A 72089-nucleotide genomic window follows, 5' to 3' on the forward strand; every position below is an offset into this window, starting at 1 on the left:
TTATTATTATTATTATTATTATTATTATTATTATTATTATAGTAAAGCTTAATTAATTTTAAGCTTGCCCTCATTTTCTTTTTTCTTTTTTTTTGGGGAGAGAGTCGGTACCCTCCATTAATATTAAAAATGACGGAAAAATTTTGCGCAAAAATTACACTTTCTCACACACTTACAATGCATGCATTATAAAGTAACAAACTAAGTAAATAAAATGTTCAATAAATAATAAAGTGCATATATACAAGTGTCTGGTACATGAGTCACATAAATACAATAGGCAAAGTCCTACAAAAGTCAAATATAAAACAAACACAGGTACAACTATGGCGCTGGAGGTCGCAAGTCGCGAGGGATGCCAAATGTATCGAAAAATGCCCTACTCCGCGGAGTATGTCCATCATCGTCCCCTGGACCACCAGACGGCACAAACTGCAGCTCAGGACCAGGCCACCTAACCTCACCCTGAAACCCGACGGAAAGAGGCTGGGGCTGCAAAGGCTGCAGCGACGACGAGCCAAACTCGTATGTCCCACCACCCATCCCACCTCGAACGGCCGGCCCAGTCGGAACGTCCTCAGGCGATGACGCCGAATCCTCTACAGCGGCGGCCTCAGAACGACCACCTCGGCCACTAGAAGTAGTCCGGCGACGCCTCGAGTCGGACCTAGTAGTCTCCCTCCTAGGCTCGGGCCTCGATCGAGTGCGTGGAGAAGGAATAGGCTGCCCCTGCAAAAGTAAATCAAAGTTAGCAAATGCAACGAAAATAAAGCCAAAAACAGTAAAAATAAAAATAATACCTCCTCAGCGTCGTTGCTACGACAGGTAGCACGGTTCCGCAACCTCACAAGCTGGCTGCGAAAAGCGTCAATGCACCTGGCCATAGCCGTCACCACCTCACGAGAGAACTGTCAAAATAACCAAAGTCAATGACAATTATAAAGCCAACATAAGGATAGTATAAAATAGCCAAACTACTTACTCGAGTCTGGTGACGAGGAATAGACCGCTCCACAAACTGCTCTCCCTCTGGAGCAGGCGGAATAAGCTCCTCGATCGGTCCATACGTACCCTGGTAGCGTATAGACATCCTCGGAGGGATGAACTCCCTAGGACCAGCCTGCTAAAAGTAAAAGTTAGAAAGATACTTGGGGGCTACCTAAGAAAGATAAACTGAACGAATAGAAGCATACCGCTGCCTCCTCTGAAGGGACAGGAGCCGGCGCTAGCAACGGTAGCAGGTCCTCCTCATAGCTCTGCTCAAGGAGAATGTAGGACCTCCAGGGAGTACCCCGTGAAGGCCCACCAGCACGATCCCGCTGCAAGGCATCGTGGAACATATGCCGAGGTGGAGGAGCGGGAACAACAAAGGAATCTGAGGAGTGCTGGATGGCCACCCTCTCCCCTAGGTAGACCACCGCGTCATACGTCCCCAGAAAGTAGCGACGCTCAGCTGTATACTGCGCCACCAGCGCAGAGATGGGGAAACCAGCCCAAGGTCGATATACTGGGCTAGGCTCCTGAAACATCACTAAGTAAGATACTAATGCTAAAGGTGATAAAAGAGAAAGTAAGAATTAAAGAAAAACCCACCGTGAGGATCATCTCTCGAAGGCGTAGCACCTCCGGCGGACCTCTGCGGCCTCCCCAACTAGCAGCAATGGGGAGCACGCGAGGAGAAGGCCTTGCAGGCGCAAGAGCGGGGAAGTACTCGTAGAACCAAATCTATACAAAAAGCGAAAATCAGTAAAAATTGTGTTCCTAAAATCTACAGTTAAAATCTGAATAAGGAAAAAGAGATATACCTCTACGACCCTCCAGAAACTGGAAAGGGCAACCTCCCCAGACAGGGCCTTGTGACGACAGGAGCGCCGTAAGCCCAGTAGAAAATCAGCATAGGCCATGCTGGCCCAGTCATATGTCCCGACCAACTGGAGATCGCGAACAGCAGACAGGTAGTATAGTAGTACTCTACTACCTCGATCAGGGAAAAACGTCCCTGATAGCAGAATCAGCACAAAGATGCGCACCCGCTGCTCTCGGGTAGTCGCATCATCCTCGAAAGCTGCAGCCAACGTACAGCGACGGATGCATCGGGAACTCAGCTGTCCCGACTGAGCCTCAGCCTGGGCCCGAATAACGATCGGCCCCAATAACTCCAAAACCTCTGGCGAGTAAACAGTAACGCAAGCATCGAAGGGTAGCGGAGTAGACTGAAACTCTAGCCCTGTAATGAGACTAAAGTCAGCTGGAGTGATTGTCATCTCACCCCAGGGAAAGTGAAAAGTGTTGGTGGTGTCCCAAAAGAACTCCACCAAAGCCCGAACGACGAGGTTACCCCCGTCGTATGAAAACATGGCCCGAGTAGCCTGCAGCAGGGGAGTCAACCCACATGACTCCCAAAGACGACGAAGCCCCTCATCGCGACTGATGAAGTTGTCGTACAGAGAGATGATGGTGGAATTACCCGAGCCATGGCTACGGGTCCTCCCACTCGCTAGACCTCGTCGGATCCTCTCCGACAGATGATGAACCGGCGCGTGAAATAGAGTGCGCTCGTCCCAATCAGGCATGACGCCCAGCCCGGAAGTAGAAGGTACGTCCTCACCCTCACTGGTGGGCTCGTCCTCTTGACGTGTGTCCCTCGACCGAGAACTGGAACCACGTCGTCTAGCCATGCTAAAGTATGTAAAAGTAATTAAACTTAAGTTTCTACAGTATCTAAAGTTCGCCTAAGCCGCATGATACTATGTTCAAAAAAAAAAACAGAGTACGTAGTACTAAAACAGAGCAAAAATCTCAAACAAGCATGGAAGTGTTCTTTGAGCAAATAAACAATTTCTTGCAAACATATGATGAATATTTATGACAAATTGTACAAGTAAAGCAGTCAAAATGCAAAGAACGACCCACATTGTTCTTCACGACCTTAAGAGGTCCAACAATGGTGAAATGCTCGTTTCTTCACCAAATTGAATCAAACAAGTCTCAAAATACTCCCAAAGTAATATACAAGCATAATTAAACAAATTCAAGGCATAAGATTCAACGAACAAAGCAAATTAAGCAAAATAAGTCTCGAATTTTCGGAAAAAACGCAAACAAGAACGTATAATTCATCAAAAACCGAGTAGAGTTTGAGCAAAACTTAAATAGATCCGGAAATTAGATGAGAAAAGCTTCAATTTGCAACAAGTTTGAGCGAATTTGGTTAAGAAATGAGCAAGAACGAATTTTTTGAAGTTTTTTGCGAAAAAACTGAAGCAGAGCAGCGAAATGAGGAAGAAGAAGAAGACGGGTTTAAAACCCCGATTCTGTCGCCAAACGACAGAATTGTCGCGAGGCGACAGACTCTGTCGCGCGGCGACAGAACCCAAACCTCGCGACAGACACTTCTGGTTAGCGCTGGAGCGGCGACAGAGTGCTGGGCTCTTCCTTATGGTTTTATGGGTCCATTTTAGTAATTTGGGTTCCTTGATACGCCAGTTAGCCCTTTAATTAATTGACATGATTTAGTCAGCTTGATCAAAATCCACTGAGTGATCGACTTGATGAAAGATCGTCTCACTTTAGCTTAAAGCGCCTAAGTATTGGCTCATAATAAGGCATCAAAATAATGGTTCAAGGCACCGAAATAATGGTTCAAGGCACCGAAATAACGGTTCAAGGCACCGAAATATTGGTTCAATAAATGCACCAAAGTAGTGGTACACAAAGGCAAAAGCACCAAAGTACCGGCACAAATATAAAAACAATGATAAATAATGATATTAAGGGTCAATAGGTAAAGTGATTCTTTGGCAATGTCTCAACATAAAGGGAAATTGTTTAGCGGCGAAGTACGGTCGTGACGAGGTAGTGTCACAAATGGTGGAGATGGCGAAGCAAGGCCACCTTCGGCGGTCCCTCAAGGTAAAGAAGAGATTGTCTATAGCGGCGACATACTGCTGTGGCGACGTATGGCCACACCCAGGAGATGACGACATACAGTTATTTTCGATGATGTTCCCGAAATACTGTGGAGGATTGTCACCAAGAATATTGAAGGCGACGACATATGGTTATCTTCAACGATGGCGTTCACGAGGCACTGTGGGGGTTGTCACAAACAACAAATACAGCAAAATGGTTACTTTTCAGAGACGTGTGCTCAACGGTGCAAGATACGCGTTTCTTAACTCTTTTATCTGTTTAACTAATGATTAGTTTGCAGGTATCGGCGTTATAAGAATGATTTGGAATTGCAGAACATTTTGAATCATTCTCCGTCCCTATCGATACTTTGACTCTCGTTTTTCGAAACCTAAGTTTCTTCAAACTCAGTCAAAGTGGGGGCTTCTGTAGACACCCATTTGTGTCTCCCCAAAACCAAACCCAGTGATGAATGCCTTGCGCGTTGTGTTATTATCGAATAAGGTGAAAGTGATTCGAAAGTCAAATGTTGCGGTTTAGTTTTAATTAATTTATTTTCTCTCTGTTTTTGAAAATGACTTTATTTATTTGAAAATGTCCATTTCAGTTTATTTTGGTCCATGATAAGGGTCCAATAATGGTGTAGATGGATGGGGCTCGAAGAGACCTTTCCAACGATATATTATAAGCCCGATTCCGATAAATATTGAGGAAGTTATGGCCAAAATACTAAACTGGGCCCGGTTATTTATTTTAATACGGCCCAATGATCTAGAGGAGGGCCCAATATTAATTATTATTCCTAAAATTATTAGGATTAATTATAGTTTTCTAGAAGTTTCTAGAAAGTTCCTTTTAATTCTAATATTGATAGGTTTAATAATTAATTATCTTTTAATGATTTTTATTTGGAATAAAATATTGTTTTGTTATCTTAAAAATACGTATTTTATCTTCTGTACGGATTCCGTAGATCAAGTTGATTAAAGATCGGATTCCGCGTGAAGAAAAACGCGCTAATACAGGCTATCGCCAAACGACAAGTCTGTTGCCACGCGATAGACTCTGTCGCCGCGCGACAGACCCTGTCGCCGCGCGACAGACCCTGTCGCCGCGCGACAGACCCTGTCGCCTCGCGACAGACATTGTCGCGTCGCGACAGAGTTAATTCCTAGCGACAGCGTGGAGTTTTATTCCTTATCAAATTCTGTGATTTTCCGGATTATTTTCATTATAAATAGCGTCCGAACTCCTGTTTTCAGAATCATCAATCATCATCAATTCTCATTCTTTTCTCTCTTTTCTCTCTTGAGCAATTTATGCTTTCTCTCTCTCTTTTTCTAAGCTAGTTTTTAAAAACAATATTCCGCATACATTAGACTTAGAGTCATCTAGCCAAGTTCGAAGTTGCCTTCGCCCTAGACGTGCAAGGTTCGATATTTCTGAGGGTTTGGTCCAAAACTAGTCTAAACTTTATTTAATTTGATTTTAATTTAATTATTTAATTGTTCTTTATTATTTTCATTGAAGTTTACTAACTTGTGTATTTTGTTATTAGAAAGAGGTACGAGGCTTCAAAGTAAGTAGATTAGCTTACTCCCTATTTTATTAACAATGTAGAAAGCATGTTTATGATTGTTTTATGATTCCTAGTATCATGTTAGGATGTGTTCAATTCTTAGTATCATGTTAAGATGTTATTTTATGCTTTCTAGTATCATGTTTAGGGTGCCTCTTATCTTTTCTAATATCATGTTATCATGTTAATACCATGTTAGGTTTAAAGCTTTGATCTTTATTGTTTAGTGACATGCTAGGATTTGTTATTAATCTTGTTAGTATCATGCCTAGGATCTTGCTATCATTATTAAGCTTTATTATGCCTTATCATGATATTATCATGATTATTATTATACATTGTTTATTCTTATGTTGCTTGATATTTTATCATTGTTATTGCTTGATCACGCCTTTTATGCAGGTTTAAAGGGAATTTGTACTTGAAATCACGCTTAATAAGATAATTATTAATTTGGTTTAGGCTAATGTGATTTTAACTCAAGTGATCGCCAATAATAGTTTTATTTGTGCATTAATTTCAACCAACATAGATAAACAGGGTAGGTTTAATATAATGTTTGTATGTTATTCGAAAAGCGCGCATGAATACGAGCAGAACAAAGTAGAGGCCTATTTTTATAGGGCGGGTCCTTTCTTTTGTAGATTGGATTCGTACCCTCATCCCCGGACCCTATTTGGTTCAAGACCTTATGGAGTAAATGATGGTCCTTTTGGATTGTCTTTTGGGTACAAGTTCCTTAAAACTTGTTGGCGACTCTTTTTGCTCTTTGTCTTTCCCTTTGGAACGCCACCGTACTTTAGTGTATGATCACAGTGGGGTTCAAGTTTGGGGTTATCATAATTCTTGAAATATTCCCTACACCGACCAATTGGAAAAGGTGGAATACACTTACCTACCTTGAGAGGAAAATCAATTCGCCGACGCCTTGGCAAGGCTAGCCTCAATGGTTAGAATACCTAAGGAAATTGAGCAAATGCCTTTAACCATAGAAAAAAGGCATAAACCAGCATACATCCAAGACATAGAGGATGACGAAGTAATTCAAGAAGAAGAACCAGAGGAGGAACCATGGTTCATAGATATATTGAATTATGTCACCAAAGGAGAATATCCTCCTCATGCTGACAAAAGAGCAAAAAGAGCATTAAGACTCTTAGCTTCCCAGTTTGTACTCATCGGAAATGAACTACACAAAAGGGTACCTAAGGGACGAGCTCTATTATGTGTAGGCAAAAAAGATGCTCAAAGGGCTATGAGAGTAATCCATGAGGGTATATGCGGAACACATGTTAACGGCAAAATGCTAGTCCAAAAGATAATGCGAGAAGGATATTACTGGACTACCATGAACAAGGATTGTCATCAATATGTAAAAACATGCCCAAAATGTCAAATTTACGCAAATTTGCAACATATCCCACCATCTCTTCTCTACACCTACACTTCACCATGGCCCTTCTTTACATGGGGAATAGACATAATTGGAAAGATTACACCTCCCGGAACAGGAGGTCATGAATACATCTTGGTTGCAATAGATTACTTCACAAAGTGGGTGGAAGCACAATCGTATGCTAAACTCACCGCCAAACATGTAGCACTCTTTATCGAAAGAAACATAATTTGTCGATACGGAGTCCCACATGAAATGATAAGTGACAATGGAACTCACTTTCAAGCAGAATGTGAAGAATTGCTGCAAAAGTATGGTATTCAACATCACCATTCTTCCCCGTATAGACCTCAAGCAAATGGAGCAGTTGAGGCCGCTAATAAGAATTTGAAAACAATCATTGAGAAAATGACAGAAAATTATAAAGATTGGCCTGATAAACTTCACTTCGCACTGTGGGGTTATCGCACGTCAATCCGAACATCAACAGGAAATACGCCATTCAATTTAGTATATGGGATGGATGCCGTACAACCTGTAGAGTTAGAAATACCTTCTTTACGCATTGCGTTAGAAAGTAAACTCGATGAAGTTGAGTGGGCTAGAGCACGATATGAAGAGCTAATCCTACTCGATGAAAAACGACTAGAAGCTCTACATTATACCCAATGTTATCAAACCCGCATGGCTAGACATTTCAACAAGAAGGTCAAGACTAGAAATATCAAGGTTGGGGACTTGGTATTAAAAGCATTAAGGAAAAATGTTTTAGATCCAAGAGGCAAATTCCGGCCCAATTGGTCTGGACCATATATTGTCAAAACAATCCTGTCAGGAGGCGCGGCTAAATTAACTGATATGGATGGCAATGAATTTTCAAACATGACAAACCTTGACCAACTTAAGAAATACTACCCATAAATACTTGAGTGAAACACTCAAGAGAGCTACGTTTGGCCTGATTCCTTAAATAAAGGATACGTAGGCAACCCGTACAGGGTGCGGCCACTTTAATTCTTTCAAATTCTGTATCCCCGAAGCAAAAAATAAATGTCCGCAAAATTTCAAGACTGGCGCCAGGAAACAGACTCTGTCGCCAGACGACAATTTTGTCGCCAGGCGACAGAGCCAAATCGTCAGCGACAGTGCATCAGATAGCAGCGCCAGTCTTCTGCAAGTGTCTAGACAAGTTTCACGTATTCTGGAAATTTTTTCGACTCTCGTACTCGAATTAATTCTCCGAAAGATAAATGTTGCAATTGTTTTCATTGCTCTAATTGAAAGTTAATTAAAATAAAAGCTGAAATTTTATTGATTAATAAAGAAAGCACATTATTGATAAAATAAAAGCTGAAAAATTAACTAAAACAAATTAACTTTGTCTAATAAATCAAAAGAAAAGCGATGCTCTAATCTTTTTTCTCCTTCTTCATTCTTTTCCAATTTGTGTCTTCATTCTCTTCTTCTTGATCCATAACCTTCGCTAGGAGACAACCGTTAGAAGATCTACACTCTATTTTAGTATGGATAGTTTCTCCTTCCGCCAAGCCACTGCTTCACTTTATTTGATAAGCAAGGTGGTTCCTTATGGGTAATCACCTCCCATAAGTGCCTACCACTCCAGTATCCATCAAAGCGCTCAATCTCTTGTGACACAGGAAATTCATAAGGACGGCGAAGATCTCCTATAGGGATGGTTTGTGCGAGACCATATTGTCTCATGACTCTACAAGGAAAGTAAAAGGTTAGTCTTGACAAGCTCGGGAGACGACAATATCCTTGGTTACTACAACCAATCATCGCCTCAATCTTCCACCAAGGAACAACCCAGTTTATGGTAAAGTCACCGGCAGCAAACACCTTGCTCCACTCACGGCGACCAATTTTCAAAAATCGCTTCTTTGGGCGGACTATGCAATTGGGAACATATGTATGAATATCATCGGGAGGATTAATAAGCTTCAGTCTCTCCATGAGCCATATCTGCAAAATATGTATTTGAATTAATATTACAGTGTAAAACTAATATGCTTTAGTTCTTGATAATTAATAATAACATTATTTTATACCTGTAATAAAATTGGAGAACCTCTAAAAGGTGCTCTTGAATTCTTTCTTAGTGCATCTAACCATAGCATAGTCTCTCCAACAATTAATGGCATTGGATTTCTCCCAGATTCAACTTGTTCTATGACAGATATAATTACTGATTGCCCTTCATCATCTTTACCACTCACTAAGAGCAATTGGTTAAACAAACAATAAAGGAAAGCCCTTCTTTTATAGACACGGAAATCGGGATTGGGATTATCATAAAAATAATGTGCAAATTCTGTCAAATTAACTATGTTACCATGCACTATGTGTTTTAAGGCCGTCCCCCTCAAATCAAAGAAGTGTTCGAAATCCTTATAGTAATATTCATTAATTCTAGGCATTACCGCAAGGTCTGTGGAATAATAACCTATGATGGCCCCAAATTCTTCCGGTAAAGGACATATTTCATCATGGAAAAATCTAAAACAATGAGTATCAACATTCCAATAGTCTATGGCAGAATAAATAAAATCAATATCAAGACTCATCCCCTTGACTCCAAACATACCCCCCATATGAGAAAGATCTAATGCTTTTTTATCTTTAGCAGTTAAGTGACGACACCATTCATCCATGTACCCACAAAAGGTTCTCTTAGCTAAAGGCATGATTACTAGTTAATTAACTATTTGATAAGCTGGTTGAATTATGCAGTAAACGGATGATTCGGGGGCTATTTATAACTTTTTTTGCACGACAGACTTCAATTCCTGTAGGAAACAGGAAAGCGCGTCTGTCGCCAGGCGACAAAATTGTCGCGTGGCGACAGACCCTGTCGCGTGGCGACAGGATGGTTTACGCGGCGCCAGTTCTTTCCTTAGTCGCGTCACCTATCGCGCGTAGGAAACCGTGTTTTTACGTATTTGATTTCGACTTTGACTTGACTTACTGTTCTATTCCCCTTCTCATACCCTCAATATTATGATTTTTATCATCTTTTATTATTATTATTAGTATTATTATTATTATTAGTATTATTATTATTATTATTATTATTATTATTATTATTATTATTATTATTATTATTATTATATTAAAGCTTAATTAATTTTAAGCTTGCCCTCATTTTCTTTTTTCTTTTTTTTGGGGGAGAGAGTCGGTACCCTCCATTAATATTAAAATGACGGAAAATTTTTGCGCAAAAAATACACTTTCTCACACACTTACAATGCATGCATTATAAAGTAACAAACTAAGTAAATAAAATGTTCAATAAATAATAAAGTGCATATATGCAAGTGTCTGGTACATGAGTCACATAAATACAAAAGTCAAACATAAAACAAACACAGGTACAACTATGGCGCTGGAGGTCGCAAGTCGCGAGGAATGCCAAATGTATCGAAAAATGCCCTACTCCGCGGAGTATGTCCATCATCGTCCCCTGGACCACCAGACGACGCAAACTGCAGCTCAGGACCAGGCCACCTAACCTCACCCTGAAACACGACGGAAAGAGGCTGGGGCTGCAAAGGCTGCTGCGACGACGAGCCAAACTCGTATGTCCCACCACCTATCCCACCTCGAACGGTCGGCCCGGTCGCAATGTCCTCAGGCGATGACGCCGAATCCTCTACAGCGGCGGCCTCAGAACGACCACCTCGGCCACTAGAAGTAGTCCGGCGACGCCTCGAGTCGGACCTAGTAGTCTCCCTCCTAGGCTCAGGCCTCGATCGAGTGCGTGGAGAAGGAATAGGCTGCCCCTGCAAAAGTAAATCAAAGTTAGCAAATGCAACGAAAATAAAGCCAAAAGCAGTAAAAGTAAAAGTAATACCTCCTCAGCATCGTTGCTACGACAGGTAGCACGGTTCCGCAACCTCACAAGCTGGCTGCGAAAAGCGTCAATGCACCTGGCCATAGTCGTCACCACCTCACGAGAGAACTGTCAAAATAACCAAAGTCAATAACAATTATAAAGCCAACATAAGGATGGTATAAAATAGCCAAACTACTTACTCGAGTCTGGTGACGAGGAATAGATCGCTCCACAAACTGCTCTCCCTCTGGAGCAGGCGGAATAAGCTCCTCGATCGGTCCATACGTACCCTGGTAGCGTATAGACATCCTCGGAGGGATGAACTCCCTAGGACCAGCCTGCTAAAAGTAAAAGTTAGAAAGATACTTGGGGGCTACCTAAGAAAGATAAACTGAACGAATAGAAGCATACCGCTGCCTCCTCTGAAGGGACAGGAGCCGGCGCTAGCAACGGTAGCAGGTCCTCCTCATAGCTCTGCTCAAGGAGAATGTAGGACCTCCAGGGAGTACCCCGTGAAGGCCCACCAGCACGATCCCGCTGCAAGGCATCATGGAACATATGCCGAGGGGGAGGAGCGGGAACGACGAAGGAATCTGAGGAGTGCTGGATGGCCACCCTCTCCCCTAGGTAGACCACCGCGTCATACGTCCCCAGAAAGTAGCGACGCTCAGCTGTATACTGCGCCGCCAGCGCAGAAATGGGGAAAGCAGCCCAAGGTCGATATACCGGGCTAGGCTCCTAAAACATCACTAAGTAAGATACTAATGCTAAAGGTGATAAAAGAGAAAGTAAGAATTAAAGAAAAACCCACCGTGAGGATCATCTCTCGAAGGCGTAGCACCTCCGGCGGACCTCTGCGGCCTCCCCAACTAGCAGCAATGGGGAGCACGCGAGGAGAAGGCCTTGCAGGCGCAAGAGAGGGGAAGTACTCGTAGAACCAAATCTATACAAAAAGCGAAAATCAGTAAAAATTGTGTTCCTAAAATCTAGAGTTAAAATCTGAATAAGGAAAAAGAGATATACCTCTACGACCCTCCAGAAACTGGAAAGGGCGATCTCCCCAGACAGGGCCTTGTGACGACAGGAGCGCCGTAAGCCCAGTAGAAAATCAGCATAGGCCATGCTGGCCCAGTCATTTGTCCCGACCAACTGGAGGTCGCGAACGGCAGACAGGTAGTATAGTAGTACTCTACTACCTCGATCAGGGGAAAACGTCCCTGATAGAAGAATCAGCACAAAGATGCGCACCCGCTGCTCTCGGGTAGTCGCATCATCCTCGAAAGCTGCAGCCAACGTACAGCGACGGATGCATCGGGAACTCAGCTGTCCCGACTGAGCCTCAGCCTGGGCCCGAATAACGATCGGCCCCAATAACTCCAAAACTTCTGGCGAGTAAACAGTAACGCCAGCATCGAAGGGTAGCGGAGTAGACTGAAACTCTAGCCCCGTAATGAGACTAAAGTCAGCTGGAGTAACTGTCATCTCACCCCAGGGAAAGTGAAAAGTGTTGGTGGTGTCCCAAAAGAACTCCACCAAAGCCCGAACGACGAGGTTACCCCCATCGTATGAAAACATGGCCCGAGTAGCCTGCAGCAGGGGAGTCAATCCACATGACTCCCAAAGACGACGAAGCCCCTCATCGCGGCAGATGAAGTTGTCGTACAGAGAGATGATGGTGGAATTACCCGAGCCATGGCTACGGGTCCTCCCACTCGCTAGACATCGTCGGATCCTCTCCGACAGATGATGAACCGGCGCGTGAAATAGAGTGCGCTCGTCCCAATCAGGCATGACGCCCAGCCCGGAAGTAGAAGGTACGTCCTCACCCTCACTGGTGGGCTCGTCCTCTCGACGTGTGTCCCTCAACCGAGAACTGGAACCACGTCGTCTAGCCATGCTAAAGTATGTAAAAGTAATTAAGCTTAAGTTTCTACAGTATCTAAAGTTCGCCTAAGACGCATGATACTATGTTAAAAAAAAAAACAGAGTACGTAGTACTAAAACAGAGCAAAAATGTCAAACAAGCATGGAAGTGTTCTTTGAGCAAATAAACAATTTCTTGCAAACATATGATGAATATTTGTGACAAATTGTACAAGTAAAGCAGTCAAAATGCAAAGAACGACCCACATTGTCCTTCACGACCTTAAGAGGTCCAACAATGGTGAATTGCTCGTTTCTTCACCAAATTGAGTCAAACAAGTCTCAAAATACTCCCAAAGTAATATACAAGCATAATTAAACGAATTCAAGGCATAAGATTCAACGAGCAAAGCAAATTAAGCAAAATAAGTTTCGAATTTTCGGAAAAAACGCAAACAAGAACGTGTAATTCATCAAAAACCGAGTAGAGTTTGAGCAAAACTTACATAGATCCGGAAATTAGATGAGAAAAGCTTCGATTTGCAACAAGTTTGAGCGAATTTGGTTAAGAAATGAGCAAGAACGAATTTTTTGAAGTTTTTGCGAAAAAACTGAAGCAGAGCAGCGAAATGAGGAAGAAGAAGAAGACGGGTTTAAAACCCCGATTCTGTCGCCAAATGACAGAATTGTCGCGAGGCGACAGACTCTGTCGCGCGGCGACAGAACCCAAACCTCGCGACAGACACTTCTGGTCAGCGCTGGAGCGGTGACAGAGTTCTGGGCTTTTCCTTATGGTTTTGTGGGTCCATTTTAGTAATTTGGGTTCCTTGGTACGCCAGTTAGCCCTTTAAGTAATTGACATGATTTAGTCAGCTCGATCAAAATGCACTGAGTGATCGACTTGATGAAAGATCGTCTCACTTTAGCTTAAAGCGCCTAAGTATTGGCTCATAATAAGGCACCGAAATAATGGTTCAAGGCACCGAAATAATGGTTCAAGGCACCGAAATATTGGTTCAATAAACGCACCAAAGTAATGGTTCACAAAGGCAAAAGCACCAAAGTACCGGCATAAATATATAAAAAACAATGATAAATAATGATATTAAGGGTCAATAGGTAAAGTGATTCTTTATGTCTCAACATAAAGGGAAATTGTTTGGCGGCGAAGTACGGTCGTGACGAGGTAGTGTCACAAATGGTGGAGATGGCGAAGCAAGGCCACCTTCGGCGGTCCCTCAAGGTAAAGAAGAGATTGTCTAATAGCGGCGACATACTGCTGTGGCGACGTATGGCCACACCCAGGAGATGACGACATACAGTTATTTTCGATGATGTTCCCGAAATACTGTGGAGGATTATCACCAAGAATATTGAAGACGACGACATATGGTTATTTTCAATAATGGCGTTCACGAGGCACAGTGGAGGTTGTCACAAGCAACATACAAATGCAACAACAAAATGGTTACTTTCAGAGACGTGTGCTCGACGGTGCAAGATACGCGTTTCTTAACTCTTTTATCTGTTTTAACTAATGATTAGTTTGCAGGTATCGGCGTTATAAGAATGATTTGGAATCGCAGAACGTTTTAAATCATTCTCCGTCCCTATCGATACTTTGACTTTCGTTTACGAAACATAAGTTTCTTCAAACTCAGTCAAAGTGGGGGCTTCCGTAGACACCCATTTGTGTCTCCCCAAAACCAAACCCGGTGATGAATATCTTTTACGTCGAACCATAATCGAATGAGGTAAAACTGTGAAAAGTCAAGTGTTGCGGTTAGTTTTTATTAAAATCCTTCTTTCTGTTTTCGAAAACCATTTCTATTTTATGAAAACGTCCAATTCAGTTTATTTTGGTCCATGATAAGGGTCCAATAATGGTGTAGTTGGATGGGGCTTGAAAAGACCTTTCCAACGATATATTATAAGCCCAATTCCGATGAATAATGAGGAAGTTATGGCCAAAATAGTAAACTGGGCCCAAACCGGATTTTACCTACGACCCAATGATCATGTGGAGGGTCCAAAGGTTTAATCCTATTCCTAAACTAATTAGGATTGATTAGAATCTTCTATAAGTTTCTAAAATATCTTAATTATCCTTTTTTGAAAAGATAAGATCATGGAATTTGATTTGAATATAAACTTTCCTTTTTTAAAACTTTCCTAATTCTATTCGGATTTAAAGATGTTCAAAGATAGTCAGATATTATTTTCGTGCCTCATATTTTTTATCCAAATTTTATATGGTTGGATAGATCTTGAAATTATCTTTCCAATGATATATTATAATAATAAATCCGAGCTATAACGAAAAAGATATGAAAGATATACGAAACTCTATCCAAAACTGACACCGTTCTACTATTTCGTCTATATCTTTTTATCTACAAAAGATTTTAATCTGATTCTAATTTCATTAGAAAGTAGACTTCAAGAGCTTTCCAACGACATATTATATGACTTATTTGGACTTCTGGATCAAAAGATATGATAAAAACAAAATTCGCAAAAACTGCTGTCTACGAGTTTTATTTCGATTTGAATTCGGATTTCTTTTCTTATTCTTCGACCTTCTCTTTTTTATTATAAATAGAGGTCATATCTCCCTTTTTTCAATCATCAATTCTCATCAATTCTCTCAATCAATTACTATCAATTTTCTTAATCAACCTTCATCATCAATCATCATCAATTCTCATTCTTTTCTTTCTTTTCTCTCTTGAGCAATTTATGCTTTCTCTCTCTCTTTTTCTAAGCTAGTTTTCACATACAATATTCCGCATACATTAGACTTAGAGTCATCTAGCCAAGTTCGAAGTTGCCTTCGCCCTAGACGTGCAAGGTTCGATATTTCTGAGGGTTTGGTCCAAAACTAGTCTAAACTTTATTTATTTTGATTTCAATTTAGTTCTTTAATTATTCTTTATTATTTTCATTGAAGTTTACTAACTTGTGTGTTTTTGTTATTAGAAAGAGGTACGAGGCTTCAAAGTAAGTAGATTAGCTTACTTCCTATTTCTTTCACAATGTAGATTGCATGTTTATTAATGTTTAATTCCTAGTATCATGTTAGGGTGCTTTTAATGCTTTCTAGTATCATGTTAGGATGTTATTTAATGCTTTCTAGTATCATGTTAGCATGTTAGTACCATGTTAGGTTTAAAGCTTTGATCTTTATTGTTTAGTGACATGCTAGGATTTGTTATTATTCTTGTTAGTATCGTGCCTAGGATCTTGCTATTATTATTAAGCTTTATTATGCCTTATCATGCTATTATCATCGTTATTGTTTATTTCTTTATTATTATGTTGCTTGATATATTTCTATCGTTATTGCTTGATCATGCCTTTTATGCAGGGTTAAAGGGAATTTGTACTTGAAATCACGCTTAATAAGATAATTATTAATTTGGTTTAGGCTAATGTGATTTTAACTCAAGTGATCGCCAATAATAGTTTATTTGTGCATTAATATTTCAACCAACATAGATAAACAGGGTAGGTTTAACATGATGTTTGTATGTTATTCGAAAAGCGCACATGAATACGAGCAGAACAAAGTAGAGGCCTATTTTTATAGGGCGGGTCCTTTCTTTTGTAGATTGGATTCGTACCCTCATCCCCGGACCCTGTTTGGTTCAAGACCTTATGGAGTAGTTGATGGTCCTTTTGGATTGTCTTTTGGGTTTACAAGTTCCTTAAAACTTGTTGGCGACTCTTTTTGCTCTTTGTCTTTCCCTTTGGAACGCCGCCGTACTTTAGTGTATGATCACAGTGGGGTTCAAGTTTGGGGTTATCATAATGCTTGAAATATTCCCTACACTACTGATGATGTTTCTTCTCCTATACCTCCTGTAAATCAGCCAGCAGATGAGAATGTTGAGGAGAATCATGAAGATGTTGGTGAGGTACAACCTGATGGTGATGTACCAGTTCATGATGAGGATGGTGTTCATGATGATGATGGTGTTGTTGATCTTGATGAGTCTTCATCAGATGAGGAAGAAGTTCATGAAGAAGAGGTTCATGAGCAGGGGGAGCAGCCTACCCCTCAAGTTGAGGATACACAGGTTCGAAGGTCAACTAGAGAGCGTAAACCTTCAACAAAGTATCCAAGCTCAAAGTTCATTCTACTCACTGAGGATGGAGAGCCAGAAAACTATCAAGAAGTGTTGTCTCTTGAAGAGAAAGATATGTGGCTCGATGCAATGAAGGAAGAAATGGAGTCCTTACAGAAGAATGAAACTTATGAGTTGGTGATGCCTCCCAAGGGCAAGAAAGTCTTGAAAAACAGGTGGGTTTTCAAGAACAAGAAAGATGGTGAGAAGATTGTGAAGCGCAAAGCCAGATTGGTGGTAAAGGGATGCAACCAGAAAAAGGGCATTGACTTTGATGAGATCTTCTCTCCTGTTGTCAAAATGACTTCTATCATAACTGTGCTGGGATTAGCTGCAAGTCTTGATCTTGAGTTGGAGCAGCTTGATGTTAAAACTGCTTTTCTACATGGTGACTTGCATGAAGAAATCTACATGGAGCAACCTGAAGGATTTGAAGAGAAAGGGAAAGAAAAGTTTGTTTGCAAACTGAAGAAGAGTCTTTATGGGCTTAAACAGGCACCAAGGCAATGGTACAAGAAATTTGATTCGTTTATGACAAGCAATGGTTATAAACGAACTTTGGCAGATCCTTGTGTGTACATTAGAAAGTTCCCTGGAGGTAACTTCATCATCCTTCTCTTATATGTGGATGATATGCTGATAGTTGGACAAGATGTAGGAACGATTCAAAGTTTGAAGAAAAACTTGTCCAAGTCATTTGACATGAAAGACTTGGGTCCTGCAAAGCAAATCTTAGGCATGGAGATTGCTCGTGACAGGAAGGCTGGAAAGCTGTGGCTTTCACAAGAAAAGTATATTGAACGGGTGCTTGAAAGGTTCAATATGAAGCATGCCAAGCCTGTTAGTACACCACTAGCAACACATTTCAAGCTAAGTAAGAGAGCTTGTCCTACAAAAGAGAAGGAGAAAGAAAGTATGTCATCCATTCCTTACTCTTCTGCTGTTGGTTCTTTGATGTATGCTATGGTGTGTACTAGGCCAAATATTGCACATTCTGTGGGTTTAGTGAGCAGATACTTATCTAATCCGGGTAAGGCTCACTGGGAAGCAGTGAAGTGGATCTTCAGATACTTGCGTGGTACCTCCAAACTTTGCTTGTGTTATGGAGGTAGTAAACCTATTCTCGAAGGCTATACAGATGCTGACATGGCAGGTGATCTTGATAACAGAAAATCTACCTCAGGTTATGTGTTTACATTTTCAGGGGGAGCCATTTCATGGCAATCCAAGCTACAAAAATGTGTAGCATTGTCAACAACTGAGGCAGAGTACATTGCAGCTGTGGAAGCAGGCAAAGAGATGATATGGCTTAAGAGGTTCCTTCGAGAGCTGGGTTTGAAGCAAGGAGAATACGTAGTACTTTGTGACAGTCAAAGTGCTATGGATTTGAGTAAAAATGCTATGTACCATGCTCGTACCAAGCATATTGATGTTAGATAACATTGGTTACGAGATGTGATTGAAGAGAAGCATTTGAAACTGAAGAAAGTCCACACTGACAAGAATGGTGCAGATATGTTAACAAAAGTGGTTCCCGGGAGCAAGCTTGATGTTTGTAGCAAGCTTGTGGGAATGAGCTTCAAGTGATGATTGAAGCGTGTTAGTCTTCCCCGTGTTGGGCTGGAGGGGGAGATTGTTAGGGGTCCAGCCCAAGTTATGGTAAAATGTTCATTATTTTGGTCTTCATAAATGGCCCAAATTTTATTACATTTTACTTGTTATTTTGAGTCCATCTTGGGGCTTATTTTTTGTGGCTTGTTTAGCAAGCTTGTCAAGGGGTAATTCTTGCTAAGAGTGGGCAGCAAGTGCAGTAAGAAGAGCAGAACAAAAACACACACAAAAGTGAGGGTTTTGAGTGAAGGTGGTCTTCGGATTTTCAGGGACAGCTTTCAGAGATTTGTCCGTCACCGGAAATTCCACCGTTGGATCGTCCCCAAATTTTGACAGCTTACTCCTGACATCAAGGGCTTCATTTTGGACGGTTGGATCGTCGTTTTGAGGTCTGGTTTGGTCAGAATCTGCTTCGGACAGAACTGCTGTTTCTTGGGTGAATTCTACTCTTTTGCTCTCTATTTTCGATCTCTTGTTGTTTGTTGTTATTGGTGGGTTGTTAAACCTTTTGTAGACTGATTTGGGTTTACTTTACCCTCAATTATCAATAAGAGAAGCTAGGGTGGACTCCTTAAACGGTCCCGTGGTTTTTATCCTTCACATCGAAGGGGTTTTCCACGTATAATCCGTGTGTGTTGATTATTGTTGTTTCTTCCGATTATTGTTGGTATTGTTGTTCATTTGCTACTGTCCTATTGCTGTCTTGGTGTTGCTATATTGGTTGTGTGATAATTTTGGTTTCATTAGATTGAATTTGGGTTGATTGTCTTGGTTGTGTGACATAGTGGGTGTCGTAGTGACCCCTTCCGATCCCTACATGAAGGTGGTTGATGCGAGTGTGAAGGTGGAACAAATGAACGGAAAGTTAACCTTTGTTATATTTGTCAACTACGACGTTACCATTCAACTCTCTTTAAACGGGGATGATATAACGGGAAGTTACTTGGTTTATTTGCATGGACCTCCGTGCCCCTCATTTAAGTGACTAAAAGACAATATTACCCCTAATATCAACAAATCATGTTGATATCAGTTATCAACTTGTATTTCCTCTCCCAGTACATGCCAGCTTTCGATCTAGTGAATAGGTCAAATTGTAGAAAGTGATTACTGATTAGTCCAGGCGGCAACGAGCCCAGCTTCAACATTTATTATGCAAAGCAAGTAGCCAATAGAACATATATCCAGCAGATAGTCCTTTCTACAACAACAAACTTACTAAACCTAGGACGACGACTACGCCCTTCAAAACGCTTCAGCCTCTCCTTGAATGTACTAGGGTATATCACTAGAGTCTACACTCTACACATATACCGCCTTTGGTGTCGGTGCAATCTATCTACACATGACAAACTTCACTTGGGTCATTGAGAGACACCGCTGTCATTCAGAAGTTGAGAGCTGGAATCGGACAGGCTTGACATACCACCCATTGATCTGCGCCTGAACTTGTTGTAGGGTTGGCCAAGTTACTTGAAGAAAACACTGCAGGTTCCTTTGTGAAACGGGAACTCTACCTTCCCATTGATCTCAAACCACCATATCTATATCTGTTGAAGATGAGCAGAGATCGAGAACCTGGTATCATACAGAAGGAAAACTCAAATCAATAAATAGTTGCTAGACAAAAAGTCTATTAAACAAATAATAAACCACAGTAATTATCTAATTATTTTTTAGTCAATGGAAAGGGAAAGACGGATAAATTAAAGCCTAAGATATTTCATCAACCTTTATACAGCAAGAGGACATTGAGAGTTGCATTCATGTGTTATGGTTGCAACATCTAGACAACCCAACGAGTACTACAAATAAATAATAATGAGCTCGAAATAATGAAAGATCATATTACATGGTTCCAAATATTTTCATAGGATGTTTTGTGATATTCATATTAGAATAGTAGTAGAAGTAGTGTTCTCCAAGGCTCAACTTTTCGGTGAAGCCCTTAGCTTATTGTAGCCGTTATTTTCAAGTATCAATCAAACGAATCCCAAGCTTTCCTCTATTTTTTATTTCACTGTTTCATTTAAGTTAACCAAATCATCTAGTCTATAGCAGGTTCCAAACATCTTCATCGGACAATGAGCAATCAAAGAGAATGAAAGATATATAATACACATATATGGTCCCAAATATTTTCATAAGGAAAACAATCAAAAACATATGCTGAGGAGTGAAGTCTATATAGCATGAAAAACATGCATGTACATCAAAGAATAAAACCAAAATGTCGAAAAGAATTCTGGAGCTCTAAACTCAGGCATCCAACATTTGAGCCCAAGGCAAAATTAATAGACTTGTACTAAATCCCCTTGGTGAAAATTTCCACCTTCATAAGACTAATAACATTCTCTTTTAAGGATTTCGCAAGACTCGGTTGTCAGGGAAAAAAAGCAAAGCCTAGACAGACATATTAACGATAGAAAACCACCTAAAAACATCAACATCATCCATAGAAAACCACCCACTCCATTGCTACACAAAAATATCAATGTCATATCAACGGCCGAACTATAGATGATACAAAAGGAGGAGAAACCTCAATGCTGCTCATAGCTCGATCAGTGTTCCGCATCATTCACGTATGAGCTCGAAAACTAGGGTCGTTCAATATATGAGCTAGCTCTGGATTCCAATCAATGATGTCACAAATCTGAGGACTCACAATATATATCAGCAAACAATCACCTTTTACTTTGCATAAATATCAGGAAAACATTACAATATAATCAGACATGGTATAGATATATAATTTCCTTAAACTAAAACCTTCTTTTAGCCATTTTAGATTTGATAATTGGTTTTGAACTAATCAAACATACATATATCTAGACATGCACATCTCCTATGATGGGTAGGTTCACAAGGCTAAAAAAGGTTGAGTTCTTCCCCTTTTTATTTTCCTGATAACCCAATCTTCCCACTCATCCCAACACCTTAGGGCTTGTTTGGCATCGTTTTTGGTTTTCAGAAAACAATAATAAATATCAAGACAAAAGCGCACAGCATGATGAAGCAAGGAGAAAACAAGCTAACTATACTACATAATAACCAAAAGTAATAAACGATTTACCATGAAACTAATTATTATATTTTAAAAAATAATAAATTAATATTCAAAACAATTCGACAAAGCCAAAGCCTTCATCCCAAGAGGATGGGGTAGACTATATGAACCAACAATTTATCTCCAACGGAGTATACTAATTTCGCATGAAGTAATGAAATTATGCGGAAATCACAGTAGCTTAGCATTTAGATAAGTTACCGCACATTACAATGTTAGAGAAGTGCACACGCTGGAAAAGGAGGAACTTTTTGATTTTGCAGCACTTCAATCACAAAGAAAATTAGGCATTGATTACTGACATATTGCCAGTGGAGCTGCAACACATATAAAATAAATTAGGGCACAAAACAAAGTTAACAACAAATCCTGACTTAAATCATCAAGAAATATAAGTAGGGAAACACAGAAGAGAACTAGCCTTAAGGAAGCATGCATGTTAGCGATCCATGTATATATACACTGGATGATGGAAGTTTAGAAACGAGACGAGCCGCACTATAGAGAGGAGAGTAAAGCTGATGTACAGAGAAGGATGAGGTATCTCAGTGATAGAGCCTATTTGCCAGATCAAAGACTCGTATTTCACCATGCTATACTAACAGTGGCTAATCCTCATTCTCAAACATTTCTACCCAGTGTAATTTAATCAAAAAGATCTTGAAGCATGCTTTGCTTTTGCAGTTTCCTTGAGAATGGCACCAACAAATCCTGCCTGTTCAAGACAATCAGCACGGTGCAATGCATCTAAAAGAACAACACAAGTTTTGGAATGAATGTCAAATCCTTTCTGCCGGGCCTCTTCAAAAAGCATGTAGGCATCTAAAGCCCTATTTGCAATGCTTAGCCCTTCTATTGTAGCATTATAACAGGCTGAATCAAGTCTACCTCCCTTTTCTTTAAACTTCTTGAAAAGTGCATAAGCTTCTGTTACATTGCCAGCCTTTGCAAGTCCACAAATCATGATAGTGTAGGTCACTGCATTGGGCTCTAGTCCTAGTTTCTTCATATCTTGAAGAAATACAAAGGCCTTGTTGAATTTGCGAACACGACAAAGACCATCAATGAGAATGCTATAAGTGAAAGCATTTGGAGTGCATTTCAAATCTTTCATTGACTGAAAGCAGACAAGGGCTTCATTGATCTCCTCTGCCTTGGTCAGCGCATTAAGCAGAGAATTCCATGTGTACACATTAGGAGTCAGGCCATTTTGCATCATTTCTTCCATAATCAGATATGCTTCATCAATTCTACCAACTTTCCCAAAGCCATCAATAAGGCTACTATAAACAGTCACATTCAGAATGATTCCAATTGATTTGGCTTCCTCAAAGAGCATATATGCTTCATCAAGCCTGTCAATCTTTGCAAGCCCATCAATTACAGCACCATAAGTGACTACAGTGGGCACAGCACCTTTTGCTCTCATTTCCTCCAGTAATTGGTAGGCCTTGTTGACCTTACCTGACTTGCAAAATCCATCAATAATAATGTTATATGCACGAGTATCCAATACATAGCCTTTTTCCTTCATCAAGTAATATATTTGATAGGTTTCACGTGCAAATCCTGCCTTGACAAGACCATTTATCAATATTGAATAGCTCTGGACATCTGGAGCAAAACCTCTAGTCTTAATTTCCTCAAACAGTGCTCTGCCTTTATCAACGTCACCAGCTTTAAAAACACAATCCATGTAAGTATTAAGCAGTCTCAGGTCAGGAGAACAGGCATTACGAAGCATTTCCTTGTAAACCTTGTGACCATCTGCTGGCCTGCCAACATTGAAGAAATTCTGTATAAGGGATGTAAATACAACAGCATTAGGAACATGGCCAGAATCCAACATCTTTTCGTACAATCTGTATGCATCATCCACTCTACCATTCCGACCTAAACCATCAATTAAGGTACAAAATGTTACAGCATCTGGGGTGCAGAATTTATGGTCTAGCCCTTCAAATATGGAACAAGCTTCATCAAGTTTACGGGCTTTACACAAACGATTGATCATAATGTTTATAGTCATAACATGAGGAAATAATCCAGCTTCCCTCATGGCATCTTGCAATTTAAGAGCAGCATCAACATTCCCTACAGTGCACAGCATGTCTATAACAATATTATAAGTTAGAAGGTTGGGTGCTGCATCTTTCTTCATGTCATCAAATAATTTTAAAGCCTCTTCTACTTTCCCTTTCCTACCGAGGCAAGTAAGAATGCAGTTGTAAGCAATCACATTCGGAATTGACCCTTTTTCCTTTTGCCTCTCCAGTAGCATATAGGCTTTTTCAAACATCCCAACTGAGCCGTAACCCATTATCATGGTGCTATATGCATATGCGCATGGTACTTCACGTCCATCTTCCATCTGATTAAAAAGCTCTTCTGCTTCATCAAGCCTATTAGCTTTGCATAAAACCCCGATCATGCTAGTATATGTCACATCATCAGGCATAAAACCATGTGCTTTCATTTCGTGAAAGAATTTCCAGGCCATATCCACCTTGCCAAGCTTCCCAAAACAGTCAATGCATACATTATAAAGAACAATGTCTGCCACAAAAGCATTGTTTCTCATCTCATCTAGCAGAGAGAGAACAACATCAATATTCCCTTCCCGGGCAAAAGCGCGAATGACAGTGGTGAACAGATGTACATTTACCTCATAACCTAGCTCTTGCATCTGTTGAAAGAGAGTAAGCAGAAGGTCAGGCTTGTTAACCACAGAAAGAGAGCCTATAAGAGTTGTATAAGCTGAAAACGCAGGTCGGAACTTGAATTTCCTCATAATTTGTATAAAATTGAAAGCCTGATCCAACATATGCGACTTTACACAGCATAAAACAAACTCAACACATGTGCTATTTGATGGCCCAAAACCAGCATGACTCATCTCCTCTAATATCTCTTCAAGATTATGGAACTGTCTACTTCTAGCCATGATCATGAGGAGATTATTATATGCCTCAGGGCAATGCACTTGGCTAGTGCTCCTCTCAGTCCATCGAAAATATTTTATGGCTGTATTAGCATCCTTCATCTTCTTTAAGATTGCAATGATTAGTTCTTGCTGAGGCTTTTCACTGACCCCACGTAAAGCTGTCTCTACGCCAGGGCCCCAAGGTCCACTCTCTAAGATCTTGCACACATCTTCAACACTTTGGTTTGATAGCTGGACATATCTAGAGCTTCCGATGCTATCCCGGCCAGGAGATTTAAGATCCCTGAGCTCCTGCTCCGGATGTTTACCATGCAAGGATGTAAATCTACTATGAATGACGAAGGATAGACCACGCCTATAATCCAAATGATGGATAATTCCTGTGTAGAAAGCAGCATATTAACAGTTGTAGGATAGAATCCTAGTAAAAAAAACAGGAGACAAATTAAAATTCTAAATATATCTCTTCAATTAATATACTTCCTCTGCTCAACTTTAGCAGCAACATTAGGATTTTAACACTATGTATACTATCCCCTATATGATTTAAGTAGAAGAAAAAATAGTCTTGTTGAATTCGTCTCAATGTGTACTTTATTAAAAATCTAAACTTGATATTTTTTACTAGAATGTAACCAAAGATGTTAATAATTTAAATTGTGCATTAGCAATAGCAAGCATGAACAGATAATGTTGCAAGTAATACGGAGCAGAGGAAACATTTATTTTGCGTCTAGAAAAGGGAGGGTCGTACTACACAATTAAGAAATCGATTACAAGTAGCCTTACAAGTCCAAGCAGCAAAAAATGTATGCAACTTTATATAACACTACATAACTTCCGAAAAGATAGAATGAAGGCACAACATAAATCCAGAACATATAAGATCAATTGTGTGATTGAACAAAAAAATAAATGAATTCTCAAGATTTTACCTGAAATACGGCATAGCATGGTTCCTCTTACAAATATCTGCTGCCACATATATTCCAACCTAAACCAATTTCATAGTTCTGCTACACTTTAGCAACCAAATTTGGCTCAATTATCAAATTAAATCCATAACATGAGTAATTATAACCTATAGTTTAATAATCCAGTAGAAAAGAACCTTAATTTGACTCTACTGAAAATAAAATTTACAATAAACCCTAGATTGATAAATGACACTCGATTATGAAATAATAAACATTTTACCTCAAAAGCTGCTTCAATGGAAGAAGGAAATCTGAGAAGAAGCTTCAATGGAGAAGTGGGAGTACGCTTCAATGGAGGGGAGAGAGGGAGGGAGGGAGAAGGAAAAACGTGAAAGGATTTGACAACAATGGTGGAAACTGGAAAGAAATTAAGAGAGTGTGAGTGTACAAGTAATTATGCCCTAAAGATCCCAGGTTCGATTCCTGTGCTAATAGTTTTGCAAAATTAATTCAAATACAAAGTTATACACTCGGTCAAACTGACTCAAAATACATGACACTCAACCCGAAACCACATTATAATTGTTGTTGGTCTTCGTTAGCAAGATCGTTATAATTGATATATTGCTAGCTATGTTTAGACTTTTTCCAAAAATTTAACGTGTAATCTTTAGCTTGAGATATACCATATCAATTCTTTTCCTTTTTCTAAGCTTTCGACAGCAGTAAAGGGCTAACAATCGGATTTTAAATAAACACCAAAAGAATTCAAGGAAACACCGTATTAGTATTTTAATTTTAAATTACGTGCATCTTTTATACACCAAAGTATTATGCTACGTATGATCCAAGGGATTGAGTCTTGATATATAAAGTGGGATTATAAATGAATTAGGCCCTGTTTGATTCACCTTAATTTTGCTGAACTGAAATTATTTTTATTGAACTGAACTTATTTTTACTGAACTGAACTTAATTTTACTGAACTGAAATTATTTTTGCTGAACTGAAATTATTTTTACTGATTTTCTATTATAATTCTTCTTTAAGAAAACTGAATTTTACTGAACTGAACTTATTTTCACTGAACTGAAATTATTTTTACTGAACTGAAATTAATTTTACCGAACTGAAATTATTTTTACTTAATATTATTTTTTTAAGGTGAATCAAACAGGGCCTTAAACTAATCTATTTATCTATCTATACTTAGTATTTAAAAAAGCAAACCAAAAAAGACATGTGTCATCATTCTATTACATTTTCCTATCTTATTCTTCAACTTAACGTGCCACATGTCGTTTTACATTTTTTATTTTTAATTATACAATTTTTCTTAACTCTTTCATTAAACACTTCATCTTCATCTCCCCTCTTTAATTCAACCTTTTTATTTTCTCTCTTTGATTTTAGTCCCTTCATCTTCTTTCTATTAAGTGTCATTTCAAATTAAAGTCCCAAAATTTTTATTTCTTTAATTACGTTTTCATTTACATATTACACTCATAATTATTTATTGGTATTTCCTCTCTCATCTCTCAATCCAATTTTCTATGAACAAGCCGTGCATTGCACGAGCCAGAAGGCTAGTTAATTCATTAATAACAGAATAGTAGAATCTTATAAAGTTATAATGGAGTGCATGAAATCAAATTCGGCACTTTGTGGTTTGTTATAGCATTAAGCCATTAAGTATAGTTATTAAGGCATTACCCTTCGATGATTGCTTAGCTTGTGATAACATAATTAGAATCTCTTTTGTTCCTAAATAATCCTTCATTTAAACTAGGATACTTCTGTTTTTGAATAATGTTTATAAATTTAAAATTCTGATACCACTTTTTGATATTACTGTCAAAATAAATTCTTAAATTAATTTTAAAATTATCATGCTTCTTCATATACTCTATTGTATAAACATTTTTTTATACAAGTATTTCTTTAATTAATCTAATTTAATCTTTTAAGCTTCCTAAATTTTGGTGGAGGATTTTCTAGTCATTATGTTTGGCATCATTTTTGGTTTTTAATTTTCTGTTTTTTTGAAAACCAAAAACCAAAAACAGGAAACAAGAAAAAGGTGTTTTCACTTTTCTGTTGTCAGTTTTCAAAATTATCATGATTTTAATAAGTCTAATTATTTTTTTTATTCATTATGTGACATATATAATACACTTTTAAAAAACAAAAAACCAAAAAACAGAAAACCACAGCGATGCCAAACGAACCCTTAGAAATCGTATGTCGGACTATATTATTCAAGGTATATCTTTGATCTTATACAATTTTTAGGGAGTTTTGGATTTTTGCCAAACATTTTGGTATAAAATTTCCTTCAATTTGGTAATTGAGAAGATTTATCCTATTACAACATTGTACAATTCAACTCGACCAAGTTGAACATGATAGTGTGACCTAAAAATAAGCCAAGATTGACCGGTAAGTGTCGTGCTCATAAAATGGCTAGAGAAAAGGTTGGGCCTAATAGCTAGTTAGCTTATAATATGGTAAATTAGATGAAGTCCATGCGATGCACGATTTATTTGAATTTTTAAAAATATTTTTTTTATTTATGTGCTAAAATTTGTTATATATTTAGATAAAATTCCTAACATTAAAAGATAATATTTTTATATTTAATTCGTTTAAACATAAAAATCTCATTTGCCAATTTTGCTTACGTGTCATTTGAATTATTGAATTCTAAAAGAAAATAAGGAAAATTTGAATTTTGGTACCTCAAAAATGGGGGTAATTGAATTTTAGTACCCATCTAAAATTTTATTTTAAATTGGTACCTCAAAAATGACTAAACTATAGATATCAGTACCTCCGTTAGCATTCTGTCAACTTTGCCGTTAGTGGGTCCCATTATCTAATTATTTAATAATTTAATTTATTACAAAAAAAAGAAAGAACATTTATTAAAAAAAAAAAACTTAAAAAATAATAATAATAAAAAAAAATCAGCCTACTGCCACCCTTCCCCTGTGCCGGCTTCCGGCTATTGGTGGCCGAATTCTCCGGGCACCGGCGCCGGCCACCTCATCCTTTTCCCTCCCTGTTTTCCCCTTCCCTGAAACCCTAGTGCAACCACCTAAACCAGCCCAGCGAGAAGCCGACAGCAGCAAATCAACCCACCATCACCGCATAACTCCTCTACCCTACCCAAAACCGTCGCCGAACTGCCGAAACCCCAACCCACACCCATACCAAAACCCACAAACCATCGTACTCCTCTCACCCTTACCCTGAAACCAAATCGGGGCTGAGGAATTGAAGATCAACGGCTTCAATTGGAAGTGCGAAAGTAGGTGGTTTTTTCGAAGGAATTGGTGCTGGCTGGTGCGTGGCAACGGAGCAGGGGTTGCGGTGCTTTGCTAGTTGCGGGATGTTGGTGGTGAAGGCAGTGGGCTGCCGAAATTTACTGTTGCGGGACTGGAGTAGGGAGGTTATTTTGGGGTTTTAGGGTATTGATGTGGTGGTTTTCAGATCAGGTGGGTGGGGGTGACGTCGTCGCGGGGAGGCAGGGCTGGTAGGGGTTGAGGGGAGGTTGCTGGGCGCGGGGTTGGTCTACCGCCGGTGGAAGCTAAGGTGGGTCGCTGGTGGTATTAGGGGTTTTTTTTCTGATTTTTTTTTTATTATTATTTTTTAAGTTTTTTTTTATTAATTGTTTTTTCTTTTTTTTTTAATAAATTAAATTATTAAATAATTAGATAATGGGCCCCACTAACGAAAAACTTAACGGAACTGGACGGAGGTACTGATATCTATAGTTTAGTCATTTTTGAGGTACCAATTTAAAATAAAATTTTAGATGGGTACTAAAATTCAATTACCCCCATTTTTGAGGTACCAAAATTCAAATTTTCCATAAAATAATAATATCTTATTTGATTGGCTACAACTAAAATATTTAATCAGTAAAATTAATTTCCCGGTTGAATATATTAGTTTTAATCACTACATATCTTCGGATAGATTTTTAAAGCTAAGGATAATATTTCAAAATTTGAGATTATTTTGAGCGAATGAGGCAAAGTTTGGATTCTTCTTGCCAATTAATATAAAAATAATTGAAGTTACTATTTATTAAAAAAATTCATGTTTTTATTTTTTTATTTTTTCGGCACCTACTTAAAATTCACATTTTAAAGTATTTGGGGCGTTTAAATTTCTCAATACTTTTAAATCTAAGATACTCCTCCGTCCCATTATTACATGCCTGTATTCCTTTTTGGGGTGACCAAAATTAAGTGTCTGTTTTTATTTATAGGTTGTACTTTTTACAATATTATTCTCTTTTTGATGATTTGTCACCGTTTTTTTATTATTTTTTTTTTGTGTACTTTAACATCAATTCCCAATACTTTCTTCCTGATTCCCAACTACTTTTTCTTTCTCTCTATCTATCTCTAACCTCATATGCGTATTTATACTCCCAATTATCACTCCCTCCGTCCCAAAAAGAACGACCCATTTGAGTTGATTACGCAGGTATTAAGGAAGTTAAGTAAATAGAAGTAAAAGTATATTGGAAAGATAAATCTACATGGGGTTTATAAAAAAATAGAGAGAGGAAGTAATAAAATAACATGAAAAATCAAGTTTTTATATGGGGAAGCTAATTTTGCACGAATATTGTAGCAAATTGGTGGGTGTTTTAATGTAAATGGGTCATTCTTTTTGGGACAAAGTTTTGACCAAATGAGTCGTTTTTTGTTGGACGGAGGGAGTAGTTTTTAGGAATCATTTACTTTCTTAAATCCCGTTCAAAATGAGAAATAGGTATGTAATAATGGGACGGAGAGAGTATTTTTTTTTTTGAATCCCAACTACTTTTTTTTTATTTGTGTTTTTCCCAAAGACATATTATGAATTCTAACTAGTCAAAATAAGTTAGAATTGAGTCTACATAGTTTTTATTGATTCAAATAAAGTCAAGATATAGTCATACCATTTCTAAAATATTGTTTCAAATTTCCAATCAAAATCTTTTCGAGTTTCAAATTCTCAATGAAAAATAAACAAAGTCTAAAACAATGAATGAATTTTATTTTTAGGAATGAGGGTGTTTTTTATTATTATTTTTTTTTTTTTTTGAATTTTTTGAATGGGAGGAAGTTAATATTTTTAGGATATCCGGTTTGGCCACGGTCAACCGTTTTCACTGGGCGGTTTGACCATGGTCAAACCGGATATCTTGAGCGGTTTGAGCACTGGAATTTAAATTATTATTTTTTTTTAATTTAAATTTATACTAATAATATATTTGTTTATTAATTGTTTAGATTAATTTTAATATTTGTTTAGTAAAAAAAAAATATTTATTTGAAGTTCACGTTTTATGTATAATTTAAAAAAATATTAATTATATATATTTGTTTAATTTAAGTTCACGTTTTATGTATAAGAAATTAAATAATATGTTCGTATATGTTTAGCTTTATTAATTATATGTTTAGGAAAAAAATGATATTGTATATGTTTGTTTTTTTATATGTATAGCTTTATTAAATTTATGTTTAGAAATAAAATAATGTATTTGTGTATTTGAATTTTAAAATAATTAGGTGTATGTTTAGATAATCAACTAGTATAGTTTTATATTTTACGTTGAGTTTAATTAATATATTTGGTAAATTTTAGTTTATATATTAATAGCATTATATTTAGGAAATTAGATAAAAAAAAGTAATTGCATTTATATTTCTATATATATTAAATTTATTGAATCGTATACCAATTACATTTATTAATTAAATGACAGCCACGAAACATGAGGAGGTTAAACATCGAGTTCACACATGTCGAAGGATCAGGTCCTCGACATACACGATCTCGAGGTGTTGATGCTTCTGTTAGGAGGGAGAGGGCAGCTTCTCGAGCGGCGGATGATGACATGTACGATTATGATCCTGATCATGACTACATGGAGGATGCCTCGACTTCCGCAGGAGGCGAGCACGAGGAGGCGCCATCAGGGGTTTTCGTCATGCAAGGTAGAGGAGGGAGGTTTGTGGCTTCTAGTAGTGCGAGTACGAGCACTGGCCGTACTCGTAGGTCTCGTGCTGCTCGAGACGCGGATACTACTTGGCTTGTTCAGGAGGCGATGCCGGGGGGTCCAGTTGATGGGAGTCTTATTCCCAGCTACGCGGCTCATATTGCGTCACGTATTTGGGTCGGACAGGATCGTGAGCCGTTGAGGTGCCACAGTAGGATTCAGTGGTGCAAGTCGCTGCAGGAGTGGGAGACAGAGTTGAGTGCTGATTTACGTGAGCGCGTTAGTGTCACTGGACTACGACACTTGCCGTCTATCATGCATTCCCACATTGATTGGCCTCTGATCTCTGCGTTCGTTGAACGGTGGCAGCCGGATACGAACACTTTTCACCTCCCTTTTGGTGAGATGACCATCATGCTACACGACGTCGCTTACATTCTTGGGATCCCCGTTGACGGGGACTTGGTGGACATGGTCAGCGACAGTGCGTCTCTTCAGGCTGATTTTCAGGAGTTGCTGGGGTTGAGTAGGGATGAGCTGTTGGTGAAACCAAGAGCAGTTTGGGAAAACGGTGCTGTTGCGGTGACTACCATTTATGAGCGGTGCAAGTTGTTGGATCGGGTTCCCGACGTTCAGTTCATGGCTTTCTTTGTTACACTCTTCGGTAGCACCTTATTCGTTGACAAGAGTGGTAACCGCCTTCTTCCCTCCTGCATTTTGGAGTTGAAGAAGTCTACTGACGATCTTGACCGTTACTCTTGGGGGTCAGCTGCACTTGCTTTCCTTTATCGTCAGTTGGGTATCGCCTCCCGTGTTGAGTGTAAGGCCATTGGTGGTTGTCTCACGCTTCTCCAGGCATGGATATATGAGTACTTCCCATCCTTTCGGCCATGTCAGGGAGCTTTGGTGGTACAGCCTGGTGAGGCTCGTGCCTCGATGTGGGATACTAGAGCACAGTCCAGGGATGAGCACCGACTCGCATCATTTCGGGCCCGACTTGATCAGATGACTGATGCTGAGGTATGGTTATTGTTTTATTAAATGTGTAATATTGTTTAACGTGTTGTCATGTAACGTAACATTCTTATTGTTATTGCATATGCAGGTTAACTGGCGGCCCTACTCTCTCACCCCTGCGCAGGACGTCCCGAGGACCACTTACATGGGCTGTATACAGTGTCGGGACATCGTCGAGCCGTATAACCCAGACAGGGTCTTACGGCAACTTGGTCACGTGCAGGGGATACCGCTCCCTGGTTTTGTCCCTGACGAGGCGTATAGACCTGCTAATGTCCGGTCGTACAGCGTCACTTTTCGGGGTCAGGTCTTATGGAAGAAGTTCGGTCCTGGGAGCTGCTGTCTCGGCTTGCATGTCCATCCACCTCTACTAGATGAGATTCCCACATGCTCACCTGACTATTTGCCATGGTTTTTTACGTACTCCCATCCTCGGCTTATCTGCGATACTGCGGAACTAGCCCCTCCGGCAGTTCCAGAGAGGACGAACACTGATTACGTAAGTATTTTATGAAGTGCATCATTGTATTATTTTATTATTGTACAAAATATTATACGTTATGATTATTTGCTTTGTATTTTGCAGTGGATGGGTCGTTCCATGCATGTGATTCGGCGATTCATTGCAGACACGGGCGGTGAGGTCACCCCAACAGTGGTTGAGGCCCAGGAGCTTATTGCGGCGTGGGATGCAATGATGAGAATGTAATAGAATTTAATGTAATTTTTAATTATAACTAAAATTGTAATTAAAAACTAATTAAAACTGGAATTTAAATTGCGTTTTTAATTACAAGTAGAATTTCTATTAATATTATGCCATGTTGCTATCCTACTTGCATATCGTTGGTCCCAATCTTGGACGCTAAATTCACGAACGTCATACCAAAATCCGGCTATTGGGGGAACAGGGAAATTAGGAGACATTTGCAACCGCACGTAGTGATAGTTCCCCACCGTTAGTAGTGCAAGCTCCCTACTCGGGCCCGTGGAAGTGGACGGGGCACTCCACGGTAACACAGTGATGCATGGATACACACCTACACCATCAATGCCTGTACCGAATAGCATAATGACAGCGTTGAACAGATTTGCGATCGGGAACAAGTCTTGAAACACTGCCATCCAATGGTCGCCTGTGCACCTACCACCAGTCCACGTGATACGACGAACCTCATTTTCCAATTGATCACCGTAAATGTGAGAGTAGACGTTAGGATGCCTGGTTATCTCATTCGCAATCACAGTCCTGGCCAATATCCATTCCTCCTGGTTACCCCAAAAGAATTCTGCAACACAACGAAATCCGCAGTTGCCATCACCGATAGGGTCTACCCATCCTTCCAAATACGGCAACATGACATTTGGAAACCAATCGACGTACAAAAACTCGTCGATGTTCATCTGATTACCTGTAAATACATCATCAACGCATTAATTACAATTCGCCATTCATTACGTAATGTACAAAAATATTAATAATAATAACAATTTATACCAGGTGGCGTCCTCATGTTTACAGATTCATTTGATATTCCACGACCGGAGCTGGATGTAGAACGACCCCTGCTTCGCCCACGACTTCGCCCACGACCACGACCACGACTACGACTGCTCGGAATGTGCTCGAACCCACTTGCATCCCGTCTAGTAGACGAAGACCACTGCTGGCCTTGTGGTCGACCCCTGGTTGTCTCGTTTATCTCAGGTTCTTCGTAATCTCCTTCTTCAGGGTGAAGCTCCGCAAACAACACTCGGTTCACACTCCGCACAAAACCGGGGTCGCGTTGTAGAACCTCATCAACTAGGGATCTAAATTGTGCAGTGTCCTGTTCCGACTCATCAGCAAAAGTATGAATGCCTACACCATCCCCAATGACGAGAGTCTTCCAAAAAGGATGGACCTGATCCAAATATAAACCCGTGCCACCCTGAATCGAGGTATATATGGTACAAGCACATGGTAGGCCGTGTGTCATCAACAACGCACAACCACATCGCTCGTACACATCATCAGATAACTCTCTCATCCTGGTCACCTCATGCTTCAGAATTTTGAGACCGTGGAAGGACATATGGCCACTGAGATTGTGCAACGGCATGCCCCTATACTCCACTCCAATTCGTCGTCTGGAGTCCTCCAAATGATGACGAATTCCAATAAGCAGACCCTCTGTGGCGTGGTGCACACGACTGAATATTGAATCCAACGACCCTCTGGAACTACCGAGCCATTGTTTAAGCACAGAATGTTGGCTCTCCACCCTACACGTGTTAACGTTGCCAAAGTGCAACACCTGATTCGTCCATGCCAGGATAAACTTCTCCTTGTGTACAAGCCAAGTTTTTTCCACATAATCCACAACGGTACGCCATGATCTTCCCCAAGTATCCCTCATTTGACGCAACTCAAATTCATACTCAGCCTCAGTTGTTGCATTCATGAGTTTTGACCACCTCCCATTTCTAAATTTCTCAGCTAACACCATATCTTTCTTACACAAATGATATACCTTGGCCAACACATCTTTGTTGATATGCCATCTACATAACAAGTGAGCTGTGTCTGGGAATACCTCTTTCACCGCCTTCAACAGTCCCAACTCTCGATCAGTTAGAATCGCAGTAGGAGTCACTTCAAAACCCATATACAGCTTCAATTTCTCCAACACCCACTTGTAACTCTCATAAGACTCTGTCTTCATTAAAGCATACCCGATCAAAAAGTTTTGGTTTGTCGGTGTGACCCCAACAATCTCGAAGAACGCCATGTTGTACCTGTTTGTCTTGTATGTGGAATCCATCCCTATGACATGTGGATAAGTCCGCAACATATTCGCCATCTCTGGATGTGCCATAAAGGCATGGGTGACAACACGTGTGTCGGGGTCAGCAGCTACCCAACTAACGTACTTGTGCTCGTTGGCCAAGTGAAGAAACTGGTTTACGACATCTCTCCCTTCACTATCATCAACCCTTAAACGACTTCTGAAATTATAGATGTGCCTCATGTTAGGGTTCTCATTGGGATACGCATCTTTCACAGCTGCCATTATGTTACTAGGTTTTGCACATGCTGAACTCATTTGTCGAACCAATTGCTTCGCAGCCGGACTTAAACCACTCACTTGTCTATGACCCTCTCGATAAACCATCATAGGGTGGTTGTGCATGCCATGCAAACCAGATACAGGAATTATTTGCCACCCAAGATCATCTACCACACATGTGATCTTGATCCGAAAAGGACATTTGATACCCTTTCTTTTTGTGTTTTTTCGTACAACATTCTCCATATCCCTGTCTTCGGCTGTATTTCTATGGGCACGATCGCACTTCAGATACTTGACCGGCCGACCATCTCGTTGTGTCTTATATGAAGACTTTGTAAGGAAAAAGCCGCAACCAATAGAGATGTTTTGAGCCCATTCAAAGGCCTCTTCAAAAGTTGGGAACATCGTTGACGTTATAAAGACTGCACTGTAGTCAACTCCATCACCCCCATAATCCGGCAATGACGCCTAAACAAAGAAATAACATGAAATTTAGCATAATAACCATGATAATAATGGAAATAAAAAACATAATAATCACAACAATGATCACAACTTAATTCTACTTATCATAAAAATAACAATAATAGTAGTAGAAATAATAACAATAATAATAGAAATAATAATAATAAAAATATTAGAAATAATAATAATAATAGTAATAATAATAATAGTAATAATAATAATAATAGAAATAATAATAACAGAAATAATAATAATAATAATAATAATAATAATAATAGTAATTAAAGCAAAGAGTTTTTTAAAAAAAAAAATACAAAACCGCCCTAGAAAACCGGTTTGACCATGGTTAAAACGCCCAGGAAAAGCGGTTTGACCATGGTCAAAACGCCCAGAAAAAGCGGTTTGACCATGGTCAAAACGCCCAGAAAAAGCGGTTTGACCACGGTAAACCGGTTGTCCTAGGCGGTTTGACCATGGTCAAATCGCTTTTCCTGGGCGTTTTGACCATGGTCAAACCGGTTTTTTCGGGCGGTTTTGTACATTGTCGGCGAGAAAAATTAAAAATTTACCTCACCAAGTGGGTCCGGCGGGGTGGACACCCTGCTTTCCGCCTCCGACATGTAACCGGGTGGCGATAGTGGTGGTGCTGGTGGTGGTGGCGGTGGTGGTGGTGGTGGTGGTGGTGGTGATAGTGGTGGTAGTGGTGTTGGGTGTTGGTGGTGCTGGCGGTGGTGTTGATGTTGGTAACCGTGGCGGTGTTCGGTGGTGGTAGAGTTTACTTTAGCTCGGTTTTGAGAGTTAGAGTTATGAAAGGGATGGAAGATAACAAATAGAGTTGAAGAGGGTAAGAAATAGAGTCAAGGTTAATATCGTAATTATTTTGTAATTTTGCGGGCGTTTTGAGTAATTTGTGGGCGTTAAATAACAACCCCCTTGTTAAAATAGTCAAATGATAATAAATGATAAATAGAATAAAATCCAGCCAAAATTAATCTTTACAAAGTTTGGTTCAGAAAATATATCTGTTCATTTAATTATTTATAATTACTAAAATTCTCCCGCAAACCCAAAAACCAATAACGAACACCCCTTTTCCTATTAGCCCTCAACCTCCTCCTTCTCCTTCTTCTCATTCCTCTGTTCTTCTCACTATTTCGAATTTAAACCCAGAAAATCCAAAACACCCAGAAAATCATGAATTAAACCCACAAAAATTCCTTATTTCCTTAATTCTTTAATTCACCCAGAAAAATTCTCCAAAAAAAACAAACAATGGTAAGAAAATCAAGGAAGAACATCTTCCTAATCATCCTCGCCATTATCACATTCTTCGCCATTCTCTCTCATCACATCTATCGTTTCGCCAATCAATCTCTTTCTCTCTCCTCCTCCTGCATCTTCCGCCGCCAATCCCTCGATTTTCTCTCTCCACCACCACCACCACCTCCGCCGCCGTCGAAACCTCTCCTTCCATTACAACCACCGCCATTACCACCCTCGAAACTTCCATCATCAACCGAAGCAATTCTAATCCCAGATTGGGAAGTCCTCGTAATTGTACCACCAGAAACCCCATTAATTCCGCCATTAGAGAACAATTACCTCTGCATTTACCCAGATAAATCCTCAACTCCGGCGAAATTCGCCGGAAAACTCCCTTTCAACGGCGGTTTATCCTTCAAGTGCAATTTCCCGGCGAGTAATCGGCGTCGTTTACCGTTTTTTCAACCGGCGTTGGTCCGTACAGAGGAGAGAGAAAATCTTGGTGATGTTCTTCCTCCGCCGAAACTCCTGTTACGGTGGAACTTCATCGTATACGATTCCTTCACCACCAAAAACGACGTCGTTTTGCTCGTTAAAGGGGTCAATAACCGTCAAGGAAGTAGTAGACCTCCGTCAAATTTCCGTTGTGTTTTTGGACATGATTCTTTAACGCCCGTTAAAACTAACGTTACTTCTTCTTGTCAAGAGGTTTTCCGCTGCATTCGTCCGGGAATTACGGGGAGCCGTCCGATTAGTGTAACGATTGAAATTGTGGAGGATGATCGGACGGCTGTGATTATCCCATCGTTGGCTAAGTATGTACCGGATAATCAGCGCACGATAATGCAGTTTGAGAGGAAGTCGCTAATATGCGCTTGTACTATGGTTAATAATGTGGCCAAGTTTTTGAGAGAGTGGGTTATGTTTCATGCTAAAATTGGGGTTGAGAAGTTTATTCTCTATGATAATGATAGTGAGGATGATTTGGGAGCTCAAGTTGAGGGTCTTAGGAATGAAGGGTTTGATGTGAGGACGGTTTATTGGGTTTGGCCTAAGGCGCAAGAGGCCGGGTTTTCTCATTGCGCGCTTTACTCCGCTCGGATATGTGATTGGGCCGCGTTTGTGGATATTGATGAGTTTCTTCTCTCTCCTTCGTGGCTCGAGTCACCACGTCCGACGGCGGATATGCTGAGGGAGTTGTTGCCGGCGAGGCCGGAGGTGGAGCGAGTCGGGCAAGTGTCGATTCGGTGTAATGAGTTTGGGCCGTCGAATCAAACGGCTCACCCAATTGATGGGGTGACTCAAGGGTATACTTGTCGTAGTCGAGTGGATCAAAGGCATAAGTCTATTGTTTACCTTCCGGCATTGGATCATTCCCTCTTGAATGTGATCCACCACTTTCAAGTCAAAGATGGGTATAAGTCTATTCAAATTGGAACGAATCGGGCTATTGTTAACCACTACAAGTACCAAGCTTGGCCCGAATTTCAAGCCAAGTTTCGAAGACGGGTGTCAGCCTATGTTATTGATTGGCGAGTGACTATAAACCCTAGTTCAAATGATAGGGCACCCGGTTTAGGATTTGAGCCTATTGAGCCCCCCGGGTGGGCCCAAAAGTTTTGTGAAGTAATAGATGACCGGATGAAAGTGCTGACTAGGAGGTGGTTTAGGAATAGTGAGTCCACTATGGCTTGGCAAAGTTCATAGTGCGTGTTAGACTATATATTCTTTTTGGTCACATACAAGTCTAGAAATTTTTGCAATACATACATGGATGTGCAAAAGAGATACTTCTATCAAATCTCACAATCTAGGAGTATATAGTATTAGTTGATGAATATTTGCATGTCCCAAAATATACAACAAGAAAACGTCATAATTAGCTGTATATATTAGTCTCTTTAAGACTGATCTCATAGCTAGATTAAAGGGAGAGAATAGGAGTAGGGATTTAATTCACTTTTTTGCTTAATTGTTTTGTAAAGAGTTGATTCTTCAACAAGGCTAATTAAGATGCAAGCTTTGTCATAGTTTCCTGTTTTTGTCATTGTTCAATTGGTTTTTGATAATTTAATCCATCATTTCAACATTATTAATCATTTAAATTGTTAGAAATGTTGAAAACAATAATGAACGTGATGTATTGCGTTGTAGTTAAACTTGGTTTAGTTACTTTTTTGGTTTTTGAGGTAGAAAATAAAGTTTATTTCATTTATAAAATAATTACTTTAGTTCTAAGCTTCATTTAAGCTTTTGGCCTTTTTAAAGGTGTTTGAGATTAATTACGAATCACCCTTCTAATTACGAGATAAATTTATAGTTTTTTAATTTTATTTTTATGTGTGTGCGCTCTTTTTCTTTGGGTGATACACAAGCCAATAAAAGTAAATGTCACATATCCGTTTAATAACGCATAATTCTTTTTGGCAAAGAGGTTTCTGGTGTTTTTTCATGTGGTAAAAATAGGTTTGTAATTGGCTTTTTAACAAGCTTTTTGCTCCTTTTTAGTCAAAAATCTGAAAAGGTGGGGTCTATATCATTTTACATAGCCAATTTTTTCATGTACTTCGTAATTTATAAAAAATCAATATGACAATAGAGTTAAAACAAGCATTCTGCTAAATAATTTACATAGCCAAAAGTCTGATTTTCAATTTTTGCAACATTTGTTTTTGATTTATATTTTGACTATTCATATTCTAATTTGATTACTAATATACTCCGTATTTAATTATACATCAAAGAAAATTATAACACATAATATTGTACAAATATATATTGAGATAGACCAAATCAACTATCAATTCGTAATAAAATGATAAAAGGTCCAAATGTGCAAGAACATAGAAGCATACTTATTATTAACAACTATTTTGAATGTTGCATAAGTATCAAATAAGTTAAGTGAATTAGCCAATAATCAAAGACTAACAACAGTAATAATCAATTATGCTTTCGGAGTTATTATGGCCGTCATGGTATTTCTCCTTTCACTAAGGATATACTTCATAATTCATATAATACATGATTAGTTGATGATAACCTCACAAATTAACATTGTTATAAAATTGGAGCTTTGAATTGTATGGTGTGAAAGTTCTTCCTTTATTTTCTATTTTGCCATCTTGTTTTTATGAGTGAATAATTTTGAGAGGCAAAAAAGGTCGTGCCGAAGTTCAAGATATTGGTATTATTGCATGTGCATGAGTTATACAAACGTACCATACACAAAATAATTAGATAAAGTACAAATATTTAGTGGAATACGAACTTTATTATTGGTAAAGTAATAATAAACTAGACTAGGGACTTAGGTAGTTTGGTGGGTATCAGATGATCAGTTTGTTAACTGCTTCTTCTGTATTAAATTGGCTGTTAAATAACTAATTGTATCATAAAAAGCTCTATTATTATTTCCTCACTTTATACAAAGTACAAGTATAAATTAATGGACATCCTAACATTATTGGTTATGAATTAATGATGTATGTGTGTTATACTGTAATGTAGTAGTTTTTTTTTTTTTTTTTTTTTTTTTTTTTATTGACTTTGACAGGAAAAGTTCTAGTAGTTTATTATTCTCTCTATTGTATAATTATTATAATATAAGGTGTTTTGTGTATTAATAGATTACTAAGTAGGAATGTAGGATGTACACCTATATGGAGAGTATATTGCATGTAAAGGGCTTACTTCATAATCAGTTCATCACTACATTTTTTGGCAATACATGATTATTTTCTTCTATTTGCCTTTTGGGATAATGATTAAAGGCTATGTTAGTTGTTGTTTTGGCATTAGGGAAAAAATGGAATAAACAAATTTATTGAGAATTTTCTAAATTTAATTAATTCTAGCTTTATTTTGATTGATTAATTGATGCGATGCTTAATAAAAAAAAAAAAAAAAAATTAATGATATGTATGCAAAAGAAGTTATATTAATACAACTCTGTATACATATATTATAATGACTCCATGAATTGAATATTACTATAATTATAATGCAAATCGTTCTTTCTAAATTATCAAGTCTCTTAAATAGTGTAAATTTTCTCATACTTAGAAGAGCATCGAGTTTAGTGCTTCTAATGAACTATACTATCACATGCATCATTTATCCCCACATCTTCTAATTTACATCGCGTATCGCCACACATATTCAAGTGACATAAAATGCACGGGGTGGCATGAAGAACATGGTGCAGTGCTCTATGACTTGACGCACGGCCTGAACCACTGTATTGCGTTGTTAAAAAAAAAACAAAGGCTTTTTTGGGGGGAGGAACATAACCAGGCTAGTAGAACCACTGTAAACCACTAAAAAAATCCACACGATATATAGTGACTTAGGGATAATGTCAATGGCACTAGAATGTGCAATCAATTGAGCAGAAGACATATCTATGCGGCGTAAATTAAGGCAACATAGTTAGGTGATACTTACCTTTACCCTATATCCATCTGCTGCTATTAGTGCTGTAAATCTCATTATATGATTGCATCCGTCTTTATCACAACTGATTTGGTCATTATATCCTAACACATTAACATTTGACAGTTTTGGATGCATAAACTTGAAAAAAATCCTTATTCGAAACAAATTCCGCAATAAAAAATAGACAAGTTTAAGAGCAAAGCTAAAGATACTGGGAAAAGATGCCATATGGCGTTATTAATGATATTTTTCTTTCCGGAAAAAAAAATAATAATAATACGGAGTAATTAAAATTAGCATACAGGCAAAGTATTAGACTAATGGTTTTGATTAATATAGTTAAACTACTTAAATAAACAAGAAGAAAAGTGTTTTCAGAATAAGTTCAAGTGATAACACCGCGAATTTGTCACCAAGAAAAATTATAATTACGACTTTATTAGCAAGCTCCTTGAATCTGCTACTGTAAAGTCAAAATACCTGTATTAACCTTTAACACAATTACTTGGTACAAAATACAATGAATGTAACTCTCTCTCTCTTTCTATTTCTTTCTACATTTCTTCCTCAAAGAGTCCTTGGGAAAGTTTGCGTTCTTTCCAGAAAAAAAAAAGGAAACAAAATATAAATATGCGAAAGGAGAAGAGCTTCCTAAATCACCAGAACCGTATAGTTTTCCTCAATTAAACCCAATAGTTGGTGAACCAATCTGTACAGCGTTTCACCCGTTTCTACTACCACTGTGACTGTACCAGCCAAGAGAGAATTGCCATATTTATACCTACAACTAAAGAAAACCCTAACATTGATATTTCAAAGCTGCAGGACTAAGTCTAGTTGCGGTGGAGAACCAATGGGCAAATTTGTACTTTTCGAACCAGATGCCTGGAATCCCTTATTGAGCTCTGCTGGATATGGGCGATCCCAACTTTCTTGTATGGATAGATTCTGCCAATATGGCATCCCATGGGTGACCATATCATTTTCGGAGTTTATCACGCCATTGAAGCTTCTTGAGGGATCAAATGAGCTTGAATCCAAAGCATGAGGATTAAAGAATGATGATGATGTCTGCCTACCCAGTGCTTCCTGAAAATGAGAGCCTGGAGCAAAACTGCCACTGAAACCATTCATGCGTGGTTGAACAGAACCTTGATGTTGAATCTGCAACGAAGGGCCAGGTCCCACCACCCCATTACCACCTTTCAGTGAAGACCATTCAACATTGGAACTTAATTCTCGAGAATCCATTGGTTTTTCAGGGCAAGATGTAGTGGGTTTACCAGCAAAATTAGAATTTCTGAAGCCTGATGTTGACAGATGGTGTGATTCACTATTGAAGGAATCTTGTGGCTGTAATGAGTTCTCTGGCAAACAAGGGAGTTGCGCTGATGACACCTTGGTTTCGCCAACCCATCCGGGACCAAACTCTACACCTGGTGGCAGAACACTTCTGATCTTTTTCGAGGCAACCTTCCAAACTTCAGGCCCAAGTTTCGCAGCAAATTGAGCTAGGCTTCTTGCATAGCTATTAGGATCTGAGGCAAGACCTACCTGCTTGAGTTTTCACAGGGAAGCATATTAGCCAAAAAGGTACTTAAACAGGGAAAGTCAATATAACAAGAAACAGTGTCTAAGATGATCTAAAATATACATACTGGAATTAATTGCCTCTCAAGGCCTCCAAAAGTAGCCATTTGTTGATCCTGGCCAGAATCAGGCTCAACAGAAAAGTAGTAAGAGTCACGCCTACTTTCATCGGAACCAAATGACTTTTTTCCATACCTGGCTGACATTGATTTAGAAGAAGATCCTGAAGGCCAGTTGACAAAAGAATCAGACATCAATAATCTTTGAGATGATGAGCAAAGAAGGTATGAAAGAAGCTGTTTAACATAATAAACAAGAGAGAATAAATAACGAGTATGAAGCAGCAAAAACACACTTCATTGGATTACCTGAAAAATCAAAACAATTTTCAAGATAGCGAGGGAACCGGTATAAACTAGGTCCTTTCCTCAAATTGTAAGAGCCTGATCTTCCCACGTCCTCCTCCTGAGAAGCAGGAGTGGCTACTCGAGAAGCAGGTGTGGCACCTCGAGAAGCAGGTGTGGCACCACGAGAAGCAGGTGTGACATCTCGAGAAGCAGGAGTGGCATCTGATGATGACTCACGAACATTGCGATCTGGGGGTGAGCTCTGAAGGAGCTTTTTCAAATTTCTACTACCTGGTGGTCTACCTCTCCTGGGTTTGGCAGGTAGCTCAATAACACCACCATCTTGTTTCAATGTTTCAAATTCCTTCTTTGCAAGTTCTTGGATAGCTCGGGCCTGAGACAAACACCAGCTTTAAAGTAATGAACAAGATGACCCAAAGAAACTCGGAATGATGAGAGCTCTTACCTGTCGATGAAATACCGTTGAAGGTGAATTGTACTTCATTGCATTCGAACATATTAAATTTATGTCATCCTGTACAGAAATTCAAGAGCTTAGTAACCACTAACCAGTGGCAGGTAATGAACCCTTGAATACAAATCAGTGCAGCCACGATCAATAGAAAAACAGCAATATTTTCTTAATTAACTATATCAGACTCTATTATAAATCAGGCAAACACAGCCTATATCATGCCAAATCATGAGCATCAAACTCAGCAAGGCATAAGGAACAGAGATTTATTCATCTAGAAGCTAATATGATAAAACATCATGCCTCTGGTTGTGCATATGTAGTACAGATTACAGAAAAAAGGATCCCTGCTCACCCTGCCCCCACTGATATTTAACTTGAAAGAAGATAGAGCAAATTAAAGTACACGATACAGATGCCCTACCCTGTACAGCAACTACATATCAGGAGTCAGAAGGCAGGGTGCAGATTTAGCAGAAAGAGATGCAATTAGAATAACAGTGAAGGATTAGCAAGGGTCCAAAGTAGATTGGGCCTAGATGTGGGCTTCTTCTTCTTCTATCCATAAACAGATATGAAAAGGTTGTCATACATTATAATGAACTTAAGGCAAACATCTCAGAGCAACACTAAACACCAACTAAATGCAGTATACTCTTCTCATGAACAACAAATGCAATAACAGATGTTTACTTTAATGCTTCCTGCTTCAATAAGGAGTTGAATAGTATACCAATTTAAACCTCTAAATACAGTAACAGTAAAGCATTTTCAATTCCTTATCAGGAGACAGATAAATAATTCAAAAGGTCCAACCCCGACAAAATAATATGTTGATTACCAAAAGAACCATTTAAGGCGAAGTTATTAGCCATCAGTCACACAGATAAGAAGAATTCTTGTAGTATAAAGTTTCAAAAGAACCTTAAAACCATTCAACTAACCTCAAGCTGCTGCAAAATCACATATAAGCCACCTAAGAGTTTCTTCCTCACTGTTTCAAAATCCATGGGATTCTCAATAATCTCATGGTAGTCTGGAAGCTGAAATCAAAACAACATTTTCACAATCAAAACAACCACGACATAACAACAACTAGTCAAATACCACCAACATAAGAATAACCAAGTCCTGATTAATATATACCTCCTCTGGATCAACCGGCTCTGCAAACACGCCTCGAGTATCCTTCCTACAAAGAGCAGCAATCACATAACATCTCATTGTCAATTACAATCATCCAATAAGAAGAAAACCTAATAAATGTATAAAAAGTACAGTAATCCATGCATAAATAAATGAAAGGAAATATAAAATAAAATTTTTTTAAAAAAAACCCACTTTTGTAGTTTATCAAGAATGAGCAGCAGCAACTTTTTATCAGGCAAAGGTGTACTTGTTGAAGTAGCTGTAGCTGTAGCAGTAGCAGAAGTTGAAGGTGTGGGGCCATTCTCCAAAGCACCACCTACCATCCTCCTTGTCCCTGTCCTCTCACACAAGATTCAATTTACCCATTTTAGTATTCTCAATTATATTTTCACTAAATTCTTTCAACTTTTTTTTTTAAATTATAAATTAAAAAAAAAAAATTAAAGATTTTGAAAACCCCAAAAAAACCAAAAAGAAGAATGAAGAAGATTGAATAACCATTATCGTTGTCAGTCGCTTTCGAACGCTTTACGTCCTGCAAAGATTCATTCACTCAATTATTTATTCAATTATTTATATATTCAAATTTATATTTTCTACAACATCAAATTCAACAGTAAAATCAAAAACAATCTTAAATTAAACTGATTTCGAGTACGGAATATTCAATTCTTCGAAATCTATAACACGACAAAATCCATACATTCCGAATAATTCGTTAAACGAAAAAAAAAAATAATTGCAGTAATAATAAAGTAAGAGAAAAAATAATGCTTTAAATGGAATGAAGGCGAACAAAATTCAATATTATCCGACAATTGCAGATAATATGGTGGGGCGACAAGAATAGAAAATTTAACAACAACAACAACAACACCAACATCAACACTCAGTCAAAGAAGAAAAAAAGGGGAAAAGGCCCTCTTCTAGAATGTTCGAAAAAAGCGCGAAATCCGAGGAAATTATCTGGGGAAAGAAACAAAATTCGATTCCAGAAACGATATAAGTAGAAGTAGAACAAGTAGTAGGTGATTAATTAATTGATTGATTGATTAATTAATTAAATAAATTAGTTGATTGATTAATTAATTAATTACCAAAACGAATTGGGTATTTAAGAAATTGCAAAATTCACCTGAGAAGCAACGGCATTGATGAATTTGTTGGAGGAAGAATTTGGGAATTGAACGACGAGTTTAACCTTTTTCTCAGCCCTTTCATCATCATCATCATCAACAACATCATCATCATCATTCTCATTATCATCATCATCATCATCATTTTGAACTAAATTATCGGAATCAATTGAATGATCGTCGGAATCAGAACCGTCGATAAAACGGGCGGGTAAATTAGGGATCCGACGAGCAGATCGAGAACGACGATTAGGGTTTGATTGAGGAAAATGAAATTGGGAATTAGGGTTTTGTTGTTGTTGTTGTTGAAGAAGAAGAGCACGATTTTGAAGATCTGCTAATGAAGGGCGACCCTTTTTCTTCTTGAGAGGTGCGCCGGTGTTGAGTGTTGCGACGGCGGTTGTGGCGGCGGCGGTTCGTCGCACCATTGTTGGTTGTGATTGTGTGGACGGGTGGATGGAATTGGGTTGGGATGCTTTTACCCAACAAGTCTTTCTCTTTTCTTTTTCTTTTTTTGTTTTCTCTCTTTTTTTCTCTCTCCTCTCTCTTCTTTCTCTAATTGTTTTACTAATTTTATTTTTTATTTTTTTGTGAAAAATTATTTAAAAAAAAAAAAAATTAAGTTTTCATTTTATTGGCATGTGTAGTGTAAGTGTAACTTTTTAACTTCCTTGCTCAAGCCTTGTATTGGGAAGTGAAGTGGTCTCTCCGTTTTATGTCTCATCTTGTGTCTCAGCTTTATTAAAATAAGGAATGAAAAACGTGACATTGGTTGTTCAATTCGTATATTAGGAAGTGAAATGATACCTTCATTTTATATCATCTTGTGTCTCGACTTTATTGAAAACGTGACATTGTAATATTTGGGTAGCTTTTGAATTGTTATGACCTGGTCTAAAGTAAGTAGTGAAATGGTATCTTCGTTTTTATATGTGTCTCACATTGTTTCTTGGATTTATTATATTATTATAGAGTCTTGAGAATTAAAATTGTAACATTGTACGTATTTCAATAGTTGAATTGTTGTCATATGATTTAGGAAAAGTAACGATGTGGGTAGTATTTGCAATAACTAACTAAACTCTTTTTGTGTTATAGGTGAATCCAAATGTTATCTATTGTTTCCATTTTATAGAGAATTAGAGTGTTGGATTGTGAAATAATCTTGTATCTGATTAATTAAATAGTTGAATCCATATAGATAATATTTGTTTTCTTAAGATATTACTCAATAATTAGACATCATAAGTAAAATGTTGTATAAACCTTACATAATAAATAATAATAATCTTAGGGATTAAAGGAGTTAGAATAATATTTAGATTGAAACCTTATCCGCTACATTTAATACTTGGACTTTTTTAATCATGTTCAAACTAGAATTTGAATTTTATTTGGGAGATAGAGGATGCATAAAGAGAAAAAGAGTCGTATATACGGGAATATAAATATATAGTCAAGTTCTCAAGCCAATAATTAACATGTCTTTTTTTTACAGCAAATATTAACACTTGTTTTCTTAAGGTTTCCTAGTTCATTCTAATTGTTTTATGAGAAGATTTTGCGTGAGACCGTTTCACGTGAGTCCGGATTATAATGCACATACTCATCCCCCACCCATTTCATCGTCGTCTTTGCCGATCTCCGCCGTCTTGGCCACCACCACCACCTTTGCCGTTATCCTTTCATGCCCTTTTTCGTCATCGACAAAACTAACCCAGCAACTCGAATTCAACCCGAACAACCCATCAATGAAAGACCCGAATTCCTACCTCTAAGGTTCAATTCTTTGAGGGAAGGAACCAAGGATATTCAGAGTGTTGTTGCATTGCTTCTCTTTGGTGCTGCTTGTGGTGCTCTTACTGCTAGAACCATGTACTTGATTTGGTCCTTGTTCAATCACTGACATGGATCTTACCTGATGCATGGGTAATCAGACATTTCTTTGTTTCGTGGGTAATCAAATATTCTCAGTGATTAGTGATTAGTATAAAATATTAAGTATTTTTTAGTATTTTCTAATCAGAAATAAGATTTGTTAGTCAGGAATGAGTTAATTTTCTTTAGGAATTAGATATTGTTAGTCAGAAATAAAATCATTCTAGTCCGGAATAAGTTAGTTTTCATCATGAATAAGTTAATTTTTTGTTATATGATCGGACTCATATGAGTCTGTTCTACCTAATACTTTTATTTAATTTATTGTGTTTTAGGAGCATTAAACTTATATTTTACTTATTTTGATTCATTTTTCTGCCCTATATTAACCACAAGAAGGCATGGAAGAAGAAATCAGCACTATGCTCCTCAAGGTCACTTACAATCCACTCTATCCGTCTAAGAACAACAAGAAAACACGTCTTTTTTTTACTCTCTTTACCATTCAATATAAAAATCTATCGTGAAAACCATTTTGATGATTGTGTATTATGCTGTCACAGATTAATTACAGATTTAGAATACGCTACTTGTAATTATTAATGATTTCGCATTGGAGGATCCAGGATTCCGAATCTAGGGTAGCGCAGTAGCGTAGAGTTGTTTAAGAATATTTAGAACTAAATACAAATCGAACTTTAGTTTAGGGATTCAATTCATATTATATAATTTCCCCAAGAACGATTAACAAAATAACAAACTGAATGATTTTTTTGATGCAATGCAATGTGTCAGCACATTGTTGTGCTCCTTATTAATTGACAATTTGATTTTGGAAATTCAATTCGTTAAACAAACAATTGTTGCAAGGCATGCATCTCATACATTTGACAGAGAACTAAGGGCCTGTTTACACTTTCTTAATTTCAGTTTAGTTTAGCTCCAATCAGTTCAATTCAGCTCCAATTAGTTCAGTTCAGTTCAGCTCCTAATTTCTCTCTCTTATAAAATATTTATTTCAGCTCGGTTCAGTTCAGTTCAGCTCCAATCAGTTCAGTTCAGTTCAGTTTAGCTCACTTAGGGCCTGTTCATATTTACTTAATTTCAGTTCAGTTCAGTTCAGTTCAGCTCCAATCAGTTCAGTTCAGTTCAGTTCCAATCACTTCAGTTCAGTTCAGTTCAGTTCAGCTCTTAATTTCCCTCTCACATAAAATATTCATTTCAGCTCAATTCAGTTCAGTTCAGTTCCAATCAGTTCAGTTCAGTTCAGCTCCAATCAGTTCAGTTCAGCTCAGTTCAGTAAATATGAACAGGCCCTTATAAATGTGAACAGGCCCTAATTCAAAAAACAATACAATAAAAAAACTACATAATAGTATGAACCATGAAATATCAAATTATTTCATTTTATTTTAATTAATACTAGTATTTTGTACTCCATACTCCATAGATAATTTGTAAATTTGAAATAAATAAATAAATAAACATTATTTAAGAGTAATGGAGAAAGTTAAATTACTTGTAATCATATTAATGTTTTTCTTTGGAACAAAGAACAAGGATAGGTGGGTAAAAATACTTACACCAACCTCATGATATAATTTATCCTCTATCGTAACGTCGGTAAAATTCAAACAATAAAAAATCACGTTAATCCAATCACAAGATAGAGAGAGAATAGAGTACAAGACCGGCATCAACAATAACATACTATACAATATCTTAATATCATATCTCATTTTATGTCTCATTTCGTGTCTTGGCTTTATTTAAAAAATCTTGGGGTTGAAAACATGAGATAGTAATGATTTATATCGTAGAATTATTGACCCAATACTATGTTAATTATAAGTGAATCTAAAATGACACTATATTTTGATAAGTGAATCTAGATTCTACAGTGAATTTAGGGACTCCTATTAATGGAGAGGATATTTTGATGGAGGAGAATTTTAATAATATGGAAAATACTGAGGTTTTAGTTGGCAATGGTGTGAATCAGGAAAAGGATAATTTTTTATCTAAGGAAATTATCTCGAAAAAAAGATATGATAAGTATGGCAAGAAAGATATGCGATTACCTTTATCAAATCTTAACAAATCTTTTAAGCCTTCGAAACAACTTGGTAACAAAGTGGTTCAAAAAACTTCTTTTAATACCAAGTCAGTGAATAAAAGTTTTAAGGAGAATTCAATCGAAGTTGCTTCCCATACACCCACGGCCCTGCAGCAATCCAATCAGAGTGGTGGTTGTGTGAACACTTCTGTTCATGATGAATCCATTGAGAGTGCCAGTCACTTTGGAGACAAAAGTGCCCCCGGAGTTCGAGACCTTCACAGACTTCCAGACACAGGGGCCATCGATGGTTGTAGTCCATCCTTTAGCAGACAAGATCAACCTTGTGGTGACCACATTTCTTCCCCCGGTTCACAGTGCTCCGGAGATGATGATGTTATTCCAGATTCCGTTCCAAACGGACAGACCAATGAAAGCCTTGAGGGAGGTATTTCTCAGAATGTTGCTTAACGTTCCTGCGAACGTGTATGATAGTTTCCCAATTTTTCCTCAGTTTAATATGTCTATCAAAATTATGATTTGGAATGTTCAAGGGGTGGGAAATAAGGTGACAATTATTCGTGAATTAATTAGAATCAATGACCCTATGGTCCTAGTTTTGGTTGAGACTCATATGAGTGGCACTCAAGCTACTCGAATTTGTGATGCTATTGGTTTCTCTGGGCAGTCACGAGTGGAAGCTCAAGGCTTTCGAGGTGGGATTTGGATGTTTTGGAGAGCAGAGAAGGTGAGTGTTACTCCCTATGGAGAGCACTCTCAACATCTTTCTGTAGAAATTTCGAAACTTGGTGAGGTTCCTTGGCTTTTTTCGGCTGTATATGCAAGCCCTGATAGTTCTCTTCGTAGAGAGCTTTGGGAGGAGTTGGAGAAAATTAAAGAGAATTATGCTGGTCCGTGGTTATTGGGTGGAGATTTTAATGAAACCATGAGCATGGATGAAAGGAATGGTGTTGGAGGCTCGGAGATGCAAAGAAGATGTAGGGATTTTTCTAATTGGGTTGAGAACAATGCGTTGGTTGACCTTGGGTGTTCAGGTCCTAGTCATACTTGGTTTAGAGGGAACTCTCCTGAGACCTTTAAATCAGCCAGGTTAGATAGAGGATTGGTGAATGAAGCTTGGAGATTGAGATTTGTCGAAGCTGCTGTTCGGAATCTCCCTAAAGCGCAATCCGATCATTGTCCTATTCTCATAAGTACTACAGGTTTTGCTCCTCTTCCAACTGCTCTAAAACCATTTAGATTCCAAGCGACATGGTTAAATAACCAAAAATTTGCTGAGTTCGTACATAGTAATTGGGATAGTTCTGCTCCTATTGTGCCTTTCTTGAAGAATTTTGCTGCTAAATTAAATACTTGGAATAAAGAGGAGTATTATAATATTTTTCGAAAGAAATATGAGCTTTGGGCTAGGCTTGAAGGTATTCAAGTCGAGTTATCTCATGGGAGACAGAGGCACCTTGTTAAGCTGGAAGCAAAATTGCGAAAGGAACTTGATGATGTGTTGACTGAAGAGGAAATGTTGTGGTTTCAAAAGTCTCGTGTTGATGCGATTTGTGATGGTGATAGAAACACTAGATATTTTCATATATCTACTGTTATTAGGCGAAAAAAGAATAGAATTGAAACGCTTCAAGACAATGAAGGAGCATGGATTACTGATTGTAATGCTGTTAAGCAATTGGTGATTGATTACTGGGAAAATTTGTTTAAGGAAGAAGGAAATTCGTATGATAGGGTCTCCTTGCTATGGGATTATTTTCCAGTGCTGGACAGAGATGAGATGGACCAAGTGACAAGGCCTTTTAGTTCCTGTGAGGTATTGGCTGCTCTCAAAAGTATGAAATCTTACAAAGCTCCAGGGCCGGATGGGTTTCAACCAATTTTTTATAAATCATTCTGGAATTTAGTTGAGCCTAATGTAGTGGAGTTAGTTCGACAGATTCTGGATGGGAATGAGTTCCCGAATGGCTTTAATGATGCTTACTTGGTGTTGATTCCGAAGGTTGATGTTCCTCAAAAGGCTAATCAATTTCGTCCTATTGGATTGTGTAACATTATTTACAAAATTGTTACCAAGGTGATTGTGAACATATTGAAACCAGTGCTTCCTAAATTAATTTCCCCTACTCAATGTTCGTTTGTTCCTAAGCGCCAAATCACGGATAATGTGATTATCGTTCAAGAAATGTTGCATACAATGAGGAACAAACAGGGAAGGGATGGTTATATGGCGATAAAAATTGATTTTGAAAAGGCCTATGACCGTCTTAGGTGGTCGTTTATCAAAGAGTCTTTGTGTGAACTTCGGCTTCCAATCAATATTGTGGATGTTGTTATGAAGTGTGTTTCCTCGACAAACCTCCAGATTTTGTGGAATGGAGAACCAACAGATTCGTTTAAGCCGACTCGTGGTATTCGCCAAGGGGACCCCTTATCTCCGTATTTGTACGTGATTTGTATGGAAAGACTAGCCCATTTAATCGAGAGAGAGGTGAAGTTAGGGGCATGGACTCCTGTTCGGGCTAGTAGGAATGGCCCTCCAATTTCCAATCTTGCGTTTGCGGATGACTTGATCTTATTTGGCCATGCTTCTGTGATCCAAGCCGAAGTTATGATGCATTGCTTGACTCAATTTTGCTCGGCTTCGGGGAGTAAAGTAAGCATTGACAAGTCAAGGGTATTCTTTTCCCAAAACACAAATCTGGAAGTTCGAGAAGCTATATGCTCGACTCTTGGTATGGAGGAGACAGATGACTTTGGTAAATACCTTGGGGTACCTACTATTAATGGTAGGACATCGAAAAGGGATTATCAATATCTTGTGGATCGTATTAATGGCAAATTGGCTGGCTGGAAGACTCGAATGCTATCTATGGCAGGGCGTATGACTTTAATTCAATCTACTTTGAATGCTATCCCCTTTTACACAATGCAATCTACTAAACTTCCAAGAACGACTTGTGATGATATTGACAGAAAAGCAAGGAAGTTTTTGTGGAAAGAAGATGGTGACAATCGCAAGGTCCATTTGATTTATTGGGATACAATCACCAAACCGAAGCTCTCTGGAGGGTTGGGTATTCGAAACATGAGACAATCCAATAAGGCCTTTCTTGCTAAATTGGGGTGGAGATTATTGGCGGAACCCAATTCTCTTTGGTCACGTGTCTTGAGAGCTAAATATTGCAATAATCGATGTGATATCGATATGTTTAAGGAACGAGGTAATGCTTCAAATGCTTGGCGAGGTATAATGAGTAGTGTCGATGTGGTTCGAAAAGGTTTAAGTATGGCTGTGGGAAATGGGGTCGCACTTTTTTCTGGCATCACAGATGGGCGAGTGAAGAACCTCTGCTGAGTTATGTTGATGAAGACCCTCCATTGGATCTCCAAGATTGCACAGTACGCGAGATGTGGGATAAGGAGTTGGGTTGGAAATTTGATGAATTCGCTGACTATCTTCCAGATTCAATTCTCAAAGAGATTGCAGCCCACGAATTGGTAGAAGATGATGAAGCTATTGATGAGGTGTCTTGGAATGGCTCAAGCTCAGGAGGCTTTACTATTAGCTCGGCTTTGAACATTGTGAGGGAAATTGATGGTTTGAGAGATGAGGAAAAAGAGGGATGGGATGAAATCTGGAAAATCAAAGTGCCGCAAAGAATTCGTTTCTTCATTTGGATGGCTGTACAGGATCGACTGATGACTAATGTTGCTAGATTTATTAGAACATTATCAAATGATCCTAGATGTACTTTTTGTGATGCAGCTGAAGAGAACGTTTATCACATTCTGCGCTTCTGTCCTGCAGCTCGAAGATTATGGTCCAAGTTGGGGGTCAAGGGGAGCAATTTACACGAAGACTTGTCTCTGGAGCAGTGGATTCTTCTTAATCTGAATGAAAAAAAAGCTGATATGGGGAGTGAATGGCCAAGGATGTTTGCTACTAGCTGTTGGTGGTTGTGGAAATGGCGTAATGCCAAAACTTTCCAGGATGACCCTAGTATTCCGATTGATCAGGTGGGCTTTATTTTGGCTCGTGTTGGTGAGATTAAGAGAGCCATGTCAAGAGAGTTGGGGCAGGAAGAGCAAGGTAGAAAATTGCGAGTTGAAAAATTGATTAAGTGGAAATTTCCTAAGGAAGGCTGGGTTCGATTAAATACAGATGGGGCTTCTAAAGGAAATCCAGGAGATGCAGGAGCAGGAGGTATTATTCGAGGCCATCGAGGTGAGGTTTTTGAAGTCTTTGCTGTGAATTGTGGTAAGTGTTCTTGCACTAGAGCTGAATTGATTGGTGTACTGCGGGGACTTGGAATTGCTTGGGAAGGTGGTCATAGAAAAATCCAGCTCTCGGTTGATTCGGAGGTAGTTGTTCGTTTGTTGGTTGAGGATCCTCCTTCCAACTCCCCTTTTATTCACATCATTCGTCGGTGTAAAGCTCTAATTTCTCATCGAGAATGGGAGGTGTCTATCTCTCATTGTTATCGTGAGGCTAACCGTGCTACTGATTGGTTAGCTAATTTTGGGGTTCAGGCGTCTGAGAAAGTTACCATGTTTGAGGCGATCCCGATGGATCTTCGTGCTGTTTTATTGGAGGACCTCAGTGGTGTTGCTTGGTCTCGGATGGTGCCGGATTCTAGAGTAGACTTAGTCTAGTCTAGTTTTATTTTTATTTGTTTTGTTGCTTTTGTTTTTGTTTTTCTTTTCTTGTTTGCTGTTGGGGCTTGCCCCTCTCTTTCACCAAAAAAAAATATTTTGATAATTATTGACCCAACACTATGTTAATTATACCGACCTAGTTGAGATGGGCAAAAACAAGACCGAATCACTAGTTTCATATTATTTCAAATGGGTTTGTGGTGCTAAGATTTTGTGATGATATTTATTTAGGTCTAGCAACATATGAGCATTAAAACGCACATAGGATAGAGGTTGATCATATTATCTACATAAGATATTACTCAACACATTCCTAAAAAATAAAATCTTGTAAACTAACATATTACTATATTAGTGTTTAAATTAGGAAGGTTGAGTCCTTACCCACTACATTACATTTATACTTGGACATTTTTGAATCAAGCTCAAACAAGAATTTGATTTTTATGTTTGAAAGAGAGAGGATGCATGAAGAGAAACAAGTCTTAGAAAAATAATTTTGGGTCGGTAGTCGTTCTTGAGACGATAAAAAAATTCTCTTATATTTGCATGCATTTAAGCCCACTCAATATGTCTAAGCCCAAGTAAGGAAAGCCCAATCCAGGGAAAGCAACGGAAAAAGAAAATTAAAACCAATACATCACTCCTACAATTTCAAAAGTTCCAATTAGGCTCATTTTGGATAAGAAGTCATGTAGTTTTGGACATTCTAAATGCTTTATAGGAGAATGGCAGCTCGAGTTCTTGTGTCCAAGAGGAATTGGATGGGTTTGATCTTGATTATCATCTAAGGTACGTTTTAATCACATCAGTTAGCTGCCTCATTTAGAATACTGTAGTATAGCTCTAAAGGATGTGCCTAAAGCTAAAGTAGAACTTATTGACTAAGGGCCTATTCTCTTCAGCTTAATTTCAGTTCAGTTCACCTCAACTCTAATGAGTTCAGTTCAGTTCTATTTAGCTCCAATCAGTTCATTTCAGCTCCGATCCTAATTTCCTTCTCTCATAAAATATTCATTTCAGCTCTATTCAGTTCAGTTCAGCTTTATTCAGTTCAACTCCAATCAGTTCAATTAATTTCAGTTCAGTAAAACAGAACAGGCCCTAATGTAGAACATTCTAGGTAGTCATAAGACAACAAGCCTGGCCCATATCGTCCCATGATATATATATATATATATATATATTTTCAATTTTGACTTGATGTGAACGAATGAATGTGACTTAAGAAAGCTCTTGAAATTCAACTCAATAGTCTGGCGCGATTATAAAGCCACCCAATTTAAGAATCTGTTCTCTTTAGCTTAATTTAGTTTAGTTTAGTTCAATTCAGTTCCTGATTTCCTTCTGTCATAAACAATTCATTTCAGTTCAGTTCACTTCCAATCATTTCAATTCAGCTCAGTAAATCAAACACAGGCCCTAACTCGGGCTTACTATATAAAATGCCTAATACATCTATGTAAATGTATATATATACCTTTTATATTAACTAGGGTGGTTAACATGCGCCATAGCTAGCCTTAGGGCCTGTTTATATATACTTAATTTCAGTTCAATTCAGTTCAGTTCAGCTCCAATCAGTTCAGTTCCGTTCAACTCCAATCAGTTCATTTCAGTTCAGCTCGTAATTTCCCTCTCTCATAAAATATTCATTTCAGCTCAGTTTAGTTCATTTCAGTTCAGCTCAGCTCAGTTCAGTAAATGTGAACTGACCCTTAGTTTGTTCGGAGAGCTTTTTTATTTTTTGGTACATTTATAAAGGAAAATTTGTAAACAAATATTTTTGGGTTGTAAATGTTTGCACACTATTCTAAGTAATTTTACAAAAATTTACATTAGTGAAGACCAAAAAATAAAAAAACAATTAACATCAATGAAGGAAAAATAAGAACATATACATATTAATAAGGGTAAACATGTAAATGCACTTTTTGAAGGGTATTATTGACATCACACTATTCATAAGAGTTATCTTGTACTTTTTATAAGAGAAGAAGAAATAAAAACATGTATATACTAATGAGGGTAAACATGTAAATGCACATTTTGAAGGATATAATTGACATCACACTATTCATAAGAATTATCTTATACTTTTTTTGTAATAAAATAGAAGAAGAAACAAAGAACGAGAAGAGAAGAGAAGAGAAGAAAAGATAGGGATAGGGAAATAGAAAGAAAAATTGGCTCTAAATAATCTCAACTATTGTTTTAATTTATACTTGTGTGTGCAAAATAATAAGACCTAAGATATGACATGAGCTCACAACATCACCAGTTTCACCACCTATTCAACTATTTGGGCGGAAATAATAATACGTCATGGAATTGGGATCTTAGGGAATATTCTATTAAATTAATAGTTTTATATTAAATTAAGACCTCGGTTCGTAAGTAAGGAATGTCTCGGTATACGTACTTCGTTTTTTTTTGGTGTTTAGAGCCCACAAGGGTATGAAAATCGAGAGAAATTCTCACCACTTGATCTATTCCTCACTCTCACGCATACGTCATTTCTAAAAAAAGTTTTATGTCTCAATTAATTAACCCATCTCGATCTTCAAAATTTTCTCAAATTAATTAAACTTTATAGAATTATGGTATTACACTTGTTTTTGGTAATTTTTTTTCTCCCTACCACATTTTCCAAGGTGAAACTCATACTCAATTTCTCTCACTACTTTTTTTTTCTTAAACGCAAACTATTGGGTGCGTCCAGCTGCCATGTATTTGTGCGTCCACCCGCACCCAAACCAAATCAGACGATGACGACAATGGTGGATGAGACGATTGGCGATTGAAACCCTAGATTGTGGTGGCTCGTAGCAGGGGAGGGGTTGTGGCTCGTAGCAGGATAGCAGCAGGGGAGGGGTCGTGGTGGGTCATAGCAGGGTAGCAGCAAGTTAGGGTGATGGCCTGAGGTTAGGGTGATGGCTGGTTGGGTGTGGCGTGAGGTTAGGGTGAGTGAGGTTAAGGTCATGGTTTGTTGGCTTTTGGGTGGTGGTGTGAGAAACAATGGGTGGTGGTGTGGGAAACAATGGCATGAGAAACAAATTAAAGAGAAACAATGGCATGAAAAACAAAGAGAAAGGAAGAAAGAGGAAAGAGGAATTGAAAGAGGAGAGAGAAAGAAATAAATATAGTAGTATCATATTAATTAGCCAACAAATAACTCATATCAGTAATCGAAATGTACATATATATTAGCCAACTAAGGTGTGATATTAATCAATATTAGAGACATATGAAATTTTAATAAAACGTATCAGTCAACACGAGAAGCATATCAGCCAACAAGAGTAATATATCAGCCAATAAGAGTGAAATACCGGCCATAAAAAGGTACTTATCAACCAAGATAAGAACATATCATCCAACAAAAGAAGCATATCAACCAACAAAACGATGAAATCAACAAAAAAAAGGTATAAATAAGTCAACATAAGGAACATATCAGGCAACAAATAAAGCATATCAGCCAACAAATGGATGAAATCATCAAACAAAAGCAACAGGTAAGCCAACAAAATAAACATATCAGCCAACAAAATGAAACAGATAAGCAATAATTAAAATATACATATCAACCAACAAAATAAATATATCAACCAACTAAAAAAAGATATATATAACTCAAATGATGTCTGATATCAGCCAACAAAAAAAAAAGCATTTCAGCCAACAAAAGGATTATATTAGCTAACATATATAAAAACCATATCAGCCAACAAATGGAACATATCAGCCAACACATGAAACATATCAGCCAACAAATGAAATATCAGTCAAGCCTCCTGCACCAAACAGTTCATGCGTTCGTAAGCACGCAATACCTCCTCTTTCTTAAATCTATTCCAAAATGATATATTGATACTCCCTCCATGTTTATTTAATTATTTCAGTTCTTGCTCCATTTCCTCTTTTTAAAATTTTTAACAATATTTAAATACTTTCCTCCTCACGTACTAGTGGTCCTCTCACATCATATATTAATATTTTCATATTCCCTCTCATCTTTACTTAGACCCTCTTCAATGGTGAGACTCAAGTGAGTATTTTTAGGAGAGAAAGAGTATTTTTTGCAATGTATACCAATTAGTTGGTATCTAAACTTAGCAACCCCAAAAGAAAGTTGCTAAGTTTAGATACTCAACTTTGAGTCTCATTTGACAAAAAGTGTGGGCCTTTGTCAATATTCTAATATATTTTGTAATTTTGTTTCAAAAAAAATATATATTTTGTAATTTATTTAAGTTTTACCATTTTTTTATTATTTTTTAATCTAACAATAATTGATGGGACATAAATTGAAAGTGACATTTGTATATTTTAGAGAGTCTCATCATTGGAAAATTAGACTTAACATGAGTTGCTAAATTGAGAATTGGGTATGATCTCAACGTTGGAGGTAAAAAACAACTCATTTTGTATTTCAATACTCAAAGTTGAGTCTTACTATTGGAGATGGTCTAACACTTTAATTTTTTTTTTTAGATATTTCAAGTTTTTTTAACAAACTACACTTACATAATAAAATGATATTTTCTACTATTCCTCTTAATACTTCGTGTCCATAAAAAAGATACTTCGTATAAGTAATAATATACAAAGAGAGTATTTGACAGTTGAAATGAGTCGAGAGGTCGTGAGGAGAAATATTGTCGCTCCAACAACTTTTACAACTTGTTAAGTGTTGAGAAATCTCTTCCGTAGAGAATAAAACCAACAACATTTCTAGCCATGCGCAAAGATTATGCAAACTCAGCAATCCAAATTGGATTATAGGCATTTCATCAATGTGTAACCAAAGTTGGCAAATAGCAAAAATTGGGTGGCATCTTTACAAATGCAATGAGTACTAATCAATTTGGAAGGCCTATTAACAGTATTTACGTGACCATGATGCTTCCTACAACGTACATCCATCTTTGATCTTTCCCAATAGTGTAAAGGAGGCGCAACAATTCATTCATTGCAACTACAAGAATGCACCAAATTTATTGCTTTCATTTCCACTTGAAATTGATGGGATTATTAGAAAGAAACATAACCAATTTGGTGTAAGAAGATACATTTAAAATGACAACACGAACTAGAACTGAAATATTTGAGCAAGTTTTAGCTTAACATGACATGAGGCCACATGACACAAACCTAAACCAATTTATACTCATTCCAATCAAACACTTTTTATGCAATTATCTTGCTTTTCACATGAACTTTTACAAGAATATATTTGGTAAACAAAAATAACTAGACACTATACAAAACGATACAACATGTTTACTTGTTTTGCCAAGAATATGAAGTAGTGAATTTGGCTCAATATTAATTTTGAGCATCTTTCTTAGAATAATTTCTTCTGTGATGACCTCCCAATTAATCTCGCTCTATAATTGAGGAGGACAAATTAAGAAAATTTGCTGATTATGAAGGTTATTAAATGCCATACGTAATACTCCATCTGATTCATAATATAATTCTCATTTCAGTTTACATGATCCTTATTTGCACATCAACATCTTAAATTTTGTGCTTAAAAATTGTAAAAATCTAATATTATAAAATTACACATTACGACAAATCTAACAAAATTTTATATATATGACTGTACATTTAGTACATATCAAAGAGAATTATTGGTCAAGATATTCATTATTTTGACCGCAAATAATATAGATATACGGGATTCATTATTGTTAAATGGGGTTATCATTGTTTACAAGTGAAATTATTCTTTTAGAAATCAAAACAAAAGAATGAGTTACATAAATAAACATATAAAGTTACTTTGTTTCTAATAAAGTTTTTTTTTTTTTTTTTTTTTAACACAAGTTTCTAATAAAGAATTGATGTTACTCAAATAATAAATTGGATAATTCCATAAACAAAATAAGATTACCGTAATAAATATTTGGGATTACTCACGTTAACAAATAAGGGTTACCTAAAAAAATAAATAAATAATTAAAAAGTGATCACGCATTGTTACTGACTACAAGTCTACACACAATACTTCACGAATGAAATAACAAGTTTGCTTTAATCATATCATGCCTAGAATTCTTTCAAAACTTGTTGGAAACATGCATACAAGTGTCAATGCCAAGTGTTAAACCAATCTTAAACAGTGTAAGCATAATAAAATTGTTAAGCATGAAATACTCAAAATGGTCCAAACACATGCAACATGCAAGACATATGATTGGCCAAATTTCATAATTTTCCTAAATATATATTCCCAATTAAGCCATTAACAATAACAAGGCAATCTTGACATAGCAAGCTTATCTTTTAATCACCAATACAACAAGATATGCATGCACATGAACATCTAGGCTACGGACTCGTAATAGTTATGTGTAGTATGTAAACATGCAAGTCGTACAATTGTCATTGCTCATCTGATATTTTAAATTGATTTTAATTTTAGTTGATTTTTTTAGTTACGTTTTTCAAAACACATTTTAAAATGTTTATCATTTTAAAATTTTAATAAAATAACAATAACAATAAATAAAATTACAAAATTTACGTACACATGTTCAGTTCAGTTTAGCTCAGCTCTTAATTTCCTTCTCTCATTGACAATTCATTTCAGCTCTATTCATTTCAGTTCAGTACAGTTCGGCCCAGTTCAGTAAATCAGAACAAGCCCTAAGAGGCTAAGGGTCTGTTCACAATTACTTAATTTCAGTTCAGTAATCAATACAGTTCAACTCCAATCAGTTCAGTTCAGTTTAGCTCCAATCAGTTCAGTTCAGTAAATGTGAACAGGCCCTAAGAGGTAATAAAAAAACTAGGGGCAGATAAGGATTGCCAATAATATAATAATAAAATAAAACAAATGTATGTAAAATTAAAAAGAAAAAATAAAAACAAAGCACAACAAAATTACATAATTGATGATAACATTTGGGAACGTGGAGCCTGTTCACATTTACTGAACTGAACTGATTGGAGCTAAACTGAACTGAATAGAGCTGAAATGAATATTTTATAAGAGAATAAAATTAGGAACTAAACTGATTGGAGTTGAACTGAAATTAAACTGAAGTGAACAAACCCTATTATATTTTATTAAATATAATATCTTGAAATTTTTATAATGGTCGTTTAAAATATAACTACTACTCCCTCCGTTTTTAAATACTTGCTCCATTTTCCTTTTCCGGCCATTTTTTAATACTTGCTCTATTTTCTTTTTTGGAAAGTTTTTACAATATTCAATTCATTTCATTCTCACACGTAGTGGACCCAACATAATATTCTCTCTCTCTCTCTCTCCTCCTATTATTCCACTACTTTTGTTTTTTACAATTTTTTATTTTTTCAACTACCCCTCTACCTCCACAATTTATTACTTTCTTCAATTTCTTCTAAAACTCCGCACATGGAGAAATGGAGCAAGTATTTAAAAACTGAGGGAGTATAATATTTTAATGATTATGCAGTTCATGATTAACTATTTATTATGCAGTTCATGGCCTATTTACTATGCAGTTCAAGATTGACTTTTTATTAGCAGCTAGAAATAAAGCACAGAGTTCTTTTTTTTTTTAGATATAAAATAGCATCAACATTTTTTAATTTATCTAATTTTTAGTTTCATTTATGTAATTTCCCAATATACACCGGATATAATCAAGTTAGAATATGTATAAAGTTGTAAGAAAAATAGCAACTTACAAAAAATAGTTATACAATTAATATTCAAGTAAATTTAGAGTATTGTTTTGTTATACATAGCCCTAAGGGCTATGCATAAGAATCAACAATTTCATATCATTAATTGTATTTTTCTTTTTTCAATGGAATCTTATAGTATTATTAATCTAGAACTAATTCATCCAAAAATGTAATTAATACTTTTCTAGTTTTCTTACCAACACAATTAATTCCCATGAAAATGCTTTTTTCCAAAAAATTAAAATAAAAAATCAATATCATCATCTTCTAATAAGATACCTTTATTTGATCTATATGAATGAAATATTTTGAACCAATGAAGATTGGCTAGGCATGGAAATAGTACTCCATAGTTTTGTTTGGATGGGAGTACGTAGAAACAAATGAAAAGCTTGAAAAGGAAAAGTAACTAAGTTTAACTTCTAATAAACCAAATCAGGCGACCACAATGTATTAACCAAATCTTAGCAGCACAATATTTTTTTGACAAGAGCAGCACAATATTAAATTGCAGTATTGTCCACTTAATATAATCTAATAGATGGGTTGGTTGGGTTCCTTGGTTTAATAGATGGTTTGGTTGCTTTATGTTTCTTGGAAGAATGTGGGTAAAAGATTGATTTGCACGGTGTTTATTTTGGATTTTAATACTACTATTTTTTATTTTTTTTTATTTTTTTTTACAGTATGTATAATTTTCTATTGGTGTGATGTTAGATTGTTAGTGCTTAAATGTAAACTTGGAGTAGAATTATTTTGAAGTTCCAAGCTACTACTGTATTTAATTTGTGATAATGATAGATATTTGGGATGTAATTAATTTGACTTTTACAACCATTTAATGGGACGAGGCAAGCAATTGTTGGCTTTTTCCTTCCTATCCTCACCTAACATTCTCATCCCCATTCTCATCCTCTCAACGAGTCTAAAACCATCCCCGCCCACCCTCTACTTAGATATCTTACTTATATCACTATTTTTTGTTAATAAAGTCATATATCATCATTTGCTATGTTATACTCCAATCAACCATCAAGCAAGGTCAGGATGAAAGGAGGTTTTGTAAATAATTTCTTTTAGAATGAAAATAGTAAGAAATATCATATCCAAAATTGCGTTTATAATTATTTGTAAGAAATATCATATCCAAATTTATTATTTTTTTTCATAACCAATTACTACGGAGTTTCATATTCTTTTGTCTACTATTAAGAGAGGAATTTTTTTAAAAAAATATTAAGAGAAGACTTCTAGTTTACATATAATGATAGTTGAGACAAATTCGCTAAACACCAAAATCAGGAAAAGAAAAAGAAAAAAAAACTACAAACCACAACTAAAATCTGATCTTATAATCAAGAGGCCATAAGTTTAATACTCCCTCTATCCCTATTTTTTGCCTCATTGGACTTTACACGGTCTCCAAGACATGTCTTGTAACATAAATAACTTTATTTCTATACACGTAAAAAGTATAAAAACTAAATATTAATAAAATATACTCCGTATTATGTAATGAATCCAACAAGATCCCATATAAATATATTACTGTATCCCTTATTAATTAATGGGTAATTAGGGACAAAGTTTACGAAGTTTGACACTTTGACCCCATTATCTGCAATGGGGCAAAAAAAATATAGGGACAGGGGAGTAGCAAAATAAACTGTCAAACACGTTAAAACACCAAGAGACAAAAATATGAACAAAGAGAGAATTTTAAAGAGTTACTACTATCAAACATATAGTCAAAATTAAGAGAATATACTGAAATTCTGGAAGGGAAAAAAAAAAAAAAAAATTAGTCATAACTATAATCTAAAATTTGGAACAATTGATATCCAACAAATACATTGGATTAAATTGTCATAATTTAGTCCAACTCAATAAATCTCATTATCTCAACAAGAAATACAACTTGTCAATTCAAAATTTATTGTCAAAATTGACAAATAATTAAAGTCATCAATATTACTAATCTCTATTATAGCATGACACAGCGATTAATTTGACTAAACCCATATAACAACTAATGATAGTGGTACAGGTATGATAATTAATAAAGACTTTTTGTAAACCACATTAGTTTTTGTTTTTGTTTTTTATAACAAGATATCACATGATTATGTTTTCTCATGCCCTGTTCTCTTCACCTTATTTTTGCTGAACTGATATTATTTTTATTGAAATGAAATTATGTTTGCTGAACTGAAATTATTTTTACTGAATTGAAATTATTTTTGCTGAACTGAAATTATTTTTACTGATTTCATATTATATTTCTTCTTTTAGTTTACTGATTTTTACTGAACTGAAATTATTTTTACTGAACAAAAATTATTTTTGCTGAACTGAACTTATTTTTACTCAACTGAAATTAGTTATACTGAATTGAAATTACTTTTAGCGAATATTATTTTTTAAAGGTGAATAGAACAAGGCCTTACTCTGTAGTCTGTATGCGCCTCGAAAGGGACTTAAGGGAGCATGCACATAGTGACTATAAAAGGGAAGGAGCCACTCCTTGACTACTTCTGAAGTAGTGCGAAGTAGTATAGTTTTAGTCCATAGCCAATAAGAAAAACGGCATAAATGTGCATCAAGTTGTCAATAAAACCAGCAACAATGCCCACTTGATAGTTGATATTCAAGCAATTAAAACAGCAATATTTTCATACAAAAAGACTAACAACAAAGTTACTTGTATCAAACACCTTAAAGAAAACAAAGCTAAGAAGAGAAAAAATGTGCATAACTGCATTTGCTTGGCAAGCACTCTCCCTCCACCCTTTCGTTCTGTTGCTCAACCGAGACGAAGATCTCAACAGGCAAGTAGTATACACATTTCATTTGACTGCTCTAATGCAATGAATACATTTAATATACGTTAAATAAGATACATGATTATTGACATATTTTCATGCATGTGTATAACGGGATTATGACATTGCTTAACAGGCCGACGAAGCCACTAGGGTGGTGGGAAGGAGGAGAGATTATAGGAGGTCGAGATGAAGTAGGTGGAGGTACCTGGCTTGCGTGTACTAAAAAGGGAAAGGTAGCCTTCATTACCAACGTTCTGGAGCTTCATACTCTTGCTGATGCAAAATCCCGAGGAGAGTTACCAGTTCGTTTCCTCAAGGTAAGTTGCTCGTAAGGCTTCTTAGTTTCAACCTCATACATCTAGTTTCAATCAACATTGAACTGGAAGGAATAGAATATACATGAGCTTCATCAATTTGGATTAGCAATTTGTAAATAAAAGCATTAAGGAATAGAAAATACGAGTCGTGAACTTTTGGATGAGCATTATACGTAATTTATTCATGAAATTTGCAGCTTAAGCGCACTATAAAGTTTCCAAATAAGCCAACAAATTGAAGCCATACCTTGTGTTATATAAGGTTTGGACTACATTAATTGGACTCTTCATTTTCTCCATTTCACCTACCTATGTTACTATACCAGACACAACTCACAAGTAACCGAGTCTGAGTAACATAGCTTCTGAAATATTTTGAGCTTTCCTCTTTGTTCTTCACACACAATGATAGTATGATACAAGAATGTAGCCATAGATCAGTTCATCCATATGGGTATTGTTGCAGGGTAAACATAGTCCGAGAGAATATGCAGAGATGGTAGCAGAAGAGGCTCATGAATACAACGGCTTCAACCTGATAGTAGCTGATCTTCTCTCGAAAAGCATGATTTACATAACCAACAGACCGAAAGGAGAATCTACCAGAATTCAAGAGGTTCCACCAGGCATCCACGTCCTCACAAATGGCAGGCTGGATTCTCCGTGGCCAAAGGTCAGAAGCTAAGAAATACACTGTGGTAGTTTTCGTTGCTGAATACAGGAATGCACTTTCCATATCTAGCTCATACAGCTAACATGGCCTGTGAATGAAGAAGAAATTGGAAAAGCATTAATTTTACTAGCCGGATTGCATTTAAGGAAATGGTTGGAAAAAGAAAGTTAAGAATTAGACTAAAAAATTCTAAGCATTTAGGATCTTCTAGTTCATGACAAGAGTTTAAAAATATAAAGAACATAGAAAGCATTAGTTTTACTAGTAGGATTGCATTTAAGGAAATGGCACAAAAAAAAAAAAAAGACAAAAAAAATTTAAGCATTCAGGACCATCTAGTTCATGACAGAGTTTAAAAAGAAAAGGAAAGTAAGAGGGGGCTACCTCATACGTTGATCAGTAGGTCAGTACAAGTTAAGCAAGAAGTAGACAAAGATTTCAGTTTCGTATAACTGTTTTAAGGAAGCAAGATGGATACTACAGAAGAATTTTGCTTTTGCGATAGTATATAGTACTCGTAACAAACTAACAAACCACATGCAAATGCATATCTAACAGACCCCAGATCTTCAATGTAACCAAATAAGTACATTTCATGTCTAGCCTTAAACCATATTCTTTTTTTTTTTTTCCTTTTTTTTTTTGTTTGTGAAAAATTACCACTAATATGGATTCAGCAATCTTCCAAATTAATTTAACTTCTGCATTATCTCGCATCCTAATAACCGTGGGGATTGAGGACCCCTTCTCAAAATAGTCCATGTGACCAACCTTACTAGAATACTTCACAGCAGCTTAAAAGAGTCAAAAACACTCTCATCCCCGCATATTCAACCTTGACTCACTATAAACGCCATCAGAAACTCACCGGCTTGTGCACAACCATCTGGCACACCTCCACACACTCCAGCTCTGTAAACAAGGTGCCATGACACCAGTCCCCCTTCCTCACTCTTCCATCAATCACCCCACTAAAACCATTTTTTACTCCCTCTCTCGCTTGTATTCTAGCAATAAAGGCCAAATTAGGGAGGGGTGCCCAGCAGAAGGTTGGGGAGGGGGGCAGCAAACCTAGCATTCTAGCAAATATGGCTAAATTTTTAGTAGAATACTATTCTTCAATGTTTTACTGCCTGTTCATCTTCTTTTATACACAAATCCTTGCTTTAAAACAATACTGACTTGTCTGTTGCAAAAGTTCCAGTTACTTTCTCTGCAGAAGTATATAAATTAATTATTACATATTCACTCAACTATACAATAATTCCGTGAACCTGCCACTGCTTCCAAACTTACAGGCAGAGCGTTTGGCATTAAAGTTCAAGAAATTGCTGTACAGATATGATGAGGGTGAAATACCGGTCAAAGATATGGTTAACAAAGTTATGAGGGACACAAAAAAAGCTGATGAAAGCAAGCTGCCTCATATTTGCTCACTTGACTGGGAATTCAGACTGAGCTCTATCTTTGTGACAGCGGATTCAACCTCGGTAAGTAATTTTGAAAACCTCTGCTCTTTCACTAAACAATAGCCCATCAAAATAAGAGATTAATTGTATTGTATGACACAGAGATATTCATATTATTGCACAAGAAGCACCGCAGCAGTAACAGTGTCAGGAAATGGAGAAGTAAACTTCTATGAAACATATCTTGAGAAAGAAGTGTGGAAAGAGCGCATAATTAATTACTGCATTGAAAAGCCAAAACACGTGTAATTCATGGTAGCACTACCTAAACAGGAGAAAAGACCCGGTTATCATTGTTTATATGATGGTTTATAATGTCTGATGCCTACGAGCATGAATATATTCTCCTGCCAGATCAATTAGAACTTTTGTAGCCTTCATGCTGAAATTGTTGAATGATTTCTGTTTTTTTTTCCCTTTCCTTCTCCCTCTGGAGGGTTGTTCCAGCAATGGCAGCATATATGCTGCAATTTTCCCTTATTCTAAGCGATGTAGTTGGGATGATGGTTAGTTCTTCGTTTCTTATTAAACAAAAATTTAAAACTTGTCTTTGTGTCTAAAAAATAAGGTTGTCAATTTTCCATTAGTATGATTTCCAGACAGGTACTCTTCTCTCTTTTCTCCCTAGTTTTCCAGGTGCAAATTTTTTGGTCCAAGAGTCAGTCCAAAGTCCAAAATCAAGTATCAGTGAAAGAAAACGCAACAAAAGCAGCATTATAAAAGTTGATGTCTTACTCAAAATCCAGGTAGAAAAGGCCATCAAAAGGCAGGTCAAGCACATTTGGATGAACTATTTCATATAATCTAGACTCTAGAGTATAGAGGAGAGACAACATACACCATTGATATCTAATTACAAATGGGGGAAAGGAAATTGCATCACTTGCATGTGTACATAACCAAAAGCAATACACTAGATTTAACATGTTCAATAGGAGTCTCAGCTTTTAAGTCACATAACCATCATAATTGTTGGGCCACGACTCGTGTCGCAGACTTGCAATGACATAAATTCATTAAATCATAGTTTATGCTATATGAATATGATAAACACAACATTAAAAGATCAGGAGAGTCATTATTCATTGAGCTTCTCAATAGACATAGAAGGTATGTTTTGTTGTTGATGGCTCATCCTAAAAATTTGCCTTAATAATCTAGAGAAGGAAAAGTGAAAGAATTGGCACAAAATTATCCAGTAGACAGCCTAGCTATATCATTAAATAGTTAAGAATAAAGACATTCATTAACCAATTACTACAAATATTAAAACAAACCTGACAAGCTTTACATATCAAGTTGCACCAAATGGGACCTCAGTTCAGCATCCAATTTGTACCCAGCCAGCTCTAACTCCTTGCATACCTCCTTGCACTTAGCAAACCTCCCAGAGAGCAGGTACATACTGATCATGTCCCGGTAAATATCATAAGTTGGAGAAAAACCTGCCTCCTTAATCTTAGAAAAATATCTAACTGCCCTCGGGAGGTCATTTAGAGCAACAAGTAGCTTAATCACCACCCTATATGCTGGCAAATCAAAGTGACAATTTAAGCGCTCCATTTCCCAAACTACAGCCAATGCCTCCCTATATTTCATAGCAAACAGGCGGCTATAAATCACAGTAGTATACATAACAACACTTGGCTGATTTCCATTCTGTTGAAACCAATCAAACAAGGACTCCACGAAATCAAAGTTCCCAAGCCTAATACAAACTTTCATAATGGCAGTGCAGTCCTGCAGGCTTAAGTTCAGATTTTCTCGCTGCCCAAGCTCTTCCAGTAAGACTACAACAAGGTCATCTTTATCAGGGTTTTTTCCCAGCTCTGATAATAGCTTGACATAGATGCTGGAGTCCAACATTCTTTTACCACGTCTAGCTGCAGATAAAAGCTTCCATGCCAGATTCAAGCTTCCTCCCTTGATAAAACCCTTAGCAATTGCTTCTAGAACACCACGACTAGCCAAATTAACAAATTTATCAAGATCAAAGGGTAATTTAAGGTCATGGGTCCTTGCCAAAATTTCTACAGTAGTTGCCAGAATCCGGTCATCTGGGAACAGGTGGGTTTGTTTTTGTGCCCAACAGAATGTCTTCAATGCTCGGTCAGGAAAACCCATGTGACCCAGTTCCCGGATGGTCAAAGACAAAGACCCCTTACGTAGAAATCTACCCCATTTGTTGAGAACACAGGAAACATCTGCCTCTGCAGGAAGGTTTCTAATTTCTCTTGCCAAACTGAGTAAGAAAACTGGGTCCTTGTAGACTTGCTTTGATACTGATAGTCTTGAGAGCGCTGCTGGTGAAGAAGACCTAACATGCTTCTTTGTCTTAGGGAGTCCCAATGGTCGGATTTTATGGGGAAGAGGTAGTGGAAGTGGCCTTCTCATATTCAACTTCCCGGGTTTTTGAGGTATTCTTCCTCGAAATAGAGATGATATTGCCTCGACTTCATCAGCTTCCCAAACATCATGTTCATCCTCATCTTTGACTTCATCATTCTCGTCATCACTAAAACCAACACTTTCAACAGGATCATCAGAATTCCACTCAATTTGGACATCCATTTCAGAGCGATCCTCAACCTCATTCCCTGATCTTATGAATGTATCAATCCCAAAATCAGGAGGAAGCTTGGTACGGCGTGGATAACGTAGATATTTAGGAGGTTTTCTAAGGTGAATTGCAGAATCAAAATGCACCTTGGCATATACTTTGGACAAATTCACACGTTCTACATTTCGAATTAACTTTTGGGTGAAAATTTGAACAACGGGTAGGGGATAATGTGATCTAGACCTCAAAATAGCAGAATCCATGTTATCACACTAAAATTCATCAACCCAAAAAAATTAGCAGTACACTCTACACTTCTACAGTATGATGAAACTCAAAGAAGACTTCTAAGCATCATCAACACCCTTTTCTCATGCAAATTTGATTCAATCTGTAAAACAAACCATTTAACCATTACTAAATCCCTACAAATCAACCATAAATTTGGATTCCAGTACAAAACAACCAACCCCAAGTCATAGTTCAATTCTAACATTAAGGGGTTCTGCAACACATTAGCAACCAAATTTGATTCAATCATCACAAAAATAATCTTAAGTAGGAAAGGCATATTTTAGTCAATTATCAAATTTCTTTGCTGGTTATCAATTTTCATATAATCTTATTACTGTGATTAGAACCAATAGTTCAAATATTCGAACCCTAAACTTACTACACTGACAATTAAATCAAATTAAACCAAACAGAAACAATAAATTACCTCAGAAGCTGCTTCAATGGGGGATACAACTCGTACAATGATACAAGTATCAGGCGCTTCAATCCGGTTTTTTGTTTTTTGGTTTTTGTTTTTTGGTTTTTTTTTTTTTTTTTTTTTTTTCTTATCACAATTAGAGGTGTTCAAACGGTTGGAGCCCCAATTAGCCTAACCCGCCCCACTATAATTGGGTCAGGTCCGTCCAATATATAAATGGGACGGCCGGACGGGTCTTTATAGGGTAGTCCAATCAGAAAAATAAGCAAATCGAATTTGACTCATTTTTCATTTTCGATCTACTATGGGCCTATTCTTGTTTACTGAACTAAACTAAACTAAATATTTTATGAGAGCAAAAAATTAGGAAATGAACTGAACTGAAAATAAGATGAAGAGAACAGGCCCTATATTGGGTGATTTCCAAATCTAAAATTGTTTTTGTTATTATTGAATATGAGAATTGACGACAACTCTTGATTTAAGGATTCTGACTTTTGATTCATATGATTCTATGCTAACTTTTTTGTTTCTCTCCATAATTGGATGTGGATGATATAAAGATTAAACAAAAATAGAATAGTTTTTTACCAAGCTTTTAGAGATCCACATAGGATCTAATTTTTTTTTTTTTTTTTAGTGTGCCATGTAGGATTATAAATTTTATTAGTAGCCAATTAAATAAGAAATTATTAAAATATTTTACAATTAAATAATTCAAATGCTACGTAAGCAAAGTTGGCGAATGAGATTTTAAAATTTAAATTATAATTAAATAATTCTAATGTCATATAAGCAAAATTGGCGAATGTGATTTTAAAATTTAATTGATTAAGTATAAAATATTAACTTTTGATAATAAGAATTTTATCTAAATATATAACCAATTTTAGCACATAGTTTTAAAAAAATCTGTTTTAAAAAATTTAAACAAACCGTGCATTGCACGGGCTTCATCTAGTTAAAAAATATAACTAAGGGAATACAAAAAAATCGAGCATCCCACAAATATATTC

General features: G+C 37.2%; 5 protein-coding genes and 1 pseudogene across 9 annotated transcripts; 2 read left to right on the top strand and 4 right to left on the bottom strand.

Moving 5' to 3' along the window:
- Positions 1-19454: 19454 nt before the first annotated feature.
- Positions 19455-25680, bottom strand: LOC145614158 (uncharacterized). Of its 3 annotated transcripts, XM_081669163.1 has the most exons (6): positions 25553-25680; positions 25291-25349; positions 21833-24735; positions 21623-21728; positions 20884-20997; positions 19455-19919 (listed from the first exon to the last, which is right to left on the bottom strand). In XM_081669163.1, the coding sequence occupies exons 2-3, from the start codon at positions 25337-25339 to the stop codon at positions 22061-22063; spliced, it is 2724 nt and encodes a 907-aa protein (XP_081525289.1). In that variant the 5' UTR covers positions 25340-25349; positions 25553-25680; the 3' UTR covers positions 19455-19919; positions 20884-20997; positions 21623-21728; positions 21833-22060. The 3 variants fall into 3 exon arrangements, with proteins under 3 accessions (XP_081525289.1, XP_081525288.1, XP_081525287.1); XM_081669162.1 differs by having other exon boundaries at positions 20884-21728; XM_081669161.1 differs by lacking the exon at positions 19455-19919 and having other exon boundaries at positions 20359-21728.
- An 8417-nt stretch (positions 25681-34097) lies between these two features.
- LOC145614065 (protein FAR1-RELATED SEQUENCE 5-like) lies at positions 34098-35589 on the bottom strand. Its single transcript, XM_081669068.1, has 2 exons — positions 34198-35589; positions 34098-34154 (listed from the first exon to the last, which is right to left on the bottom strand). The coding sequence occupies exons 1-2, from the start codon at positions 35587-35589 to the stop codon at positions 34098-34100; spliced, it is 1449 nt and encodes a 482-aa protein (XP_081525194.1).
- A 1494-nt stretch (positions 35590-37083) lies between these two features.
- On the top strand, positions 37084-38781 carry LOC145614066 (glycosyltransferase family 92 protein Os08g0121900-like). The gene has a single exon (XM_081669069.1). The coding sequence runs from the start codon at positions 37084-37086 to the stop codon at positions 38779-38781; it is 1698 nt and encodes a 565-aa protein (XP_081525195.1).
- A 3141-nt stretch (positions 38782-41922) lies between these two features.
- Positions 41923-46788, bottom strand: LOC145614455 (uncharacterized). 2 transcript variants are annotated; one of them, XM_081669511.1, is made up of 9 exons: positions 46208-46788; positions 45571-45607; positions 45265-45406; positions 45070-45115; positions 44868-44966; positions 43915-43983; positions 43470-43842; positions 43170-43324; positions 41923-43065 (listed from the first exon to the last, which is right to left on the bottom strand). In XM_081669511.1, the coding sequence occupies exons 1-9, from the start codon at positions 46634-46636 to the stop codon at positions 42325-42327; spliced, it is 2091 nt and encodes a 696-aa protein (XP_081525637.1). In that variant the 5' UTR covers positions 46637-46788; the 3' UTR covers positions 41923-42324. The 2 variants fall into 2 exon arrangements, with proteins under 2 accessions (XP_081525637.1, XP_081525635.1); XM_081669509.1 differs by having other exon boundaries at positions 41923-43068.
- An 18348-nt stretch (positions 46789-65136) lies between these two features.
- LOC145615140 (pentatricopeptide repeat-containing protein At2g01860 pseudogene) lies at positions 65137-71225 on the bottom strand (annotated as a pseudogene). Its single transcript, XR_014107237.1, has 4 exons — positions 71080-71225; positions 69076-70749; positions 65904-66417; positions 65137-65718 (listed from the first exon to the last, which is right to left on the bottom strand). The product of XR_014107237.1 is annotated as a pentatricopeptide repeat-containing protein At2g01860 pseudogene (transcript).
- Positions 65456-66341, top strand: LOC145614067 (uncharacterized). The gene is made up of 2 exons (XM_081669071.1): positions 65456-65656; positions 66123-66341. Exons 1-2 carry the CDS (start codon positions 65456-65458, stop codon positions 66339-66341), a joined length of 420 nt encoding a protein of 139 aa, XP_081525197.1.
- Positions 71226-72089: the final 864 nt, after the last annotated feature.

Source organism: Chenopodium album, chromosome 25 (assembly GCF_948465745.1).
Source record: "Chenopodium album chromosome 25, dcCheAlbu1.1, whole genome shotgun sequence".
Lineage (NCBI taxonomy): Eukaryota > Viridiplantae > Streptophyta > Magnoliopsida > Caryophyllales > Amaranthaceae > Chenopodium > Chenopodium album.

Coding starts and splice junctions, on each gene's coding strand:
- LOC145614455 (XM_081669509.1), bottom strand. CDS start 46,636: ATGGTGCGACGAACCGCCGCCGCCACAACCGCCGTCGCAACACTCAAC. Junction 45,608..46,207: donor TCAATGCCGTTGCTTCTCAG/GTGAATTTTGCA, acceptor GAATCTTTGCAG/GACGTAAAGCGTTCGAAAGC. Junction 43,069..43,169: donor TTGAGAGGCAATTAATTCCA/GTATGTATATTT, acceptor TGAAAACTCAAG/CAGGTAGGTCTTGCCTCAGA.
- LOC145614065 (XM_081669068.1), bottom strand. CDS start 35,589: ATGGAGAATGTTGTACGAAAAAACACAAAAAGAAAGGGTATCAAATGT. Junction 34,155..34,197: donor CGGGTTTATATTTGGATCAG/GTCCATCCTTTT, acceptor GGGATGGTGTAG/GCATTCATACTTTTGCTGAT.
- LOC145614158 (XM_081669163.1), bottom strand. CDS start 25,339: ATGTGGCAGCAGATATTTGTAAGAGGAACCATGCTATGCCGTATTTCA. Junction 24,736..25,290: donor CATGCTATGCCGTATTTCAG/GTAAAATCTTGA, acceptor CTTTCTACACAG/GAATTATCCATCATTTGGAT.
- LOC145614067 (XM_081669071.1), top strand. CDS start 65,456: ATGACATTGCTTAACAGGCCGACGAAGCCACTAGGGTGGTGGGAAGGA. Junction 65,657..66,122: donor TACCAGTTCGTTTCCTCAAG/GTAAGTTGCTCG, acceptor GTATTGTTGCAG/GGTAAACATAGTCCGAGAGA.
- LOC145614066 (XM_081669069.1), top strand. CDS start 37,084: ATGGTAAGAAAATCAAGGAAGAACATCTTCCTAATCATCCTCGCCATT.